Below are 59,037 nucleotides of genomic sequence, written 5' to 3'. Positions count from 1 at the left end.
GCTCAGCCAATCCAGTGAGCCGGAGCTCTGCCGAGCCCGGCGAACTCGCGGATCGCCAAATCTAGGCGAGCTGGAGTTCGCCAGCCCAAGCTCCGTCGAAGCCGGCGAGCTCGTGGCTTGCGAGATCCAGATGAACCCGAGCTCGATCGAGGCTGGCGAGCTCGCAGCTCAATCGATCCAAGCGAGCTCGAGCTCGAGCTCGAGCTCGCCGACCGGTCGTGGTGGAGGAAGGAGGAAAAAGAAAAGGAAAGAAAAGAAAAAAGAAAAAACAAATTTAAAAATAATTTAAAAATCTAATTTTTTTAGAAAATAAAATAAAAAATTAAAAAGAGAAATTAAAAATTCGAATTTTTTTTGCCTGAAATAAAGTCATGAGATTGAACTTATTTTCCATTGAAATCCAAACACTAAAAAACGATTTCAATCATGTATCACCAAACAAAGGAAAACTAATCGTATTCCTTGAAAAATACTTTCTAGGAAATTTTTCCTTTATCATTGAGTTTAATGTGAAATAAATGCACCCTAAGTAGATAATCATTTAGGCATGTCACCCGTTAAAAGATGGTGAATCCCTAGGGTGGGAATCCTGCAACTACTTAATTACCTCTCTGTGCTTAGAAAGCCAATTCTGTGCGTAGGAATACTGATATCTATCTTCTTTCTTGTTTTTTCCGGTTCTTGATTTTTCTTGCCATTACCGTTTTTCAAAGAGGAGGTAGACAAAGATGAACTTAATGTCGTAGCCTGGCGGTACGAGTTCACAAATTCGGGTTACGTCATGAGCAAATCTTTAACCAGCTTGTGCTTGGGCGTTTACTGCCTCATGTACCATGTGAAGAGACTTCATGCTTCTAGCACCTCGCTGGGGCTGCTCTGACGGGCTCATATAACTACGGGTGCGTTGAGTAATTATATGGCTCAAGAAAGCAAACAATGGCAGAGATAAGACCTTTATGGTAACTTCCAGAAAAGTAGTTGCGGTGCGGTGGTCGCTCCTCTCCACGTGCAGCGAAGGCGATGAGCTTAAGTTGAACAAAATCGAAACAAGAGATTATAGAATGATCAAATTAAGGCAAGACACTTCCAGAAAGTTATCTTTACTAAAGCAGTAAGTTTTCGAGTACCTCCTACAAATGCCAAACCGAACCACTTATGGCATAGACAAGCACGTGACTCCGCGCTTTTTTTTTTTTTTTCCAATCTAGATTAACTCGATTTTCTAGTAATGTGAAGATGGAGCCGTGGAGGTAACAGAGTCATCATGCAGAACCAAAGTGGGATTGGCAAAATAGTGAAGTCATCTAATGAATTATGGAATACGGGAACCTTTAGTTGACTCAAAGTCAATGACAATGTCTTCGTCCTCTTCGGGAGATAGAGAGAGGTGGCAGGAAGTCTTCATCTCTTATGCAAACGTGGGACAGATGCTTCTCTAACGTATCGCGAGGTGGGTAAAATTAAGTTCTGAGATAGACTACGAATAGTTTATTCCCTGAAGAACAGAGGTGTGTTTCAGTGTTCCTTCTGAAGTGAAAGTTGGCGTGTAAGAAGAGAAGACGGTGTTAGGAATGATCTGTCACCTTACAGCTGTACAATATAATTGGAAAATTGAAACGAAAAGGCATACATGCGAGCCTGTATATGTTTCCTAAAGCTGTGCAAGCAAGGCCATTTATCCTTTTGTTCTGTTTTGCTAGTTAAATAGTTCAATCTATTAACACGAATAGAATTTATGATCACCAAGATGCACCGGTAATAGTAGATTTCCTGTGGAAAACTTAAACGAATTTGATATGTATATGCAACTATTAATTGCTGACATAGTCTGTATTAGCCCTTTTTTTCTTCCACACCACAATCCCGCCTGTCCAAGATCAATTATCAGGATGTTATCTAAAAGATGCCATGCCATTTGCTTGCAAGGAAGAGTGGGAGCATCACTATTATTGCGCGTAATGCACGGGCCATCGACCAGTAATAAGCAAGCTTATCAATTTTTTCCCCTCAAGTACGCCATTCTTGCTTGTACCAGCCAATTCGAAATTATTTTACTCTCCGTCCCTCTACTTTCATGCTTTTTCTAAATCAAGTGTTAATATTTCAAAGCGGAAAGTTAGTTGAAAAATAATATGAACTTATCTATTTGGTTGTAACTTGGGATAATTACACAAATGGCCAATATGTAATGCCGCCTCTAAACTTTTTAATTTATTCAATGTAGTCTCTGAACTTTATCTCAATGTGCAATGCCGTCCCTAAACTTTCAAATTGTTCAATGTTATCCCTAAACTTTTGTTACATGTTTAATATAATCCCTGGACTATAGGAAAATATTTAATGTTATCATTAAACTTTTTCATATGATTCAAGGACTAGATTGAATATACACCAAAAGTTCAGGGGCCAGATTAAACAAATTAAAAATTTAGGAACGACATTGCACATTGAGCCAAAGTTCATGGACCATTTGTGTCATTTTCAAGAAAAATAAGATAAGAAATAAAGGGAAAACGTGCTTGTGCCATTTGAGAAGTCATTCTCGTTTTCTTTATGCAATTGAGAATTGTAAGAGAAGGTACTCACAAGGAGATGTGTACATTAATCGAACTTCTAGCGAACCATTGTACCTCGTTTTAATGCACAATTTACTCTAAGTTCGCGGCTGAAAACTACTCTTAATTTCTTTAATATAGCTAGAGAATTACGAATGCTATTTTTCTCATTGGAAGAATTTATGACCACCAAGATGCACCAACAGTAGTAGATTTGCTTCATGAACTTCCTGTAATTGTTTGGAAAAATCTAAACGAATTTGAGAGAATTCAATGCGTGATTTTCTAATACGTGCATGCAACTATTAATTGCCGATACGGTCTGTATTAGTCAAAAGATGGATGGCATGTCAGTTTCTTGCAAGGAAGAGTGGGAGCATCCCTAACAGGGAATTGACTGCGTCCGACAATGTACTCGTCGAATCGGCCTAAGTTGGATAATAACCATGTCAAAGCGAAGAAAAAGGTCAGGCTTTCACACTCAAACCTTCATCACTTGAGCGAAGAAAAAGATCAAGCTTTCAAATAGACCTTCACCACTTGCTTTGTAATTTTTCGATATGTGCTTCGCTTCTGTTTGTGCCTGTTTCGGACATCTGATATTGACCACTTGGTCCCGTCTCTAAAACCCTTAATGCTAATAAACGAAGCTAAGGCTACGTTCGTTTTGCGAACAATATTACATTTCTGGAAAATATTTTCCAGGAAGTCATGTTGTTGGAAAATGACACAATTTTCCGGTGTTCAACTGAAATTTGAAAAGTTTTGGAAAATAATTTCCATTGTTTGGTATGGAAAAATTTTTCTTCCTTGCACTACTTTTAATCATTTTTTATTTTTATTTTTTAAAAATATTATTATTTTTTTCTTTTTCTTTTTCTTTTTTTTTTCCTTCTTCTTCTTCCTCAGCCGGTCGCCGGCCAGGTCGAGCCTTGCCACAGGCCGACGAGCCTGTGGCGAGGCTCGACCGGCTGAGGAAGAAGAAGAAGAAGGAAAAAAAAAAAAGAAAAAAAATGAATGGTGAAAGAAGGAGAGGGGGAAATGTTTTCCTCTTCTCAAAAAGAGGAAGTCATTTTCCTCAAAAGTGAAGGTGTTTTGCTCATGGGGAGGAAAATATTTTCCGTGGGAAGTTATTTTCCTTGAAACGAACACTGGAAAACCTGGAAAACATTTTCTCGGAAATTATTTTCCGCAAAACGAGCGGAGCCTAAGTTCCAGAATTCTTTTAACGTTAGACAAATTAAATGTAACACGGCGCTCTCATTATTTCTAAGACGAGTGATCGTGTAGAGAACGGCAAGAGAACTGGTCAGTATTCCATTAATGTTCTTGCCTATATTCCTACGTATAGTTGGGGGTCAAAAGATAAATCATCATGCAAGGGGAAGACTAAGAATGTTTAATTTCCTAAAACACGATCTTTCGATCATCAAAACACCAGGTTGCCGATGCCCATATTTGTAACCGACTAATTAGAAATGTAATTCAAAGAATCTTCCTCCAATTGCGGATGAAGGAAAATATAGCCTTTCTTCCCTTAAAAGCATTTCTAGCCGGATGGTCTTGTTTTTCTCCATTTTTTTCTCCTTTTCTTAATGGTCCTTTACTTTAATGATGACCAAAAAGAAGTCTAGCAAAGGGAATAAAAAATCGACCAAACAGAAAAGAACACTCCATTTTCCTGATTGTATGTTAGAACCGCACTTCGAGGGTACGGAATCCACATAGAAAAAGATTGTTGCGGTGATTTTCATCGCTCTAATCATTCAAAAGAGAATGGGTTAATATCACGAAAAATTTTTAATTAATATATTTATGATAATTTTATTTTGAATTAATTTTTAGATCATAAAAAATTTTAAATTAGTACATATGTGATAAATTTATCCCAAATTAATTTTTTGATCACAAAAAATTCTAAATTAATATGTAATAATTTTGCCCCAAACTAATTTTTTGACCAACAAAAATCTCAAACCGGTACACCAATGATAAATTTACCCTGAACTAATTTTTTGACCACCAAAAATCCTAAACCGGTACACTTGTGACAAATGTATCCATTCGTTAAATTAGATTAATATCACGAAAAATTAAAAATTCGTAAACTTGTGACAAATAGAGGGTAAAACCTCAAACTAGTACACCCGTCAACTACCACGTGTCATCAAACTCAGCAATTTGACAGTAAAATTTAACGGAAATTAATATAGGGTAAATTTGTCGTAGGTATACTAGTTTGGGATTTTTTATGGTCAAAAAACTTATTTGGGATAAAATTGTCACAGGTGTACCAGTTTGGGATTTTTTATGGTCAAAAAATTAGTTTGGGGTAAAATTGTTACAAGTATACTAGTTTGAGTTTTTTGTGATTAAAAAATTAGTTTAGGGTAAATTTGTCACAAGTGTACCAGGTTGAAATTTTTCGTGATATTAACCCAAAGAGAATTGGTTCAGGTGATCGGTTGAGTGGTGGATAAAAGTGTGGTTATTTTCATATCTTATATCATTAAAATATAGTGAGAATGACATGCCATGCTATATGGTGTTGAAGATGTGTTTAAAAATAAAAGACCAAAAATATAATTATTATGTACTTTAGGCCAAAAATAAATGGCCCCAGGCAAGTGGAAAAAAAACAAGAAAAGAAAAAAGAAAAGAAGAAAAAAAATAAGAAAAGGTAAAGGAAAATAATAATAATAATAATAATAATAATAATAAATCCATAAAAAAATTAAAAATTATAAAAAAAATGTCAATGTCAGCGTCAGTCGTGCCTCATAGGATGATCGATGTTGACCAGACCGCCACGTCAGTGATTTTCGACCAAAATTAGTTGGAATGACTAAATTGGCAAATCGTCAAAATGTTACGATTAAATTGGCAAATTGTTTAAAAGTTTAGGAGTAAATTGGCACAATTGAAAAGTTTAGGACTAAATTGATAAATCATCAAAATGTTTAGTATTGAATTGGCCAAATTAAAATATTTAGGATTGAATTAGTACAAGTGCAATAGATTTAAGACTTTTTTTATAATTTTCCCGTATGTTAAAACTTCACTTCGAGGACAAAGAATCCACTTAGTTTAGGATATTGTGGTGATTTTCATCTCTCTAATCATTCAAACAAAATTGGTTCAAGTGATGGGTTCAATTGTGGACTTGAGTTTAGTAATTTTCATCTTTCATATCATTAAAATATAAAAAAATGTCATGCCGCGTTATACAGTGTTGAAAATATGTTTGGATAGTAAGTCAACCAAAAAGATAATTATTGTGTATTTTAGAATAGCTTTAGTGTTGGGAAAATCTCTTAATAGATTTTGAAGTTGACAAAACTATTCATAAGTGTTTTGTAAGTCTGATAAATGCTTTTGAATTATTTTAATTCAGGAAGTTATACTTTGAAGATAGCAAACCTTTTGCTTCAAAAAGTTCAGACTTCATATATGACAGAAGGAGAAGTACTTTGGTTATATAGGCAACCAGATTGATTCAGATTTTATCACTCAAGAGCTACTAAATCCTATTTATACAAATCTATCCAACTCGAAGATTGGAAGATGATCCTCTGAATACTGTCCAACGGCTAGATTGGAAGTGGAGAAGTACAAAAGGAGACTAAGTACTGAGGAGCAAAAGATGAGACGAAATCCACAATCTACAATTCCAAAGTCTGAGCATACTTCAACAGTTACTACTTGTCTTTCATGAGCTAAAATCAGTGATCTTGAGAGAATATTGTTAGAGCGATTAAGTGAGATAGAGTGACCTACCTTTCATAGAGGACTAGTACTTAAAATCCGTAATCTCTTCTTTAATCATCTAGTGAAATCCAACCAGTAGGCAATCGGCGTTGAGGGTGGACGTAGGGTTGATCTAAGCCAAACTACTATACGTCTTGTGTGCAATTTTTCTCATCTCTTAAAGCCCTTTTCATTTATTATATTGCACATTTACACAAATAGTATAAAAACTATTTAAAAATGAACGTCATTAAGACTTTGTTCTTGATCTTTTATTTCCGCTTTAAATTGGTCAAGATTTGTTTAGATCACCTATTCACCCCCCTCTAGGCGATCCTTGCTAACCACCTCATTTAGGACTCTTTTTAAAGTTGGATTATCTAGATGCACAATTTTTTGAAAGATGTCATGAATCTAAGGCCTGTAGTAGGAAATTTTTGCTAATCAGATTGCTAAAACTAAGCTCCTTAAAAACTGAATATGGTGGTAGAAAACTCTTGGGCCTTGTTTAATTTAAGGATAGTTATTGATTTTTCGTTTTCAATCTCCAAAACTGATGTGTTTGGTAAGAATTCTCACAAATTGTTTTCACTGAATCTAGCGGAAAGTATTTTGTCATTTTTAGCTTGACAATCTGAAAACTCTTTTTTTTTTATATAGCAACATTTTAGTTGTTTTCAAACCAAAACACGGGAAGTTAGTGGTGGACTTCAGTCAATCTGCCACTAGTCTGTCTACTTTATGCAAACCATGGCGTGTTCCTTCCGCAATAATTTTCATTTGCTTGGTGTGGAAATTCAATTTTAGCCACTAGTCTGTCTACTTTGTTACATCCTCCTCGTTTTCAATCAATCTGAGTGCCTAGCACTAGACTCGTCCACTCACTTATGCCAAGTGGATGTAGATAAATGACTTTTGAGGCCAAACAAGAGTCTCTCTCCAAAAATCCTCATACGCTATAAATCTCCTGTCAAGGAGGTGGCTCAACCACACCTGCATTACGCATCACATCTCGCATCCCTTCTTAATCTCCTTGCACATCCGTTCAGTCCACATCTGCTTTGAGTTATGCAACTCGTAGGCCTTATTTTTGGAAAGTTGCCATTTCGTCACTTTATTTTTGCCATTTCTATTGCATTGTGCTTTGTACGAGTCTCCTCGGCATCAAATGAAACCGACAAATCCGCATTGCTTGCATTCAAGGCTGGGATAACTAAGGACCCCCTCGGGGTGCTTAGTTCCTGGAACAATACAGTCAACTTCTGCCAATGGTACGGTGTCACATGCAGTCGCCGGCACTACAACAGAGTCACCATGTTGGACCTGAATTCCCAGAAGCTCTCAGGGTCCATCTCTCCTCACATCGGGAACCTTAGCTTCTTGAGGGAATTGTGGCTCTGTGATAACAACTTTTACCATGAAATCCCTTCCCAAATTGGGCGGTTGTCACGGTTACACTACTTATCGCTGGCCAATAATTCTCTCACTGGCGAAATCCCTAAGAATATATCAGGTTGCCTTAACCTCCTTTTCTTCAATTTGTTTCAAAACCAAATGAGTGGAGAAGTTCCTCCAGAGATAGGCTCATTGGTGAAGCTTCAGTATCTTCATTTAGGACGAAACAATCTAAGAGAAAGTGTTCCTTCTTCCATTGGGAACTTATCATCGTTGGAGAAGCTTTTTCTTGAATTAAATCACTTTGGCGGGAGTCTTCCTTGGGCTCTAGGCCAACTGACCAAACTAAAAAAACTTGGTTTGGCAGAAAACTGGTTGTCAGGTTATGTTCCCCCTTCCCTCTACAATTTGTCTTCATTAGTAGCATTAGACCTAGGAGTTAACCAAATACATGGAAGTCTTCCCAGTACAATAGGCTTTGGTCTCCCCAACTTAGAATTTTTCAGCATCCAAGCAAACCAGTTTGTTGGATCAATCCCTCCGTGGAAACCAAATAATGCCACACATCTACAGATACTTCAACTTGGAAACAACGAACTCTCAGGGAGTGTACCTTCGTTTGAAGGTTTGCGTAACCTTCGACACTTGAGATTGGAACTTAACCACCTTGGAAGTGGGGGATCTGGTGACTTGAGCTTCCTTTGCTCATTAACCAATATCACTTGCCTCACCTCTTTGCAAATTTATGATAATAGATTCGGTGGGCTGCTGCCGGAATGCATTGGTAATTTTTCCGTTACTATCAAAGGATTAACATTGGGCGAAAATCCTATTAGTGGTAAGATCCCTAGAGCAATCGGCAATCTTGTGAACTTGGAAGTCTTGGGGATGGACAACACCATTCTTTCAGGGGCTATCTTGTTTGCTGTGGGAAATCTTCAAAATCTAACATACCTGGATCTCTCCAATAACAATCTATCAGGGGTAATTCCATCCTCTTTGCAGAACAAGAAATTGCTTAAATTATATCTTAATGGGAATCACTTTCATGGGTACATTCCTTCCCATTTGGATAAGTGTCAAAGTCTTATGGACCTTGATCTCTCTAACAACAACCTCAGTGGTTCCATATTCCCAGTGATTAAAACTCTCCTCCATTTGAACTTGTCTCGCAACCATTTGAATGGGGCCCTTCCGGCGGAAGTGGGACAAATTGACCATTTAAATACTTTGGACATTTCGGGCAATATGTTCGGTGGTCAAATTCCAAGCACTCTAGGCGATTGCAATGCATTGGTTGTATTAGTAATGAAGGATAACCACTTCCAAGGATCCATTCCTCAATCAATTAGCTCATTAAGAAGCATTGAGAAATTGGATCTTTCCAATAACAATCTATCAGGTGAGATTCCGAAGTTCTTAGAGACATTTCACTTCCTAGAAATTCTGAATTTATCCTATAACAATTTTGAAGGCATGTTACCAACTGAAGGAGTCTTCAAGAATGCAAGTGCCACTTTTATTATTGGAAACAACAAGATCTGTGGAGGAATTTCGGAATTTCGGCTCCCTAAATGCATCTCTGGACGCTCCAAGAGCAAAGGAGTTGTTCGCAAACTGAAACTCAAGCTCTCTGTTATTTTTGGGCTTCTAGGGGTGGTTCTTGTTCTGGTTTTTGTGTATGTATGTTGGTTGAAGAAGAAGAAAGCACCAGAACCAACTTCAAGTTCCATAGCTGATACCTGGCAAAACTTATCTTATGGAACTCTCCTTAAAGCAACTGATGGATTTTCTTCAACTAATTTGATCGGTGTTGGCAATTTTGGATCCGTCTACAGGGGATTACTCCAGGAGAATGGGATTTACATTGCTGTGAAGGTGCTTAATTTGACGCATCAGGGTGCTCTGAATAGCTTCAAAGCTGAGTGCGAGGCTTTAAAGCGTATCAAACACCGAAATCTTTTGAAAGTACTAACAGTATGCTCGGGTACTGATTATGACGGAAATGACTTTAAGGCTTTGGTCTATGAGTTCATGGTCAATGGTAGCCTCGAAGAGTGGTTACACCCATCTCCAATACCAGCGGATGCAAACGGGCCTTCAAAAAATCTGAGTCTCATCCAAAGGATAAAGATTTCCATCGACATTGCTTTTGCACTGGATTATCTTCATAATCAATGCCACAACACCATAGTTCATTGTGATCTAAAGCCAAGCAATGTCCTTTTAGACGCTGAGATGGTTGGACATGTCGGTGACTTTGGATTGGCAAAGATCGTCCTTGAGTCCACTTCTCACACAAACACAAGTATGAGCTCAGCTGGTTTGAGAGGAACAATTGGTTATGTTGCTCCAGGTATCCCCCTTGTGTTCCCAGCCCCCTCATATAAAGAATTTGTTCATGGAAAAACTGTTGATACATCTTTTCACAACACTTTGAACTTCATTATGAGATTGTGCACCTACTATTTTCTCATAGTTCAACCATTTGTGGTTCTTGATTAGTGCAGAATATGGAATGGGAAGTGTGGTTTCTATTGAAGGCGATGTCTATAGTTATGGCATCCTCTTGCTAGAGATGTTCACAAGATTCAATCCCACGGCTGAGATATTTAAAGAAAACTTGAACCTTCATGATTTCGTTGAGGAAGCTTTGCCTGAAAGAGTCCTAGAGATTACCGATTCCATTCTAGTTCAAGAAGTAGAGAGCAATGCATGCCATAGCATAAAGAGCACAGCCGAGGATTGTCTGCTAATGGTCTACGGAATTGGGATCGCCTGCTCAGTTGGAGTCCCAGGAGAGCGAATGAGCATCACAGGTGTAGCAACTCAACTACGTTTGATTAGGGACAGACTTTACGCAGCTGGCTTACGAGATAGGTGATATACTAAAGCAGTAAGTTTTCTAGTACATCCTACAAATGCCTAACTGAACCATTTATGCATAGACAAGCACGTGACTGCTCGCATATTTTTTTCAATATAGATAAACCCAACTTTCTGGTAATGGGAAGACGAAGCCATGGAGGTAACAGAGTCATCATGCAGAACCAAAGTGGGACAGATGCTTTTCTAATGTATCGTGATGTTGGTCGCGAGGTTGGTGAATTGAGCTCTTATATAGACTATAAATAGTTTAGATCGTGAAGGACACAGGTGTGTTTCAATGTTTCTTTTGAAATGAAAGTTGACGTGGGAGAAGAGAACAAAGTACTTGGAATGTTGCTGTTTTCTATCAGCGATACTGTATATTTGGAATTTGAAAAGAAAGGCATGCATGCGAGCCTGTATATGTTTCATAAAAGCTACGCAAGCAAGTTCATTTATCCTTATCTTCTATCATGCTAGTTATAAAGTTCGATCTATTAATACTAGTAAACATCATGCTTGCACATCCCACACCATGTCCACGTCTATCAAAAAGGACGGCCGCATGAGTTTTCCTGGGTATTAGTGTGTACAATGCAATCTGGAGTCCTACATTACCTAAATGCTCCTTTTGGGAGAGCAGACTATGTTATTCCATCGTCTCACCAAGCGGTAAGTAATGACTTTCAGAGACAAACAGAATTTAATGTACGAACGATGAGGAGACCAAACCATCATAATCAATGTCGCAACCTAAAATTTCCTCAGGCTAATGGATTATTAAGACTAAGCCTAACTCGGGCCCTCCCAAGCCCTACCAATTCACAACTTAGGGTTTAAATTTTTAACATGCAAAAGTTTTCATGCTTGGAGCCGCCACTAATCAATTTATGGTAGGTTGATTAGAAACCTAAATAAAACATAGGGAGATATGTTTTATTCCTACGAACCAGAGATTCTAAGCCCGGGGACTTGATTACGCTAGATCTGGTCTAACGCCCTTTCGGTACCTTTTCTTTTCAAAAATTTTTTGGCAGGCAGTTTGGATCCATTTCAACTTAGTTACTAACATGTGAGGTGTTCATGCGAGTGCGCAAACCACCAATTTAACACCCAGAAAGCATTAAATAAATTGCAAGTTTGGAAGAATTACTTACCTGGAAGCAACGTAAGCATCTACATTGTTAGCTAGAAAATCACATTGACACCCTAATATGATTTCTAATTAACAAGCAATTCACTCAATTTCTTTTTTGGATTTTCACTTATTTAAATGAAATCTAGCCTATATGCAATGACATGCGAAAATGACATGCGATTAATGCAACCTAGCATGCAAACTATATGTCGTGCGACGACGTGACCTATTTCCAATGACAGGACGAATGATTATTTTTGGTATTTTCTCAATTTAAATTCGGAATAATAAAAATACCTAAATTAACATGCAAACTATGATGACTTAATCTACCCTAGCATGATTTCTCTTTAGGATTTTTGTTAAAATTCGAAATAATGAATTACTTAAATTAAGAATACAATCTATCATAATCTATCCTAAAACAATTCATTCTTCTTTTCTTGGGATTTTCATGGAAATTCGAAATAATAAAATAACCTGAATAATCTATTAAGATTAGAATATTACTTAATTTAAACTAGGAAATAAATCATCTCAAGTCCTAATTTAAATTAAATAACTACTCTATCTTCTAGATATATTTAGGATTCCTAGACATGCAAAAACTCTAATTCAAATCTAATTAATATTTTTTTTGAATTTTCTGTTTATTTGAAAAAGGAAAGCAATTAAATAAACAAGGATAGCAACCACATTCAAAACGTCCACGGGATCCGCCATATTTGTTTCAAACTCGGATTAGGCACAAAAATCAAACTATCGGTCATATCTATAGGGTTATAGATATCGACGGAAAGCCGATTATTCAAATTTGGAAAGCGGATAAAAATCATTATCGTACCCAAGTGGTTATGGATAGGATAATAATTTTCCGCATTGCCGCGTATCGAACCTTAGGGATAAGGTCGGATAGTCGTCCAGATACGTTGCTAAATTAGGAAGTTTTCCTAATTTTGAATATTTAAAAATATTGCGGATATATCGAACATTATCCTAAGATATCTAAATATCCACATGATATTCACGAAATATTCAAACACCCATATTAGGAAATTAAATATTCTGAAAATCTCGGATAATGTTGAATTACCTAATTTGCAGATAATTCCCAAATTCAAATCGACTCGGGATCGAGTTTACGGATCGGGATCGGACTCGGACGACGGGCGACGCGGCGTCGGCGCGGCGGCTCAAGGTGGCATCCGGCACGTTGGTACAGTTCACGAACTTGCTGGATCGTGTGGACTTTCAGTTCGGTGGGGGTGTTCGGTGGCTTGCGTGACTCGGCGGTGATGTCCGATGGTGGCTCACGATGTGGTGTCTCGGCCAAAGCTCGCGGTGGCACGGCGGTGCAGCAGTGCTTGGGAGTTCTCCGTAAAACTGTGAACGTCGGGCTCGTGGCGCATCTGGACAGCAGCTTCGTGGCTATGGCACGCCAAAGTGGCTGGAGTTGCTGGAATGTCGTGATGGGGGCTTTGACTTTCGGCAACGAAGTATGCAAGTTTGCTCGGTGAAGGAGCGGAAACCGAGAGAGGAAGTCTTCGCTTGTGGCCTTCGTTGACCTACAGGAAAAGACTCGATTCTTCCCCCCCGCTCTCTCTTCTCAATTGTGACTGTGTCTTCTCTATTGTCAAGAAGCCACCCACTGATCACGATTTTTTTTCTCTCCGTAAGGTGCTCTCTCGGAATTGTGTTCTGAAAATTATGAGTCCCCCCTAAAATCCTGACCTAATGATGTATATATAACACTAATCTAGGTCAATTAGATGGGCTCTCTAGTCTTAATGGGCTTAGGCTTGGGCTTATATTTTAATTTAATTTAAATGGGCTGAATTAATTAAGGATAATGGGCTGAATTAAGCTCAAATTAAAACAACCGAGCCCGTTTGACTTGTAATTCCCGGCCCTTGCATTCCAAGCGAGCCGAGTCCCATTCGATGAAATTTAAGCTCGTTCGTCACCGCCGGTCCGATGCAAAATGCAATTAATCTAAAATGAATTTAAACTATATGTTATGCAACCTAGATATTTTTGTTTAGGGGTTAAAAATTTAATCCCTAATTTTCTATACAAATTACGACTAAATGATACGCCAAAATTTAGGTGTCAACACCGCCCCTCTTTGAAGGTGAGCTCGTAGAGGTTGCATTCAAAGACTAAATGATACCTAAATTTCAACCATGCAAATGCAATGAATGTTGTTTTTGTCGGGATTATGAGTCTCATTTTAAAATGCATTAAGAAATGATGCATGCTAACATGAGTGGAAAACATACCTGGAATTACTTACCTGACAGGAGTGAGATAGCGCAATTCGAGGCACGACTCGGACTTTGTATGTTGTTTGGCAAATGTCTGGGCTCATTTCCATAGGTATTGCCTGATATACGTTGATGAACTTCGGCGATCTGCAGTTAAGTCAAAACACACGAAGAAAGCTCGACATATCCAATCATCATCTGGATTCGTGAGAACAGTTCCAATCTTTACCAACTACCTATACATCTCCATAGGTGTTTGCAAAGATTTGGCCGCTTCACTTATACCTGCTCATAAGTGAATTGCGGGGAGAACTTTTGAAGTCAAGAGGATATTCCGACCTTTACATATACCTGCTCATATGCAAAGATTTGGCCGCCTCACTTATACCTGCTCATAAGCGAGTAGCGGGGGAACACCTGGGGTTGAAAGAATATTCCGACCTTTACATATACCTGCTCATATGCAAGGATTTGGCCACTTCACCTATACCTGCTCATAGGCGAGTAGCGGGGGAATACCTGAGATTTGGGGAGAATTCCGACCTTTACATATACCTGTTCATATGCAAAGATTTGGCCGCCTCACCTATACCTGCTCATAGGTGAGTAACGGGGGAATCTTCTCGAGATTGTATGAAAATCTGTGATTTGGTGAACAAAGGGGCTAGCCCAAGTGTTCAAGGGTTCCTTGACAAAGTACCTGGATATCATCAGAGGTACCTGAAAAAGTTTGATCAATAGACACCTAAACATCATCAAAGGCATCTAGAGATCGCAAAAATGATCAAATGTGGGTCCTGACGATTGCTCGAACAGGTTAGGGACACCTAGATAGTCATAGACATCCTAGGGATAGAGATATACGTACCTGGCGATATCTCCAACTCTGAAGGTGTGTCTCCTGTTAGACACGGATTTAAGTAACATGTAATATGCATTCGCACACTGTCAAGAACACATATACACATGCACTATGATTTTTGACTGATTTTCATGCACGATGGTTTTGTCAAATCGGTATTACAAACTCCGCTGGGGAACAATCATGACAAGACAATCCAAACTTACAAGTGGGTGTCTTGAAAATGCCGAATGAGGGACTTCCGATCTAAAAGGGCTTTCTCTCATTCTCATTGAAAAAGGCTGATTTATGAGAATCACTCCATCTCACCTTCATCATGTGGACAAGGGTCCGAGTATTCTCGCAAGCGGTACGACCTTACCAATCTGAGAGGTCTTTGTCAGGACCGTAACATGGGCTTGGTCAATGGCTTAGCAAAAGGGGACTCTTTGAGTCAAGGCTATTGAAAGAACAATACTCCGCAATCGTCTCCGGGTTTACAAGTCAAGAACCCTGCAAAACGAGATAGAAATGGACTTGCTCGCACTTCTTCGAGCTAAGCTTATAAACATCTGAATCCTTCGTTAGTTCAAGTGCCCTAATCTGAAGAGACTTTACAAGGGACGTAACGTAGGCTTGGCTCATGGGTAAAGAAATGAATGGATCATTAGGCTCAAAATGTATATAACTGGGGTGAATAAGTTGGTGATCATCTTGGCATTGTCACCGGTCTTCTTCTTCACCAGGAACTGTCTCCTCGGTAGATGCTCCATTGGCCTCGAGAGCTTATCACTTGACTTCTTAAGACTGTGGATAACCTTGACACATCTTAACATTTTCTACTCCGAAGTTCTCTTCTTTTTCTTCATTTTTTTTTTCACGGGCATTGGCCTTGCTTTTACCAGGCACACTGCTTTTTCATGCCCGCTAGTTTTTCTCTTTTTTTTTCTTTTTTTCATTTTTGACTTTTGACACACACTGTCTACGATGCATATATTGGCCAGCCACCCTTTGGCTTGTTTTGACCGAATGATTAACATTTGGACTTTCAGGGTCTTCGTCTTCTATCGGCGCTCCGGATATGCTGCGTGGACAGTGATGACTTTTGCCTTGCCCCAGTGTGGGCGATGATCACCAACTGGGTTTTTATGAAATGAAATTGCAGGCTCAAGTGGGCTATACAATGGATATAAGTGTGTATAGGATAGAGAAAGAAATGCTCTTCGTCATCCTAAGGCACTTGAACTTCGTGTGAATTCATCTGAAAAAGCAACACTCGAATATTGATGCAAGTGAGAGCAAGACAATCTCTATTCATTTTTCACCTTATAATGCTGACTTACCTCCAGTTTGCCCCGATGTGGGGTGGTTCTTGACAGGGGTAATTTGAAAGAATTTCTCCAAGTGTTTAGGCTCAAAGTGGCGAAACAAAGGATAACCTGTGGTATTTGGGATAGAGAAATGAACCGCCTTTCGTCACTTCGGTTGCCGTACCTTTTGCGAGATAACCCTTTACCTTACCGACATGGAATTTTTCTTCTCAACTCACTGGGGATTAGTGCATGGGACTATGTATAGGATAGGGCTTGCCTTTTATCATCCCGATGTACCTCATTCAACACATTCAATTCATTCCACATGATTTATCAGATTGTCTAAATAGACTTCTCCTTTGAAGTCAATGATACTGATCGACAAAATAACCATGCAGAAATTAAAGCCAATGCAAACATTCCATCTTTAAATTGATTGAAATCATTCATTCATAAGTGAAATGTTTGTGACTCAGAGTATAAAACCAAACACTTCAAAACTTTTGCCGCAAAAATTTAAAGCCAAGGCATACATTACATCTTCACAGCATCAGAGTTAACAGGCGTGGAAAACTCACGATCATCCACTTCTACGAGAACCAGGGCACCTCTAGGAAGTACCTTTTTGACCACGTATGGGCCGATGTAGTTTGGGGCAAATTTACCCCCAGGAACAGGAAAGACTGGCAGTACCTTCCTTAGGACTAGATCATTTACCTCGAAGTGTCTTTGACGCACTTTTTGGTTGAAAGACTTACCTACTCATGCGGCAACTGGATCGGGCGTTTCGTCTCACTCTCAGGGAGATTTGCTCTTATCTTTACTTCCTTGGGTTCCTCCGTATCACTCAGGTTAACAGTGATGGTTCAGTCTGAAGTAAGAACTTTGGACCTTTCATGTCGTTCTAGGCCACGTAGCATTTCTGAGGGACCCTCAAGATCATCGAGATCATCAAGATGTCATCGACTGAATATAATGCACCAGATTGGACCGTTCCATACTCTCGCGTGTCACAAGATTGCCCCTGAAACATAAAGTAAGGGATTCAGAAGGACAAACAGGGCTAAACATTGCATTTTAAAAAAAAAAAAATTTTGTTACTTTTTCGAAATTCTTTTCAAAAAGGTTTTAACACGAGGAAGCATGAAGAAGCCCAGGCCTCAGAATTCTCCTCGGACTATATTTTTCTTTTATCGGTTGGATATCATCACCGGGCTGGTTTGATGTACCTCAATATGTCCTCAAAACGAAAATAACTTGTAATTTCATTAATTATTTCAAAATGAATTACATTTATTGAATGGAAATTGCAACAATCAAATCCTAGAAATGAAAATGGAAAGCAGCGCCCGAAACGGGGCAAGTCCTAAAAAGCAGTAAAAATTCCCACGCAGGGGAGTGTACGAAAAAGTAAAAGTTTTACTCTTGTGGGCCCGTGCCCATTCCCTCTAACGGTCCTTCCTCGATAGCTCCAACGAAGAAATCATCAAACAGGGCAGTGATTCCATCCATTGCATCATCAGAATCTTCTGTCATTAAAGGTGTTGGATCATCCATACCTCCCCATCCATCTGGGATAATGTCACAGGGGGTAACATAGAAGCTTAGGGGCGCCGAGTATTTCACATAAAAATCGAACTTGCCGCTCGGTTGCCCCAAAGTGTCGATCACCTCTTTCTCTTCATGCATCATTCTTGCAGGGCCCGGAAATGTGGTGCGGATATGTGGAAGCAACCTACCATGCCCAAGCTCTCCATTGTTGTGGGTAATTCCATTCGGCTCTTCTTCGGATCGCTGTCTATTATATCCATCTCCTCGACCTCGACCTCGGCCGCATCCACGTTCATGTCCACGTCCCCTATTATTTGGCCCGCTTGACCCCTGGTATCCCAACCCAGTAGTGTGGGGCCTTCGAGAGACTTCCACCGATTGGCGGATACCTTGACCATTCCTACCAAGACCTTCACCCGAAATAAAGCCATGGGACACCATTACTCCTCCAACCATGACTGCAGCATTCGACACCTCAGGAATGGGCGGTGATGATCCTCTCGATGCATGTATGGTTGATACGAGCTCGAGCGACTGATAGCTTGATTCTATTTTGCAATCCGGCTCAACATAGGGGATAGCCGTTGCGTGGTAGATTGGGTGCTCCTCTTCACCGTGGACTGTGACTAATTTTCTCTCCACAACGAACTTCACCCTCTGATGTAGACTGGATGGCACAGCTCCCGCAGTATGAATCCATGACGACACAACAGAAAATTAAATGCAGTGGGAATGTCCATAACTTGAAATAGGATGTTGAACATCGTTGGTCCTATATGTATGTCAAGGTGGATTTCTCCCATTACTTCTTTCTTCGTTCCATCAAAGGCTCGCACAGAGGTCTTTGCAGAATTTATCCTAGAAGGGTCTATCTTGAGGCGGTGTAAAGTCGCCAAAGGACAGATATTCAAGGCTGATCCGTTATCAATGAGTACCCGGGCTACATGCGAGGCCTTATATTTGACAGAAATGTAAAGTGCCTTGATATGCCCCATCCCTTACAGAGGAAACTCTTCATCTAAAAAGGCTATGAGGTCCTTGAGAAGTATAGAACCGACAAATTCCTTCAATTTATCATGATCGATCGTTTCTGGCACGTGGTCTTCACTTAACACCTTCATTAGGGCCTTCTGATGCTTGACAGATGTCTGGAGTAGTTCAAGGAGAGAGATTTGCGCGGGCATCTTGCGCAATTGTTCAACTATGTTGTATTCGCTAGCCTTAATCATAGCTAGGAACTCTTTGGCTTCTTCATCAGTAACAGGTTTTGCAGGTTGGGCATTAGCTTAGCTATAGGTACGCCCAGATCTGGTAACCAAGTCGACATCGAGGCTGTAAGACGAAGGGACTGCCTTATTATCACTGTACTCATGTGGTTGAGGTATCTCGATCACTATCCCTTCATCAGCTGTAGGCGTGCTTACTACGATCTCTTCATCATCGGACGCGTCTTCGAGCGGAGGCATGTCTTCAAGCAAAGGGTCGAACTTGTCCTTCCCGGTGTTCAATGTAGCAAACTCTTCTTCCCAATTAATAACCACTTCAGAAATAGTGGAAACAATGCCAGTGTGGTCAGCATAAACAATCATCCCAGCTTCTACCATCCTTGAGATTCTTTCTCTCATGACAGCCAGGGGTAGGGTCTCGTTACTCGGGTAATAACCGGCTTTCACCAACTCGCCAAAGACGTCCGTAGTATACACCTTGACGTTCTTAATTCGACCAGCATCGAAGCTAAAAATGGCATTCACATTGCCCGCGTGATCGGGGAGTGGGTTATTCTGAACATTCGGCTTAGCGGGTTGGAATGAGAAAGCCCTCGTGTCCAGGAGGTTCTGGATTCGGTGCTTGAGGACATAGCAATCATCGGTTGAGTGTCCCAGCTCACCCATGTGATAATCACATTTCTTTGACGGGTCGAAGTTATAGAACCGCTCAGGATTGGGCCGCTTTGGCTCAGTAGTAAGCAAGCCTTTCTTCTGAAGTACTGCCAATACTTGAGACAACGACCCGGGGAGGGAGGTGAATTGCCTCTTGTTGTTCCTCCTTTGAAAAGGTTGACGACCCGAGTTTTGTTGCTGAGCTTCCGCTACTTGGATTGCTGGGGCGGAGTTAGTATTCCGCCGGCTCGGTTGGTTATAAGCCACATTCACTTCAGCTGCCGGTTCTTTCTCTTTTCTCGCACCAAATCTTCTGGTCGAGGAGGACGGCTCGACAAACCATCCATCTTTCAGCCCTATCTCAATCTGTTCGCCTATGGGGATGAGTTGGTTGAAGTTGTCAGCCGGAATGGCAACCATCCGATTACGGTATTCGAACGGGAGAGTTTTTATTAACATCCTCTTCAACTCACTGTCTATGGGTTCTGGGACAACCTGAGCAGCTAAATTCCTCCATCTGATAGCATAGTCTTTGAAGGACTCAGTCTTTTTCATTTGAGCACGTTCGAGATCATCACGGGTAGGAATGATGTCCGTTATGAATCTGTACTGCTTTAAGAATGCTTCACTGGCTTCTTTCCAAGTTTTGAGGCCATTTATCTTCTTCATGAGATACCAGTTCAAAGCAGGACCCGTCAAACTTGCTTGAAAGGCATGGATCATCAGGAGTTCGTTGTCAACATACGAAGTCATCTGTACGTGATAGAGCTGCAGGTGGGCTTTTGGACATGTGGTGCCATTGTACTTGTCAAAATCTGGCATTTTGAACTTCTTTGGGATTTTGATCTGTGAGTACAGGGACAGATCGATCGAAGGTGAATCCTGCGAACCTTCCAGCTGCTTCACTCTTTCTTCAAGCTTGTTGACTCGTTCGTCAGGTTTGTCTTTGTTGACAATAATATGGACGGGGTCATCTTCTAAATCAGGAATATCGTCATCTCTGTGAACATCGACACTTTTTCTAACTTTCTGCTTTGGGACTGATGTTTCGAGGGATGCCGGAACAGGGATCGACCGAAGAGCTTTGATCTCAGCGGACATTTGTTGCATCGCGATGACAAGTTGCTTCATCTGGTCTTCCATACCAACAACACGCTCTTGCAAGTCGGTTTGATCGGCCATTCTGGCTCTCGACCGTGTACGAATGGGCGATCGTGATCGATCTGTAGTTACCTAATTCAAGAGAAATGAACCAAATAAGCACATGGTCAAGACAAGGTTGGTCCATGACATGCTTTCTAGTCTTTTTCATTCTTCGTTTATTCATAAAAGTACTCGTATATGAACGAGACTTTATGGAAAAGTGCTCTAAGCAAAGAAATATAAATAACACTCTAGACACAACCTAGGAAATAGACGCATCGAAATCCCCAATCATAAAATTAGGAAAACCAAAAATTAAGACTCCCTAGAAACTATGAACTGAAAACAAATTCTCTGAAGTTTTTTTTTTTGCCATTTTTGTTATAAAAACGATAACAACCTCTTGTGAAAATAATTACCTATGACACACCAAGGAAATAAATTCTCTAAAAAAAAGGCTTTCTTTCTTTCTTTCTTTTTTCTTCTCAAAGGACTCAATGATTATGGCTTTCAAATTAAAACCTACCTAGACCTGTCATGGACCACCCAAAAAAATACGAGAAAATAAGTAAACTGCAAGATAAAGGTTCAGAAGACTTACTTCACCTGGTAGGACCATGGCAACCACATAGACATGCGCATGAAATGTGAGGTTCGATTTCTATCTAGACTCTGGCTTGCAAAATGGAGACGCGAGGATTACCGGGCTAAACCAGTCATGGTTGTGGTTAGGCCGGGGTTCCCCTTACTCCGGCTTAGTCAAGGAGTCGACCCGGGTTGCAAAGGGTGCAACCGTGGTGGGAACTCAATGACACCGTGAAAGAACTTTCGGGACCAAGGAGGGCGACCCGTACCACGCGGGTGTGGTCGGGGTGTCCGCTGTCTCAGTACCATCCTAAACCTGTGCCGCCCAGGTCCGGTAGCGGGTAGTGTGTGCGGTGTAGTGTAAATGCAAGGCATGCACAACATGTTATATCAAACGGCGCTTCGTGCATAAAATAAACCATACATCCAAACACCTCCCTGCAAAACAAGGGTTAACAATCACACCTCCCCTTATACCTCCCATTCTGCAAAAACATTTAACACCTAAAATGTTAGGGACGTACCTGGGATCCTCGCTGCCAAACAAAAATATTTTTTGAAAAGAAAAACTGGCCTAAGTCCACTAAAAGTTTTAACTCAAATCCCCAGCGGAGTCGCCAAGCTATCGCGACCTAAATATTTTCTCAGGCTAATGGATTATTAAGACTAAGCCTAACTCGGGCCCTCCCAAGCCCTACCAATTCGCAACTTAGGGTTTAAATTTTTAACATGCAAAAGTTTTCATGCTTGGAGCCGCCACTAATCAATTTATGGTAGGTTGATTAGAAACCTAAATAAAACATAGGGAGATATGTTTTATTCCTACGAACCAGAGATTCTAAGCCCGGGGACTTGATTACGCTAGATCTGGTCTAACGCCCTTTCGGTACCTTTTCTTTTCAAAAATTTTTTGGCAGGCAGTTTGGATCCATTTCAACTTAGTTACTAACATGTGAGGTGTTCATGCGAGTGCACAAACCACCAATTTAACACCCAGAAAGCATTAAATAAATTGCAATTTTGGAAGAATTACTTACCTGGAAGCAACGTAAGCATCTACATTGTTAGCTAGAAAATCACATTGACACCCTAATATGATTTCTAATTAACAAGCAATTCACTCAATTTCTTTTTTGGATTTTCACTTATTTAAATGAAATCTAGCCTATATGCAATGACATGCGAAAATGACATGCGATTAATGCAACCTAGCATGCAAACTATATGTCGTGCGACGACGTGACCTATTTCCAATGACAGGACGAATGATTATTTTTGGTATTTTCTCAATTTAAATTCGGAATAATAAAAATGCCTAAATTAACATGCAAACTATGATGACTTAATCTACCCTAGCATGATTTCTCTTTAGGATTTTTGTTAAAATTCGAAATAATGAATTACTTAAATTAAGAATACAATCTATCATAATCTATCCTAAAACAATTCATTCTTCTTTTCTTGGGATTTTCATGGAAATTCGAAATAATAAAATAACCTGAATAATCTATTAAGATTAGAATATTACTTAATTTAAACTAGGAAATAAATCATCTCAAGTCCTAATTTAAATTAAATAACTACTCTATCTTCTAGATATATTTAGGATTCCTAGACATGCAAAAACTCTAATTCAAATCTAATTAATATTTTTTTTGAATTTTCTGTTTATTTGAAAAAGGAAAGCAATTAAATAAACAAGGATAGCAACCACATTCAAAACGTCCACGGGATCCGCCATATTTGTTTCAAACTCGGATTAGGCACAAAAAATCAAACTATCGGTCATATCTATAGGGTTATAGATATCGACGGAAAGCCGATTATTCAAATTTGGAAAGCGGATAAAAATCATTATCGTACCCAAGTGGTTATGGATAGGATAATAATTTTCCGCATTGCCGCGTATCGAACCTTAGGGATAAGGTCGGATAGTCGTCCAGATACGTTGCTAAATTAGGAAGTTTTCCTAATTTTGAATATTTAAAAATATTGCGGATATATCGAACATTATCCTAAGATATCTAAATATCCACATGATATTCACGAAATATTCAAACACCCATATTAGGAAATTAAATATTCTGAAAATCTCGGATAATGTTGAATTACCTAATTTGCAGATAATTCCCAAATTCAAATCGACTCGGGATCGAGTTTACGGATCGGGATCGGACTCGGACAACGGGCGACGCGGCGTCGGCGCGGCGGCTCAAGGTGGCATCCGGCACGTTGGTACAGTTCACGAACTTGCTGGATCGTGTGGACTTTCAGTTCGGTGGGGGTGTTCGGTGGCTTGCGTGACTCGGCGGTGATGTCCGATGGTGGCTCACGATGTGGTGTCTCGGCCAAAGCTCGCGGTGGCACGGCGGTGCAGCAGTGCTTGGGAGTTCTCCGTAAAACTGTGAACGTCGGGCTCGTGGCGCATCTGGACAGCAGCTTCGTGGCTATGGCACGCCAAAGTGGCTGGAGTTGCTGGAATGTCGTGATGGGGGCTTTGACTTTCGGCAACGAAGTATGCAAGTTTTGCTCGGTGAAGGAGCGGAAACCGAGAGAGGAAGTCTTCGCTTGTGGCCTTCGTTGACCTGCAGGAAAAGACTCGATTCTTCCCCCCCGCTCTCTCTTCTCAATTGTGACTGTGTCTTCTCTATTGTCAAGAAGCCACCCACTGATCACGATTTTTTTTCTCTCCGTAAGGTGCTCTCTCGGAATTGTGTTCTGAAAATTATGAGTCCCCCCTAAAATCCTGACCTAATGATGTATATATAACACTAATCTAGGTCAATTAGATGGGCTCTCTAGTCCTAATGGGCTTAGGCTTGGGCTTATATTTTAATTTAATTTAAATGGGCTGAATTAATTAAGGATAATGGGCTGAATTAAGCTCAAATTAAAACAACCGAGCCCGTTTGACTTGTAATTCCCGGCCCTTGCATTCCAAGCGAGCCGAGTCCCATTCGATGAAATTTAAGCTCGTTCGTCACCGCCGGTCCGATGCAAAATGCAATTAATCTAAAATGAATTTAAACTATATGTTATGCAACCTAGATATTTTTGTTTAGGGGTTAAAAATTTAATCCCTAATTTTCTATACAAATTACGACTAAATGATACGCCAAAATTTAGGTGTCAACAATCAAGTTCAACAAGTGGAGGAAATGAACAAATTTTCTGTCATTACTTGGAATTTTGAAGACATTTCGGTCCACTGCACAGACCAAAAATATCGAAAAGTCGACTAATCGGGATACTACTCCTCCTCTGCCATAGACAAGGAGACGTAGGAAAATGGCCACTGTATCCATATGTCCATTGGTCATGATTTTTGTTTTCATTTTAATTTCTGGGAATCTTCATTTTAGAAAGTGTAGAGGTCTCTTCCGGATCCCATTTTCAATTTTTAATGCCGCGAACCTAGACAGCAATCTTTCAGGGTACATACCTTCTCTTAGAAATCTACATAGCCGTCAATGATTCTCGATTCGCTCCTTTCAAATCAGAAGTGGGGTTTCTCATGACTTGAGCTTCCTTTTCTCTGTAACAAATGCCTCTAGCTTAAAAGAGTTGAATGTCATGGAAAATAGACTGGGTGAGTGAGCAAGAATGCTTTAATCGGTGAGATCCCGAGAGCACTGGGAATATTGTGAACTTAGAAAAGTTGCATGTGGATGTCAACAATCTTTCAAGTACAATCCCATTTGACTTAAAAAATTTGCAAAACGTTACGTATTTGAATCTCTCAAACCACAATCTGTCCGGGGTAATTCCATCTTTTATGCAAATTCTAAGCAAATTGATTTATCTGTATCTTGAGGGAAATCACTTGCGAGGGCGCATTCCTCTGCATCTAGATAAATGCCAAAGATTGATGCCGCTTGATCTCTCTAGTAACAATCTCAGTAATTTCATAATCCCGGTAGTCACATGTCTCTTCTATTTGAACTATCCCCTAACCATCTGATCGGGGTCCTTGCCGCGGACATAGGAGAGATGAAGAGCTTAAGTTATATGGATATGTAAGGAAACATGTTAGATGGTGAGATACCAAGCAGTCTGGGAAAAAGGCGATGTACTGGTAAAATTAATATTGAAGGAATTTCCAAGGGTCCATTCCTCGATCCATTAGTCGATTAAGAGGCATCAAAGTACTTGATCTTTCTCGCAATAATTGGTCTGGTGAGATTTCACGGTTCTTGGAAACATTTGATTTGGAACTTGCGACTTTTCTTTTAACAAATTTGAAGGTGCCCTACCAACTGAAGGAGTTTTAAAGAATGCCAAGTACCGCATTTGTCAGTGGAAACAAGAGGCTCTGTGGAGGAATTCCTTTATTTCATCTCCCTAAGTGCATCTCTAGAAAGTCCAAGGGCATGGGGCTAGTCCGTAAACTGATATTTTCCATCTCTATCGCTTTTGGGCTTCTGGGAATAGCTCTTCTTGATTTTTTGTACTCATGTAGGTTGAAGAAGAAAAGAAAAGAGCCTATTTCAAGCTCCATGGGCGGTGCATGGCAGAATCTATCTTACGGAATTCTCCTTAAAGCGACTAATGGATCTTCTTCAACTCATTGGATTGGTATCGGTAATTTTGGGTCTGTTTACAAGGGTATACTCGAGAATGGAATGGTGGTTGTTGTCAAAGTGCTGAATTTAACTCACCGTGATGCAATCAAGAGTTTCATGGCCGAATGCGACGCTCTAAAGCATATTAGACACCGAAAACTTTTGAAAATACTGACAGTATTGCTCCGGCATTGATTATAACGGTAATGAGTTTAAGGCTTTGGTCAACCCGTTCAAGGTCAATCGCAGCCTTGAAGAGTGGTTGCGCAGCTATCAAGAACCAATCGAAGCAGATGGGCCTTCAAAAACTTTGAGCCTCCTCAGTAGGATAAAGATTGCAATTGACATTGCTGTTGCATTGAATTGTCTTCACAACCACTATCGCAGCCAAATAATTCATTGGGATCTAAAGCCAAGCAATGTTCTCTTAGATGATGGACATCTCGGTGATTCTGGATTGCCCAAAATCGTTCTTGAAAACACACCTGACACCAGCTCAAAGATAAGCTCAGCTGGTCTATGAGGAACGGTTGGTTATGCTACTCCAGATAAAACCCCCCGTCCTTCACAAAAAATGGGGAAAATTTCATTTTGGTACCCAAAGTGGGGCCTTTTTCTCAATTTGGTACCCAAAGTGGACATAGTCCCAAATTGGTATCCAAAGTGCCCATTCAGTCTCAATTTGGTACCCAAAGTGCCAATTCAGTCTCAATTTAGTACCCAAAATGGAAATAGTCCCAAATTGATACCCAAAGTGCCCATTTAGTCTCAATTTGGTACCCAAAGTGCCCATTCAGTCTCAATTTGGTACCTGAGTTCGCCGGCCGGTCAAATGCTCGCCGGCCGGCAAGAAATTTATTGTTCCGGCTACCGGAACAGTATTTTTTTTACTTTTTTTTTATTTTTTTTCCCTTTTTCTGTTTTTTTTCTTTTCCTTTTCCTTTTCCTTTTCTTTTTTGTTTCCCTCCGCCGGCCACAGCCATGGCCGGCGGAGGTCGCCGGCGTCGGCCCTCACCGGCGTCGGGCGAGGGCGGCCCTCGCCTAGGCTGGCGAGGGTCGCCCTCACCAGCGTCGGGCGAGGCCACCCTCGCTTGGGTCGGCCCTCGCCGACGCGGGACGAGGGCGACCTCGCCGGCCCGGGCGAGGGCCGCCCGTCCCCGGCACGGCGCCGGCGAGGGTGACCCTCGCCAGATCCGGCGAGGGCAACCCTCGCCCTCGCCGGATCTGGGTAGGGTCGGCCCTCGCCCGCCCAGGCGAGGGTGGCCTCGCCCGACGCAGCGAGGGCCGCCCTCGCCCAACGCCGGAGAGGGTGACCCTCGCCGGAGCTCCGTCGAGGGCGAGGGTCACCCTCGCCGGCGTCGGCGAGGCCGGCCTCGCTCGTCTGGGCGAGGGCCGACCCAAGCGAGGGTGGCCCTCGCCCTCGCCCGACGCCGGCGAGGGCCGACGCCGGCGACCTCCACCGGCCATGGCTGTGGCCGGCGGAGGGAAGAAGGAAACAAAAAAGAAAAGGAAAAGGAAAAGAAAAAAAACAGAAAAAGGGAAAAAATAAAAATAAAAAGTAAAAATACTGTTCCGTGCGAGAAAAATTTCTTTGCCGGCCAAGAGCATTTGACCGGCCGCGAACTCAGTACCAAATTGAGACTGAATGGGCACTTTGGGTACCAAATTGAGACTAAATGGGCACTTTGGGTATCAATTTGGGACTATGTTCACTTTGGGTACCAAATTGAGACTGAATGGGCACTTTGGGTACCAAATTGAGACTGAATGGGCACTTTGGGTACCAATTTGGGACTATGTCCACTTTGGGTACCAAATTGAGAAAAAGGCCTCACTTTGGGTACCAAAATGAAATTTTCCCCAAAAAATGAAACGTATCCTCTCAAAAGAATCTTACACTCATAATGATAGAGTGGACACCATTTTCTTTTAGCTCAATCGTTTACGGTTCTGTCATCACTATTTTGAAATTTTGAGTGACGTGCAATATGGCACGAGAAGTGTGGTTTCTAGAGAAGACGATGTCTTTAGTTATGGCATGCTCTTGTTAGAAACGTTCACCAGAATCAGTCCCACTGATGAGATCTTCAAAGAGAATATGTACCTCTGCAATTTTGTTGAGGAAACTTTGCCCGCACGAGTTCCAGAAATTACTGATCCCATTCTACTTCAGGAAAGAGAGCAGTGCAGGCCATAGCAGAGACAACACAGTTCAAGACTGGCTGGTAATGGTCTCTGGAATTGGAATTGCCTGCTCAGTTGGAGTACCCAGAGAGATAATAAGCATCAGAGAAGCTGGAACTCAACTATATGTTTGATTTGGGACAGACTCCATGCAGCTGGTTTACAAGGATAGGTAATATGCAAAAGCAATGTCTTCTCTAAAAGTTAAAACATTGGCAGCTGATTTACAAGGATAGTTAATATGCAAAAGCAATGACTTCTCTAAAAGTTAAAACCTTGGCAGACCGAAACGAACGACTTAAAGCATAGTCGAGCAAAACAGGAGTGTGCCTGTACACTCAAGCACAGGGACTGAAATAAATTCCTTTTCAGTCTAGACAGGAAAAGGCAATACGTATTCCCAGATATACATGGGAGGAAGAAATTCAATTTTCTAGTAATGTGAAGATAGAGGTAAAGGCTTCAACATTCAGAACCAAATGCACTGAAGACCACATGAAGAAATTATCACCATCACAGGCCATTGAAACAGCTCACTAAGAACCTCATATGTTACATTTTACACGTACCTCCGCACTTGCACTAAAACAGTCATGCTTATATAGGGCTTTATAGTTTACTAAAAAAAATTTGGCTCCTAACCAAATTCCCCCAATTTGTACTTCAATTTACATTTTTTCCCAGGTTTCAAGAATTGAGGGATACCTGGTTTCTGCATTTTATACAGCCGTTATTCCCCTCTGCAGGATGCCGGAGGAGTGCATTGATAGGAGTAATGTCGCGGAGCTGCTACGTCCGCAGCAAAAGAAGCTATTGACCTTGGAGCTCCAACAGATCCGAAGCTTATTAGCAAAGTATAGTCGAACTCATATGGAAGGAACTCCTGGTCCTCTTTCAGCCATAATTAGACAACACTATGTTTTGCTTCTCGAATGAGAATGAATTCGCGCATGTTTATTGCCGATTGACCACGATTTGGTTTCCAGTCCAACTCAGCGAAACGTGCGTGTTATGAAGATGATGAATAAGGCTGCTCAAAATAGACTACCATATGTACTCGCGATACATATAACTATCGGATAGAGGTCTTTTTTAAGACGCAAGTCGTCAGCTTCCATTCTGCATCAGAATAGGAGACCAAACTGCTTGAACTACTACTCTTGTAGATCTGTTTAGCACAAACCCAGAAATGTCGTGTCATTACATAGATCAGACCCTGGACAGCACTTGATACTGATGAACAAATGAACATGAACCATCCACCAAATCGAAAGACATCAGGCCATACCTCACAAATCACTAAAAACAACCATTCCCAATGTACAAGTACCAGATTAACGCAAGTTATAGCGAAATTGATCTCGCTCGCACAAAGCTCCACTGCCCGTTGCGGTCGCAATCGACGATCGGGCGATAGAAGTAACAGTTTTTCAAGGCACAAGCATCTGACGGAAACGGGGGAAATTACCAAAATTAACCTCGATCGCCCGCCCTCATCGCTTGCTGTCGTAGTCGACGATCTCGGAATCGGTGACGGACCGCGAGTGCTGGACGATGGACCGCCCGATCGAGTTGATCCAGTCCTCCTTCTCCTTCTCGGAGTCGGCGATGAAGTACATGGTGTCGCTCCGGGTGGACAGCTCGAAGGCGTACTGCTTGTTGAGGATGTCCTCCGCCCCCTTCACGGTGAGGCAGGAGGCCACGGGGACGACGCCGCGGGGGCGGGAGGCGCGGGTGACGCCGGAGTCCTTGAACCAGAAGAGCCTGCCCTGCTTGAGGACGAACCAGCGCCGGCGCCACGTCTTGATGTACTCCCCTTGCTTCATGAGCCAACCCGCGCGCTCCGGCTCGGACCAGAACTCGACGCCGTCGTAGTCGGCCTCGGGCTTCGCCGCGAAGCCCGTCGCGGCCCGCCACAGGCTCGCCATCGGGAGAGCTCGGGGGACTGATCGGGTCGGATCTGGTCGGGGGAATGAGTCGTCTTCTTGGTTTAGGCCGCTGAATGAAATGCCGTGGGATTGACGCAAGACATATTAAATAATTAAATTCTTTGCCGTTCTTTTTTTTTTTTTTTTTTTTTCTGCGGGCATCTTCCTTTTAAGCGTTGACTGTTAATTTTTCTCGTGATGATCAGTATCGTCGATCTCGATCACCCTCGCACTCCATTTAAAATAGGAACAGAAGAAGAATGTTTCCTTATTGCGCAGATGTTGAATTGCCAAACTACTACATCAAAGTCCGATCTAAGCTCCGCCTATGTCCGGAGGCCAAACAAGCAAACACCGGCACTGCGATTTTTCTTCGGGAAGATCATGTCATTTGTTGACGAAGGCGGATTCGGCCAAGTCGATGGCCCGGGCGAGGCCGGCGGCTTTGTTCTGGCACTCCTGGTGCTCGTCGTCGGGGTGACTGTCGGCGACGATGCCGGCGCCGGCTTGGAGGTAAGCAATCCATTCCCTCCTCTTGTTGGCATCCTTGTACGAATACATGGTGTCGTAACGCATTCCTGTCGGGAACACGATCGTCCTGAGAGCAAGTGCGATGTCCATGTCTCCCAAAAAGGAGATGCCCCCGAATCCGCCGCTGTATGGCCCGCGCCGTGTTACCTCCAACTGATCGATCAGTTCCATTGCCTTCACCTACATCAGGGAAGCTATGTTTGATCAGAACAGGGAGAGAGAGAGAGAGAGAGAGAGAGAGTTCTCTTCACAACCTTGGGTGCTCCACTGACAGTTCCAACAGGTAACGCAGATTGTAAGGCATCCCAACAAGTGAGCTGATCATCTAATTCACCTGTCACCTGCAATATCAAAATGTTGTGCTGTTTAAAGGGGCACCTATAGTTTTGCTATCACTATGCAGATGATATGACTGGATAAACCAACAAGGTAGGCTAAGAATGGTACAGAATTGTTAACGCTCGAAAACTGTCATTATGACTTGCTCAAGTAAGTCATACTAATTCAACGTGGCAAATTTAGAAACAAATATTCTTGGTGATCGTACACCAGATTCAAGTGCTGCAGTGTTGAAAGATCGAGAACACTAAGGAAATCAGAAAAGTTTCATGATTGACAGCTCAACTTCCAACATTGACATGCTGAGCAATTTACAAAGCAGAACTAGTGGACCATAAGCCTGCATGTCTTGAATAAGCATTTATCCTTTTGCATAATAATTATGACCGTAAATGTTTTGGAGTCGGCAAGCTGAGATTTGTGTATTCATGCTTGTTTCCTTGGATTCAAGAAACAAAGAATACATAGATCGACAGACTTACTATGGGTAGCATGCACCGTCATTTTAGAAGGTTGTGACAATTGTATCAAGCTGAGGGCATATGCCATGAAGGATATGCTACTCTGGTCAAGACATATTAGGACACAAGCACGAGTTCCACTCAATTCCAAAGGTCTAGATTCTCCGTGATAATGAATGCATTGCCTCATAATGATGCACGGCTATTTCCATCATCATCTACTTGCATAGTCCCTTTTTGAGTGTTCTGGATAACACGCTCAAGCATAACTGTGGATACTCACCGTGGAGCTGATATGCATTACATGAGAGTACCGTTCCACATCCATTAGCCTTTCCACCTTCACTGAACCATATTTTGAAACCTGCGCCAGGAAAACAGAAAAAGAAAACCGGGCATCAGATGAACATTATCTATTTGGGCTAAAAGAATTGGAAACTGATGCTGCAAACGTTTTCTAGCCTGAAATTTGTAGGAACTACATTGTGCCTATATTAGCCAAAAAATGCCTTTAACCTAAGGGAAAGGAGTGATCTCCTAGCGAAATTAAAATGGAACAGAAGTCCTTATTCCCACAAATAAACTAACTACATACGCACATGAGTGTGAGTTCAATTTTTTTTATTTTTTTTTGGGGGGCGCGGGCGCCATTTATAAAAGAATTCCGAAGAGTGAGAACACATTAACGGTACTGGTATAAGGAGAAAATGTTGACAAAGACCATGCCAATTGACGTTGACATATTACCATCCACCAGTAGATTCATATATCCGGTTTTCTCTTGTCAACCTCACAGAGAATGGAAAAACTGGAAGAAAATTGGAACATGCAGAACAATAGGTTGAGCAAGTAAAATGGTTCTGCCAATTCAGTAACAGTGTCCAACCAAAAAACGAAATTCAGTAACAGTGAGAACACAAGTCTCCACATAATTATAGTACTAGTAGCGCCGCATCTCAGATATAAGTACGGACCTTGCCAACGTCATTTCGGCCCAAATCAACCAGCATGATGTGTTCTGCCCGTTGCTTTGCATCATTTAGCAGCTGGACTTTTAAGATCTCATCTTCTTCAGGCGTCTTTCCTCTTCTCACAGTTCCAGCTAAGGGGCGATTCACAACCTTCTTCTGCACATTTCCATAAAAAGTTTCCACATAAGAACAAAATATACCCTTAAAACTAAGATCAAAGGAAGAGTAGATTCAATAAGTCTATGCCAAAAAAGGCAGGAAAATATTGCAGGACCAGTCAAAAATCAAACCATCTTAATTGGCGATCCCAAATGAAACTAAAAGGACTTCACCTGTTTTACGCGAGTAAGAATTTCAGGACTTGAGGCAACCATAATACACCCTCTAGCCTGGTATAAAAAAAACAGTAAATCAACCACAGACAATTAGGAAAGCAGAATGGAGACTAACTGTAGATGAAATAATTTACCGGAAACACGCACTTGCAAATACGTCATATATGGACTTGGATTCACAACTCTCAGTGCCCTGTACACTTCGAATGGGTCCGCAAATGTGCGGCGTTCAAAACGTTGACTTAGTACAATTTGGAAAATATCTCCAGCTAGAATGTGTTCTTTTGCCTGGAGCACTGCCTCCTTATATGCTTCGCTAGTCATGTTTGACTTGTTTAAAGCAGGACCGAAATGGTTAGTGTTTAAATCCACAGAACCTGGAGATAGCCTAGGCCTGACATTTGACAATCATATTAAAAGATGCTGATTTTCATGAAAACCACCAGGTTGGTATAAACAGGGTAAAGTGACTTACGGGGTGATATCCTGAACTCTGCTCACCAACAACTCCAAACGTCTCATGCCATCATTGTAAGCATTCTCAACTGAAGAGTGTTGATCAAGCCGAACCCAGTGAATTGCATATGCTTTCTAAGATAAACAAAATTAGAGCCCTTGTCACACTGAAAGTACACTGAGAAACATTCAAGAGACTACGTTATTTCTAGCATAACGGAACCTAATTGGGAACTGGAAGTAACAATTCCTTTACTGCCCAGTTGGATACAATAAGGCAACAGGAAAAAGAAACTCGATGTTTGCGACTTAGTGACTACTTGTCTTTCTTCTTTATGGCCTTTCTAAGAAGCATGCATCCACTATTTCACTTCCTTCCCAATTAATCACGGATCACTAAGGAATAAGCTAGTACTTGAACTCTAAATTCTAAATTAGTCGAAGGAAAGAACCATTGAGTCATGAGTAGTGAAATGTTTGCGGCAATCAAAAGTCTGATGAACAGGATGGACTAGTACACCAAAGCAACAGTTGCATTATGTCAAAGCATCATTTCAGCACTATGAAATTTTGTGCTTCTTAAGAAGTATTTCACTTTTCGACCAAAAAAAAAAAAAAGAAGTATTTCACCGTAATGAACAGCCAACTGAAGTAAGAGACAAATTTAATGATACCTTCTCTACATGATCAAACACAATGACATCATCATAGAGGCCCAGGTGAATGTCAGCTAAGTTTCTATCATCTTGTGGCGCCGAGGAGAATGCCAGCTTTTTCTTCTCCACGTAGCGAACAGTATCATACGAAAAATAACCAACCCAGCCACCTAACATGGATCACCTCAATCAGCACAAATTCAAGCAAATTACGTAATTAGATACGGATATCATCATGAAATATGATGATCACAAATCACGCCAATATGCTTCACTACGGCTCAAACACGATACTATTCGCCCGTTTTAAGTAAAACCGAGCTTAAAGCGAGCAGAGCGGTTTTCACTGTGCCATATTCAATGCTGTAGTGATGTCATCTTACCACAAAATGCATCCGGAAGGTCATCAATGAGTTGAGGTTTCCATGTTTCAGAGATTCTCCTGGGAATCGTCATTGGATCATCTACCAACTCCTCGGTGAGATGCCCCCTTTCATGGTCGACAATGGTTACCTTATTTTCTTTAGCAACAATTTCGATCGCTGGCTGGGCTCCAACAACGCTATACCGTCCCTAATTAAATAACAGATGAACAGTGGTCAACAGGGACTGTGTTGTAACACGGACATGTTCAAGGAAAGATGTGCAATGAACTGCTCTTACCACAGTTGAACTCCGAAAGCCAGGCTCAACCGACTCGTAGAGAAAGCTCGGCGCCTCCCGATCATCTTCCTTAACCAAACACCTATACGCAATGACCGGAGTAAGCTGGTCCGAGAAGATGCACCGATGAAGAGGAATAAGATTTCCGTCTTTGGAAGCTTCCTTAAACTTCACCGCATCATCAGCTGGAGAATCCAACCACAAGAAAAATCTCAAGATAGATGCCAATTAACTTCTGCTCTACTAGGACTCAGAAGATTACACAAATTCAAAACGCAGGCATCAATTCTAGTCCGCTCAACCTATGTAGTTTCGAACATTCACTCGTAACTCAATCAAGACAGCTACAACATCAAAAAGGAGCTAGCTCTAACGACAAATGCCGATGTCGAAGTTCATAGCAAATGCATGTTCGCCGAATGTGGATAATCACATCCATCCAGCATATCCGGGATATCGTTCCTCCGCTACGGGATCAACTCGCCGGTCAGTCCTAATCAGAGCAGAACGAATCGTCCAAACCCGCGAAACTTCATCTCGATTCCTCCCCTCAAGCATCGAAACGAAAACCGAAAGCAAATGGCGAAGGACCGTAATAACGTCACCTAACGGAGGACTCGAAATAGACAGGCACTTGAACGTGCGGAAGCCCGGCGTCGAGCACGAGCCCCAGCCGCGGCCGCGCGCGCCGGGGGCCGGCGCCGGGGACAGCCGGCGGCTCGCCGGGACCAGGCTCCGGGAGTACGCTAGGGTTTGCATTGCGGTGCGGGGAGCGGGGGGCGCCGGTAGCCGGGGTCCGGTGGGCGGCGGTCGCCGGTTCCGAGCTTTTTTCCGGTCGCTGCTCGGGAGAGAGAGAGAGTCAGAGAGAGACAGAGAGAGGGTGGTCCGAGCTGCAGAGAGTGTACGAGTGATGGACAACAAATGGCGCGCTTATGAAGACAACTGAATGGCTGAGGCAGACCGCCTTTAAATGGAAAATGAACTGCCCTTTTTTACTTTTCGCCTTATGAGTTTTCCTCATTTTACCCTTTTTGGTAATAATTAAGTTGATGTCTTTGGGCAGATAGCTTAGAATTTAGGAAAGTATCCGATCTTTCCATTTAATATCATTGCCCCTGATCCCATCTTCTAAGTATGTACCGATCTCGTAATGTTCACCAACCTCCCTTAATTGGAGAAGGTTATCGGTGTTTCAGCCTCGTATGAAATCTACATCTTAAATTACATGCGCAGTTAAACTCAGTACCATTATGGAATTTTATGGAGAAAAGTGTCAAAAAAAGTCATAAACCTTTGCATTTGTGTCAATTTAGTCTTAAACCTTTTTTTGGTGCCAATTCAATCCTAAACCTTTTACATTTGTTCCAATTCAGTCCTAAACCTTTTGCATTGATGTCAATTCAGTCCTTCCGGTTAATAGCTATTCAAGTGTTGAAGGACTGAATCGGCACCAATGCAAAAGGTTTATGACTGAATTGGCACCAAAAAAAGGTTTAAGACTAAATTGGCACCAATGTAAAAGGTTTAGGACTGAATTGACACCAATGTAAAAGATTTAGGACTGAATTGGCACAAAAAAAGCTTTATGACTGAATTGGCACAAATGCAAAAGGTTTAGAACTGAATTGGCACAAAAAAAAGTTTAAAACTAAATTGGCAGCAATGCAAAAAGTTTATGACTTTTTTACACTTTTTCCAAATTTTATGTCTTAGAGGGCGATCCGTCACCGTACTGGATGGACTAACCATCGCGCGATCATCATTTAACATGTTGCCCAGTCATGTCGGCTCGAAGGGATTGTGTTGTAATTAAGGACGAGATTATAACTTCCATATAATAGACCGTCCGAGTAAATCGGAATGTCTTATCGCTCGGTTGTAGTCGTTTCTTATCGTTTCCTCTTCAATAGAGATGTTTGTGATATCGTAAAAGTGTAAGGCCGCGACATGTGCGAACGTGGGTGCCGAGCTTGAGCGATGTTACGTGATACAAATAATTGCATCGCCTGGGACGATTGAAAGTTTGATGTGAGGGCGTACTATGATGCAGAAAGGAAACGAAAGAGCCCTGCCACCAAAATCCGGTGCGGAATCGCGTTGGTGGTGTGCAGCACGTGATTGAAAGTTCAAGAATCCCACTCTAAGCACATTTTGAAAAGCCATGCTCGTACCCTACCAAGAAATTTTAACCAAAAAAATTGAAAAAGTGTGAAAATAGTTCCTTTTTGGGCCTAGACAGATTGATATGAACGGTCAATTCACGTCGGACTCGTATGATCATCCCCACGACACGATCTGCATTCAATCCCTGTTTTTTTAAGTGGATTCAAATAGGACGGTGGTCGCAAAAAAAAAACGTTTGAATTATGTCAAATGATAACGTGACGTTTTGTAATTACTCGATATCTTCGTTTCAACGTGGACCGCAAGTTCCGTAAGTACAAACCAGTGCTCCACTTTAGGTACACGGTCAGAGCTTACTGTGCTCAATTTCAACAGCCAAAGTAGCCTCTTCGCTTCCTACACGCCACAGAGCTGTTATGCTGAAGATGGGGAACCTGGAGAATACCTGTTCAATATTTACCATTACTGGATTACCAGGTTGCTTTCCAACATCTGATATGTGCAAACTTTGTAATGAAAATGATACGGGGTGGTTCAGTTATGGCTCCGGCACTTACCGATAAAGTTAGTAACTCGATTACAGAATTGCTATCGCGAAATTCTATGAGCAAGAGGGATTTGATCCTCTCATTTCTTTCTGCATACACATATAGTGAAGTATCAAGAGAATTTGACCTGTACCAATTCGTGACCATAGCTACTCTCCTCTCCATGTATGGATGTTCTGTCCAGAGAGAGACAGACAGATACAGACAGAGAGAGGGAGAGGACTACAAATCCTCCGGCCTCACATCCCACCTTCTCTTGCGCTGGCCCTGCGGCCTTTGCTTCTCCATCCTGCTGATGAATTCTGTTAAGTATTCGGGCAGCAAGGGCGGTGTTAGTTGCATTATCTCCGCCTCTTCTTCGCCGCCAATCCAACCGTGGTAGCATCTACGGCTCCTTAGGTGAACACCGTTAGAGTCATGATCGCGCCTGACGTCTTCGCAGCCTCTTCTGTATCCTTCAAATCCTGGAGGACAATCTGGCATCGTAGAAAAAGAAATAGAAATGTAAAAGAAGTGTGAAATTTAATGTCAGCAGCTAAAGGATTACGTCAAACATCATTCCTGATTTGCTTGAAGACACTCTATCAACAGTTACAGCAACGTTAGGAGCATTAAACTGAACATGTTGAGCCCTCCACACAAGACACAAGTAGCCACACTGATGTCGGCTTGTAAACCCAAGCCTGTAGCGTCTTTCATTTGCAATTCCTGATAGCCCAACCTACCTTATAATTCCACGTTTCAACAGCTCGATGAACATTGAAAGTATTAGGCCAGATAGCAGCAGCGACTGAACATTGAGTAAGATTCGGTCCAACCCATCTCTATCATCTCCACAGAGAGAACAATTAGTGCATAAATAAAGGAAGCTGTCTTACTAATCAATCCTTTAGTTGAAGGACGATTGGGAACTTATACCCAAGCATTAGAAAAATTCTCCCGAATACAAGCATATTCAACCAAATTAGCTTCTGCCAAAGTACTTTGCGATGACTGCCTACAAAGCACTACTAATTAAGAATTTAGCATTAGAAACTTTAATCCAAATGATTCTATCAAGAGATTTTAGAATAAAATCCCACAAACAGCAGCTTGGACATCTGACATTTGATCACATCGAGCGGGAGGCCATAGCCATTCAATACCACAAATTGCATTAGAAACTTTGGCTTGGCAGAGGTAATAAAGCAGTTAATAAATTCGAGAGGCACACAGTCAACAAGAGGGCAAAGTGGGTGCCGCATATCAAACCGCAAATGAGTATCCAGTTCCTTCCCCAGCTCATAGTCATGCCAAACACAAGGCCTGCATTTATCTCTATGTAAATAGATTTTTCGCCAAGAAAATTGATGTAGGCATTTTGACAACCCATAAACTCTGCCTTCTAAGTTTGTAGGCAAGAACCCATGCAACCAAAAGAAAACCAGCTCTAGTAATCAGCGCCTACAAGAAATTCATGATACATGCTAAATTCCAGTTCACTAAATTTTTAGCGCTTAAGCGTCCTCATTTTAGGCAAGCGAAAATCTGACCGTGTAGCTTTACCTCCAAGAACATTCCTAAATCTGATCCACTCCACCGAAACCCGCTGCATTTTTAACTCTTAGGAGAATGGAAAACATTGCTTCAGTAGCTAAATTTTTATCTCCAAGCACACTGAATACAGAGACTATATTCAACTTCCTACGTCACAGAGAACAACAAGATTTTTATGTAGATCCTCTTATGTGGCATATACAAGATCAAGTTTCATCCAGATCAAAGCAGAAGAAATCACTCAAAATCTAGCAAACTAAGGGTACCATGCAATGGAATTCCAGAAAAACCCAAGCCTCCGGAAAAGAAAGGAAAAGAGAGCTACCACTTTGAAGAGTCGGCACAGCAGAAGTTAGCGGGAGAGCCTCATCCACTTGTGAAAAAGCTTCAGTGGCCTCAGTATCACTCATAGCAGCTTCAGCTTCATGTTCAGACGACACTACTCCACTAGAGGGCCCAACTACTAGCATTGTGGAGGTGTCTCCATCTTTTCTACTGCTTGTTGAAGCTTCGACCTTCAAAAAAGAAAAGGAAGTGGAACAAGTGTTAGCAGTGTGCTCGATTGAAAAGAAAACATTGTACATCCTTTGCATGGACATCTATGTTTCTGTTGCTAATCAACTCTTTTAGCACAAACAATGTATGTTTAATTAGAGACTCCAAGTAGAAGAGAAACAGAAGAATTTGATGGAATGCCGAAACTGAAGGCAAATGGAACCAGCAAGAAAATTTTGTTCTTCTATAGCTGCAGAATAGTTTGATTGAAAATGACACTCCCAACAATTTCAGGGATGAAACAGTTTCCATTTGTAAAGTTATGTCCAATAAGGGTAACTGTATCTCAAAGGAATACTAGAAAAATCTTTTTGCACATGCACACACATTAGTGATGTAATTTGCAAAGAATTCAGATTCCTATCTTACCGCATCACATTTCCAATCAATAAAAATCTAGGACTACAAATTCTTTTTGTTCCCCTTGCGTGCCAAGTACCATATAAATATGCTACACTCAGTTAAAATCGCAAAGAAGCCTACCGAGTATCACTTCACTTCTGCAGAGTAATCAGTTTTTAACGAGTTTGCTCATCAGAGCTATTTATTTATTTCTTTTATCGGTACATACAAGAAAGATGTTATAAGGGTCTAGAAATTATGGTCCTCAGACTATCATATCATCCATTGCAGGCACAAGAATCACATACTCATCAATCACCCTCCAGAATCTTAGCTCCTACAGTCTCAAGAGAATTATCTCAACGATGGATTAAGACAACAAACAAGGCATCATCAAAGTCTTGAATCAATACTGATTGCTCCTTTTAGTTATAAAATTCATCTTCTGAGGCATTTTGAAACAGCAGTCGTGCACAATCCTATTATTCGCCAAAACAATTCCTAGACTATTATTTACTATCGAATTCTTGTTCAGCAAAAGTTAGGCCTCCGACATATTGAAGTTTGTGGGTAATATGGCCCAATGCCCTCTACAAACTTCCTAACTAATTTTCGCTATTGTAACAGTTCAACTTAAATCCACAATTATCTTTCCAAGGAAATCAATATGAGATGAAAGACACATTTCTTTGCACCAGACCCCGACAACAGCAAAACATTTATATAATAGTCTTGGCAAATTGGAAAACCTTTTAGCCCATCGGCACAGACCCGAGATGCAATTCGAAAACTATCTTCACATCATTTTCACCGTTCCATCTCCAGTCCATTCAGCAAAGGAGCGACTTCTAGGCAAACTAGTAGTTTTCCACGAGAGCTCGAACAAAAGTAGACAGAAAGGCAAAACGGGAACGCCAGATTATAGAGAAAAAAGAGAATATTAAGCTTTTCAAGGCCAAAAGGTAAACTGACCTCCTTAGTCTCCCATTGATTCTGCTTCTCCAGAAGAGCTTCGATGAGCGCCATATACGCATCAACCTCAATGAAGTGCCATTCCCCTGTATAAACCTGGTAGGACGAAAAGGAAAAAAGTAAGAACAAGTTGTCGTCAGAACAGGTACAAGAAGCCAGGACGTAGATCAGAACACAAGCCCACCAACATGGTTCGTCATTCACGTCATACATAAAACCGAGGAAGACGATGTAGGAGGACAAGCCAAAAAAGATAAAAGAAAAAGAGAGGAAACCAACTTTGAGTAGCTCCCGAACAGTCTCGCGAACCATCCTCTCCGGAAAGCCGTACTGACGCATGGCGTCGAGGGCTGCGTCCATCCGCGTGTTTCGTGCATTTCTCTGCTTCTGCGAATAAGCATCATCGTAAGCGACGAAAGCCAAACGAACCGAAAAAAAAGAATAAAAAAAAAAACCCATTAACAACATTAAATACGCGAACGACCCAATGGGAGACGAAAGCTTGTTTAGCAACAAGTTGGACGCGGAACGCCGGTTCCTTCGACGGCAAGACAGAGCCCGTGCGAAGCTCGACGAAGCTCGACGTCGTAAAAGGATCGTCTTGAGAGAGAAAGGAGGAAAAGAAAATGGTGGGTCCCGGGAGAAGAGACCGGGGAAGCGCGACGAAGGAGCACGGAAGATCGAATCGGCGATGACCCGGCGGAAAGCGAGAAGGCCCGGAAGAGATAGAGAGAGAGAGAGAGAGAAAGGGTGAGAAAATGCGGGAAAAAAGGGAGGAGGAGAGACCTGTCTTGAGCGTCCGCGAGGCATCTCTCCAATGGAGTCCCTCCCCGTGAAAATTTTCCCGGAAAACACACGGGAAAATACGCAAGGCGGTCGAAATGGAAAAAGTGGAAGAGAGATAGAGAGAGAGAGAATGCAAGTTTGCAGCCACCTTTTTCATTTTCTTCTTTCTCAATTATTTTATGAAAAAATGACTAAAATAATCCCTTAACTTTGCCCTCAACTTTGCCTCAAAGTGACGTGATACATGAACATTTAATTTATTCAACGTGATCCATGAATTTTAACTTAATAAATAATATGATCATTGAATTTATAATTTATTCAATGTGGTCCTTGAACTTTTTGATACATATTCAATTTAATCCCTGATTAAATAATTCAGGGACTGGATTGAATTCAGGGATATTATAATTCAGGTACTTGATTGAGCATTTATTAAAAGTTCAAACATCGTATTGAACAAATTAAAAGTTTAGGGATCACATTGAATATTGGTTAAAGTTTAGGGACCACATTTAACACATACGTTAAGGCAAATTTCATAGACCATTTGAATAATTGTCCCTTATTTTAACATTTGAAGCCCGCTCGAATAAACAATCAGTTTAAATTTTTATTTCTTATCTTATTTAAATTATACGAAAAATACATTTTCATTTTTTTATTAGTGAAAAATCCTGAAATTTTCATCATTTACAAATATTAATACATCAATTCGCATATAATTTTTGTCGTTATTTTTTTATATTTGAATATGTTCTATGCTGTTAAGGGAAAAGAAAATTTTCACTTTTGACTAAACAGACCTGAATTGAAAGGGAAAAATAAGTGTTTCGACAAGTGAAGCCGAGAAATTAAGATATGCACGTACATATTGGATATTACAACAATGCTATATTTTGCGCCAATGATTTTATTTCAACGGCTGAAATTCTTGTCTCGTGCGAAAATTTGTATTTGTTAATTTCTCCTTATTTTAGCTTTTGGACTTGTTCATTTTCACTTACTCGCAATAAAACTCCGGCATACAAAAGGTCGACATGTACAAGATAAAATTAAAAGGAAAAAAAGAGTACGATGTAGAGATGCAACTTGAAATTCAATATTCATAATAAGGACGGTAATTATATATTTTGAAATGCTAAGGTGTCAACATGGAAAGTAAAATTGAGAACTACGCTTGTAAACTTTTCAACGAAGAGACATAATATTTTTTAGTTGCTTAAGAAGTCCCGAAGAATATGATCCATCCATCTCATAAGCAATTGCTACCCAAATCATTTAATTATTGGAAAAAAGTCACAAAAAATCCAAAATTATGCCAATTATGACATATTTACCTTAAACTTTTTTTGTGATATAAAAAACCCCAAACTTATACCTGTGTGACACATTTACCCCAAATTATTTTTTATCATACCAAAAACCCTAAACATATATCAGTGCGACATGTCACAAAAGAAAGTTTGGAATAGATGTGTCACGCTCTCAATGCATCATATTGGCACGAGTTTGAGGTTTTTTGTGTCACAAAAAAAGTTTGGAGTAAATGTGTCATAACGAGTATAGCTAAGGATTTTTTGTAATTTTTTTCTATTATTATTATCTGAGAATAAATGTATATTTCCTGATAAAATTTGATAAAACGTAACAAAGATTAAAAAAAAAACAAAATGGAATGGAAAATTACAAACCAACCAACCAGAGTCACCTTCTTCACTACAAATCTACAACTTGACATGTCAACCACTATCAAAACACACACACACACACACAATCCAACTTGACTGACACTGGAGAGGCGTGTGATCATGTGAAGAAGAAGAAGAAGAACCAGTTCAGTCAAACCGCAATTTCAAGTGAAAGAATTCCAGACATTGCAAGATCATTTTGTATTCATGTGCCTCCCCACACATGGCAAAATTTCCATCTTCCCCTCTGTGTAAAACCATGTGAAAGCGGATTCCATTAAAGGAGATTTCCCCAAACATATCAAATTCAATGCTGCAATTCAGAAAAGGGGAAATTTCTGATAAACCAGCTCAGATGCCAGCAAGTTTGCATTACTGGGTCAAGTCAACTTGCTTTTTGCGGACTCTTAAGAATTTATTCCCATTTCATTTTCGCAGCAGCCAGTTTTAGTATCAGCAAAGCCAATTACATGTTGCATTGTGAGGTCAATGGTGTGATGGGGAAGGGGGCTTGCACTGGTAACATTTAGCAAAGAGCCCAAACGTGTCCACTTGCTTGACGAAGTTGGTCATGCTCGCCCATCCTCCGAACCCGAACCCGACCACCAGGACCCAACCCACCACGAATGCGTTCACCACGTACATGCCAGTCCAGCTCGGCAGGAAAAATGGGGGCTTCTCGGCGGCGTTCTGCATGTGCGAATTCGATACATGTCAAATAAAAGAAAAAAACTGGACTTTCGATTAGCAATATATGTAGTTGTACTGCCTTAAGCAAGGACAATTCGTAGCATATCATCACTGACCTGCCGGGCAGAGGCCGACCGGTAAGTGACCATGTGGGCAGCGGCGGGGATGATGTAGACAGTGAAGCTGACCAAGAGGGCGCCCACGGCGGAGTTGATCGGCCCAAAGAAGGGGAAAATGATGGCCAGGAACCAGATGGGGATCACCACCGGCAGCCGGGCGAGCGCCCTCAAGAATATGCTCTTCGTGTGGTGCATCCCTATCACCTTCTCCCACACAAAGTAGAGCGGAGTGCACGCGAACCCAAATGTTATGAACTGGGATGCCAACAAAATCACGCATCAAGATCTTTGTCAAAGGATTCAATGGAAACTCATCTATAATACCGAATATATACATGTACGTATGTGAAAATATATAATAGACAGGAACCTGGTGGATGAGCATCAAAATGACAGCAGCATCGCGCCACCCAGAGTGAGGGAGGAGAGAGAAGGCGTTGGCATGGGTCAAGAGCTGGTCGCCAAAGGCCCAGTACACCGCTGCCGCCGATGGAATCGTGAGAGTGAACACGTACAGTGTGGCCAGCAGATATATGTACTTGAACTTTCTCGGCTTCCACATTGCGTCCATTATTTCGCTGTTACGATTTTATACTTAGTCGTTTAGTTTCATGAAGAAAAGGAAAGCTTGTCGACGATTATCATCGCCATTCGGTCTTATAAGACAATTCAACCCGAGTGATTGAAGTATTCTGCTACATTCACTATCAATGATCAATCAAGTACTGCTCCTTTTGAGTTTAATCACATGAACTTACATTCAAATTGTGATTGTGTAGTTACTTAGAAGAAATCAAGCACAAACACATACATTGAATGAGCATGAGACGGAGGAGGAACTCACACGGTGACGGCGTGTCCGCCAAAAGTGTAGAGGATATTGGTGGCGCCGGTGAAATACAGGACCAGCTTGGTCGGTCCAGAGTGGATCACACCCTCAACCTGCATCATTTTTTCAATTGGTATTTATATCAAAAATCAAAGAAATGAAATTCATTTAACAGGCCCGAAAGAGGATCGAATTCAGAAGCTCGGAGAAGAGCAAGAGAGAGATGAGACGCTATAATTACCTGGCCGTGAGCGATGGCCGCGGCGGTCAAGTACCAAGCGGTGTAGGTGGTCATGCCAAGGCCGAGGAAGGACCAAATCCGATAGTTGCGGAAGGAGGGGATGAACACGGTGGTCGCGCAGCATGCTCCGAATATGTACGTCCATGTCCTCTTGTCCAACCGGTCGTTGATATAGTATATGTTGCTGTAATGTAATGAACCCCCAAGACCATACATATGAACGAAAAAGACAGTAAAACATACAGATTGACTTAGTTGTCGTCTCAATTGAGCGAAAAGAAATCGCCAACTGATAATGAAATGACCAACCTTGCGCAGGCTATGAGCTGGATGACTGATCCAAAGAGGAGGAAAGTGCAGTTAGAAGCCAGCCCGATGGCTTTCCAGTAGGTACCAAGCAAACCATCCAGTACCTCGAACCACTGAACCAAAAAACAAAGGCAAATCAATTTCGAGATTCACCCAGTTCAGCGATTTTAATTAGATGAATGAGGAAACATGCTCTTTGTTTGGTGCGTGGCAATTCTTGAATAGAGATGGACCTGAATGACATGGTTCTTGAAGCTGTGATTCTCTTTCTCTTTCCTGGTTCGGTACTCGACGTAGAGCACACTGATGAGATAAGCCGTCCAGCTCCCCAGGATTCCATAGAAAATCTGCAGAACTATCCCGGAAAGCATCCCAAGCTGAGAGAACGAATAGGGCAGTGTCAACAGCACCTGCGCCACCTGCGTAATGTCCCAAGCGAGAAAAACAGAATGGATGAGAGTCGTATCAAAATTGATCAAACTTTTTGACTTGTGAACAAAAGGCAGGTCTTCAATTTGAGGCGAGATCACTGCAGAAGTCATCACATGTCCAAGAAAATGGTTGTTGGGCACAAGAATTAAGTCTACCTGATTGGAGGCACAGCTGAACCAAGCATCATACGCAGACCCGCCATGCCAGAGGAGGTTTTTGAGGCCAAACTTGGAGTCATCTGTTTGCTCCTTTTCTTCTTCTTCAACTCTGTCTCTCTGTCCAGCGTCGGTGAAGCTAGAGACCATCGCTTCTTCGGCTTGCTTCTGAGACAACATTTTCTCCTCTTTGTCCCACGGCCAAATCAAGCCTCTGAAGACGCAAAAACAAACCAGTGAATGACACAGACCAACGAGAAGATAAAATGCAGGCCTGTAATCAAAAGAGCCTGTGTCAAAAAGAAAATTCAAAAGAGCCGGCGCATGTGAGAGAGAAACAGAGAGCAGACCCAAAACTCAAACGCGTCCGTTGGTCTGTTCTTCGCACATATGTTTAAATGGGTAGCATAATGATCTCTCTGTCTGACAGATGTGTACAGCTCCTAACGTAGTCAATGCCCTTAAAAGGCTTGCCACTCTTTCTCAAGAAAACAGAGGAAGTATATCGTCCAAAATTTCCAATTCAGGGAGGATAAGATTTAAAATAGGAGGCAAATAAATTTGTTTCTAGTCCAGAAAAGGTAGGTTTGGTGTTTGACAAGAAATCCCGAACTCCCAAAAACCGAGAGAAGTGTTCTGAAGACGGAGGCCCGAGATCTGACAAGAAGAGCACCCTAAACAGGGGGAAAACAGGGGATTCCTTTACGTGCAAAAGAGCATGAGCATTGCTGTATATATAGGAACGTGTCGGTCGTTGTTGGACCAGAGAAAAAGAGGACTGAAGCAGGAAAGAAATCTCCCTCTTTCCTCTTTCCTCTGTCTCTCTCTCTCTCTCTCTCTCTCTCTCTCTCTCTCTCTCTCTCTCAGTATTCTTTCATTTTTTTGGGTGGTAACAGTTGCATGGACTTTCGTAACTTCTGTAGTATGCTCTGTTCTTGGAAAATGTCTCGAAGATTATTTTTTTTTTTGGCCCCTTTCTCAGCATGTTACTCTGCAGTCTCTTGGCTTATTCAATCAATGGATGAATCTCCGAAGCCCAGATCTAGATCGGAGTAAAATATTCCACGAATTGATCTTCTTTCTTCTTTTCACCTATTGCTAGACTGTCACGTCCGGCTATGGTTGCATCCTACAATTTAAAGAAGTTTTAAGAGCACAAAAATAGAGAGGATCGTCAAAGATCTTTATTTCTATGTTAGTAACGAATTTCAGTTCAAATGGTGTGCGATATTTACGAAACTTTCAGCTGTATCATGATTTTGAGTATTATGTCTACAGTGACGTGTTATTATGAGAAGCACGGTTCAAGCAAGTAAGAAAGAAAGTTGACATTGAAAACTTTTCGGTCCTTGGCTTATACAAAGAGCAAGGTATGGAAGTAACAGCAGGAGAAGTCTACCTTCTATAATTGATTATTACCATGATTATAGAGGTATGTTCATGGAGTTCTGAGATTTTAAGGATTGGAATTTTGGCGAGCTACCATAATGATTATAAAGGTGAGATTTTGATTGTATACTTTCGTATGCAATTTGAGAAATCGATGCAATTAGTGGATGGAGGGGCCTCCTTCTCAATAAGGTCCCTCTCTCTCTCTCCCTGATCTTTTTCTTCTTATTTTTTAATTACCCTCTTGATTATTTTACAATAAGTTCGGAGGTAAATGAAAGGGACAATGGCACAAATAATCCCTGAAGTTTAGTCCATTTTGCATTGTGATTTATGAACTTTTAATTTATTCAGTGTGGTCCATGTAGTCATGGCCACGGTTAGGAACCGACAGGTTCCGGTTCGGAACCGGCGATTCCGGTTCGTGGCCAAGTATGAACCGGACGGTTCCAGGCCGGTTCCGGTTCCGGTTCAGGTTCGGAACCGGTCGGTTCGGAACTGGTTCCGGGCCGGTTCATAATTTTTCTTTTCTGTTTTTTTTCTTTTTCTTTTCCTTTTCTTTTTTTTTTCTTTTCTTCCTCCGCCGGCCATAGCCGGCGCCGGCGGAGGTCGCCGGCCTCAGGCGAGGCCGCCCTTGCCGGCGTCGGGCGAGGGCCGGCCTCGCTGGGGGGCGAGGCCGGCCTTGCCGGATCGAGCGAGGGCTCGACCTCGTCGGCGTCGGGCGAGGCCGACCTCGCCTGCAACGGCGAGGCGGGCCTTGCCCGACGCCGGCCTCGCCCGACGCCGGCAAGGTCGAACCCTCGCCAGATCTGGCGAGGCTCGACCTCGCCTGCAACTGGCGAGGCCGGCCTCGCCCGACGCCGGCGAGGTCGAACCCTCGCCAGATCTGCAGCTTCTTCTTTTTTTTTTTTTTTGAACCGGAACCGGGCCCATGCCCTACGGGCCCGGTTCCGGTTCCAAACCGCGAGCCCGGTCAATGGGCGGGGCCCGGGTTTGACCGGGCCGGTTCCGGTCCGATTCCGGGCCGAAACTGGCCCGTGGCCATGACTAGGTCCATGAACTTCAGCCAAATGTGCTATGTCGTCCCTGAACTTTCAATTAATCCAATATAGTCTCTGGACTTTTGATACGTGTTCAATTTAGTTCCTCAATTATATGAAAACTTTAGATATTGTCCTTGAACTTAAATTACTTGAAGGATAACATTCAACATTTTCATATAGTTCGGAGACTAAATTGAACATGTACCAAAAATTTAGGGACCACAACATTGAACAAATTAAAAGTTCATGGACCACATTACACGTTGAGTCAAAGTTCATGGATTATGTAGGTCAATATCCCTAAATGGAATTATAGTCTGAATGAGCGAGGCTAATCCGGTATGATTGCATCTATGATTCCCCATCTGATCGACAAGATGCGCATCTCAAGACAAATAGAAAAGGTTATAAGAACTTATTATTTTTCTTTGTAGAGTAGTGTGGATTTGCATTCCCTGTCCTAGCACAGAAAAGAGCCATCTTCGGGGTAGGAGGAAGAAGGGTGCATTCGCTTGAATTCCAGCTCTCGAGAGGTGAAGTTCGACATGGAGTATCACCCAAGAGTCTCTTGCCTATGAGCATTTTCATAATGTCTATGTTCCATTTTGATTTTGACACTGCCATTCTGACTGGATCGAACTTCCACCCGGGGGCAACGTGAAGATGGGTCACTCATTGAAGTGCATACGATTTAGGTTTATCTGAGGGTTTGAGCAGAGACAGCGAGAACCTCTTGATGTCATGTTAATGATTCCTCCTCATCCTATCGCAAAGTGCAAAAGCAATCCAAAAATGGAAAAGGTTAATATCACGAAAAATCCTAAACTGATACACATGTGATAATTTTACCACAAATTAAATTTTTTATCACGAAAAACCCCGACTGTTACACTTGTGATAATTTTACCCCAAATTAAATTTTTTATCACGAAAAACCCCAAATTGATACACATATGACAATCCGTTAAATTGGATTATCACAAATTGATAAACATATGACAAACAGAGTGATAAAACTCCAAATTGGTACACCAGTCAACTGCTACAACTTGAATTATGATTAGGCATTTAAACAAGCGAGCCGTATTCAAACAATAATAGAAGTCCGTCATACAAACAAATACACGAACTTCGCAAATCAATTTAATTTTTCCCAATGCTCTAAACTTATTTTTTGAACAAAGACTGCAGATTAACATAAGTATTGACTTTTCATCAACAGTAAGAATACTGCTCACACCGAATTTTGTGTTTGTCTCATGTAATTTTCCATACGTTGCTCTCATCTTTATTTAGCCTGGCTTAATGAAGCATTTTGGTCTTGTTTTAAACAGAAGATGACGTTTCTAAGTTTCCGCTCGAGAACGACGGAACAATGCAATGTTCTGTTATATAGACGATAGGGTAACACTGTTAGTAAAATCTAAATCCTACTGGTAAATTCATACAACTGGTAATTTGTTGTTCAAGTACTCACATGTAATTTACGATCGATGGGCGGCTTACTCCTATCATGTAATAATAAATTATTAAAATTGTTTTATACATTTACCACTCAAAAATAAATCTAGTGGTGTAAATAACAAGTTAACATTGAAATTAATGACATATATACAATACATGGATATGCTTTTTAAGGTAGTAAGTTATCAGCAGACTAATTAATTTGCCACTGAAATTATTCCACTGGGAATTTAAAAGCATCAATAGTCCATTCATAATTTTTTATGGTGGTAAAATTATTGTGTTGGTAACTTATTAACAAATGAAGGGGACAGCTTACAAAATTTAAGAACAACGAGTAATCTACTATTGGAATTGAGGATTATAAAATGATCATTTCATTCATCACTTACCAACGGTTGATCGGACTAAAAAGTCCCCAGTAGTTCACTTACTAAAGGCATTTCAAATTTGCTATCGGTCATTCAAATTTGACGCCGAGGGAGACTCGACTCGTGGAAAGCACGATGGATGCAATGGCAATCGCAAAAATGAAGCGAACGAAATTGTGAGTTCGCAGAACTAAAAGCCCACGAGTTGCATAACTCAAAGCAGTAGTGGACTGAACTGTTGTGTAGGGAGATTAAGAAGGGATGAGTGATAGGATGCATCACAATTCAGGTGTGGTTTAGCCACCTAATCGGCAATAGATTTATAGAGGGTCAGGATTTTGAGAGAGACAGAGAGAGAGGCACTTGTTTTGATTTCAAAAGTCATTTATCTGCATCGACTTGGCAAAAGCGAGTGGACAAGTCGGGTGCTAAGCACTCAGATTTATTGATTACATTCATGATTAATCTGCAAAATAGGTAGCCATTTATTCCTCTTAGCGTTCTGCTGCAACCCTCACCGGCTGCTTGTGGTTGTAAAACACGATCTGGAAAATTGAGCGTCCTTTTCTGTTTGGTTGATTTTTTCTTCCCTTCGCTAGACTTCTTTCTGGTCATCATCATTAAAGTAAAAGGGCCATGAAGAAAAAGGAGACAAAATGACATGGCATCTTTTAACTAATGTCCTGATAATCAACCTCTGGCAGATTAGTGGTTTGCATAAAGTAGACAGATTAGTGGCAAATTGACTTTGAGTCCTCCGCTATTCCCCCGCGCTTTGGTTTGAGACCAACTGATAAGTTGTTTCCAAAATTTTCATAAAGTCAGACTAAAAATGAGAAAAACGCCTTCTCTTGGATTCAAATGAAAACAATTCTTATGAACTTTTACCGAACACACTGATCTTGGAAATCGAAAACAAAAAACCGACGACTTTTCTATTACCAAACATGGCCCGAGATTTTGATTCCACGTAAGTCTAGTAGACCACGTTTAGTTTTCAAGGATCCCATTCTTCTTTGCAAGAAAATGACATGGCATCTTTTAACTAATATCCTGATAATCAACCTCGGGCAGATTAGAGGTTTGCATAAAGTAGACTAATCAGTAGCAGATTGACTTGAGTCCACCACCACTCCCCCCGTGTTTTGGTTTGAGACCAACTAATAAGTTTTCCAAAGTTATCAAAGAGTCGAGCTAAAAATGAGAAAACACCTTCCCCTGGATCAGATGAAAACACTAACTGAGAATTTTTACTAAACACACTTATCTTGATAATTGAAAATGAAAAACCGGCGACTTTTCTTTAACCAAACAGGACCCGAGATTTTGATTCCATGTAAGCCTAGTAGACCACGTTCAGTTTCCAAGGATCCCACCCTTCCTTGCAAGAAAACGACATGGCATCTTTTAACTATTATCCTGATAATCAACCTCGGGCAGATTAGTGGTTTGCAAAAAGCAGACAGATTAGTGGCCGATTGACTTGAGTCCACCACCACTCCCCCGTGTTTTGGTTTGAGACCAACTAATAAGTTGTTTCTAAAGTCTTTAAAAAGTCAGGCTAGGGGCCCGTTTGGCAAGTTGCCAAATAGTGAAAATTTCTATTCTTTTGTTTCCAGAATCAGTTTGGGAACAGAAATCCGTTTGTTAAATTTTTTGTGCCTAGGCACAAATTTGCAAAAAATTGTTCCCACAATCAGTTTTGGAACAGAATCAAGAAGCAAAAAAAAGTAGCTTCTTGATTCTAGGAGCAATTTTTCCATTTCTGATTCTTATTGGTTTGTTGTTCTTCTCCTGCCGCTGGCAACCGGCCACAGGCCAGGGCCGGCGAGAGTGGCTCGCAGCCGCGACAACGAGGCCTCGCCTAGCCATGGCGAGGCCGATCTCGTTATCGCGACCTAGGCGAGGGAGATAGGTCGCGATGGCGAGGTCGGCCTCACCAGATCTGGGCGAAGTCGAACCTCACCCAGCCAAGGTGAGGCCGACCTCGCCGTCGTGACCCAGGCGAGGGAGATGGGTTGTGATGGCAAGGTTGGCCTCGCCTTGGCTGGGCGAGGCTCGACCTCGCCCAGATCTGGCGATGCCGACCTCGCCGTCGCGACCGGTGAGGGCCGCGACTCCCTCGCCGGCCCTAGCCTGTGGTCGGTCGCAGGCGCCGGCAACCGGCAATGGCCAAGGAAGGGAAGGGAACGAAAGAAAAAAGAAAGAAAAAAAAAAGAAAGAAATATTAAAAAATTCAAAATATTATTAATAAAAAAAATTGTATAGTTACCAAATGTATTTCTGTTCTTTTTCTTTTCTAAGAATAAAAATTTTGGGCAGTTACCAAACGCCTTCAAATGCTTCAAAATTGTTTTCGGGCACGGAATCAAAAAGAATCACTTCTAAGCAGAATCAGTTTTCGAGTACATAATCATTACCATGCGCACCCTAAAAATCCCTTGGATTCAAATGAAAACAATTTATGAGAATATTTTCCAAACACACTGATCTTGGAAATTGAAAACGAAAAACCGACGACTTTCCTTTAACCAAATAGGGCCCGAGATTTTGATTCCACGTAAAAGCCTAATAGACCAAGTTCAATTTTCAAGGAGCTTAGTTTTGGCAGTCTCTTCAACAGAAATTTCCTCCAACCGACCTTCGATTTATGAGATCTTAAAAAAAAATTATGCATTTAGATAATCCAACTTAAAAAACAAGTCCGACCACTACTCTAAAGTACACAACGACTATCTTTCTTGGTCGACTTAATGTTCGAACATATCTTCGACACTATATAACACGGCATGACACGAGAGGTGGAAATCACCATACTTAGGTCCACCATTGAACCGATCACTTGAACCAATTTTCTTTTCAATGATGCGAGAGATGAAAATCACCCCAACCATTCTTTTCTGTTTTATACTCTCTGTGTGTGAATTCCATATGCTGAGGTCTCCATGGCTCGTAGATGCACTGGGCAGATTTTCTTATTTTTTTAACACTGATTATGAGTCTGATGTAGTTTTAGTGCCCGTTGTCCAGTTTGTGTGAGTGCTGGACAGACGGCGTTCGTGATGTTGTTGGTTCAAAAGGCCTCGAACGGTCCCGAGTCGTCGTGGCCTTTACGTGTTTGCACCGTTTGCATGGCATTTTAGTGTTCGCACCGTTTGCATGTCATTTCAGTGTTCGTATCACATTTTAAAGTAAATTCTAGCTTCGTGTTTGATTTCTTTTCTCATGGCATGCATTTAGTATAGTTTAGATTTCAAATCGTATTTGTCATGAAGGGAAATGAAAAAGACAAAAAAAAGTGATAAATGAAAAAAGAAAAAAAATCGAAAGTGCATATAGATAAAAATTGCATCTTAAGACTTAGTTTAATTCGAGCTTAGTTTTGTATTATTTGGTTTAGTTTAATTTGAGCTTAGTTTTGTATTATTTGGTTTTATATCTCATTGTCATCATCAAGCTTAGAAAATATGCATTCCTTAGTCTTGGTTTATCGCACGTTTAATACTATGCATAATTCATGGAATCTTGTCCCAAGGCTTAATAGAAAAGAAATGTTAAATTTTTGCCCGATACGGCTCGGGATTTGCTTACCACAATTTATTTGTGATGACATCGTTGTCCTTTATTTGATTAATGTATTGTTTTGATTTGTTATATGAGTATCCTTTCATGATAATTTAGATTAACATGTTCTGAGAAAAATATAAGAAAAACGATGAGAGAGATTGCATGAAAACTTGTCCATAAAAGAGTTAATATCTAGGGTAATCAAGTTCCTAAACCATCAAATTATGGCTCGTGGAAGAAAGATAAGCTCCCACCACATTTTCCTTGACCTCTAATCAACTCATAATAGATTAGTGGCCGGTGAGGCTCGAGCTCACCGGAATCAAGCGAGCTCGCCTCAGCCTTGCTGGCCTGTGGCGAGGCTCGACCTCACTGACCTTTAGCGAGGTCGAGCTCGCCCGCCCGGCGAGGTGGAGCCTCTCCCAAGGCCTGCGAGCTCGAGCTCGAGCTCGAGCTCACCTGTGGCCAATCGCCAAAGAAGAAGGAAAAAGAAAAATAAATAAATTAACAATAATTAAAATTTTGAATTTTTTTTAAAAGAAAAAAAACAAACAAAAAAATTATTAAAAATAGTGCACGGGGGAAAATCAAATTAAATTTTCCATATCAAACAGCGAAAAATATTTTTTAGTTTATTTTCAGACTTCAGCCAAATACCGGAAAATATTGTAAATGACTTTCTAGAAAATATTTTCTAAAAATGTCACACTTTCGAGAAATATTTTCCAGAAACGGCAGTAGTGCTCATAATAAGAAGAGTCCCATTAAACTTTTCACGAGGATAAACGTTGAAATCATCGAAAGCTTCTTTTGGCTTTCTTACGAAAATAAAATATGTTAGGTACAAGCCTTTTACCAACTATTTCTCTAAAACCGTTTGCTTTTCGCCAACGTCTCTGCCTTCACATCCCCTACAGGACTGTATGAAGGATCCCACGACTCCTGTTAAAACGTAAGTTTCTCAAAATGAACAAGACCGACACCATCGAGATGATGAGAAAACTGCACACGGTGACACAAAAGCTAGCCGCATCGGTCGTCGATGATTTTCAATAACAGGTGCTGTTTACTTTGATATAGAATTTCGGTCTTAATATGCAATGGAAATAAAATGGAACCAGCTTTCTAGAGCAACCGGTTGACACGATATTCCAATTGATGCTCACAGTAATGTATCTATGGAAAAAGAATCAATGTAGATGGCTGAAAGTGAGAGCATGTATATATACATCATTGACTTACATTTCTATACCAACATTCAAGCAATTAAGAAGATGAAAATCATCAGGAAAAATATCAAGATGGCAAATATCTTTATCATGAGCCACCTATTGGATGATATTTGATTGAGATGCCTCAACAAAGCGCTGCGAGCTCCTTCTACATTCACCAAGGACTCCTCCATATTGTCGTCAATCCTGCTTGCACCGTTGAAGGGGACCATCATGAAAGAGTTCACATTGTAAGTTCAACAAAATGACTTGCAAGAAGACAAGCTCCAAAATGCACTATTAATCATCCCTCATGGCTTCTACTCGTTTCCTATTTTGTATTGATTTAGGGCAGCATACAGAGTATGATTGTTATAGAGAAGGGGCAAACCTAATAGCCACTTCGCCTTGCTGTGCAACCATCGAAGCCAAATGCGTAAATATGCCGCCTAGTTCAGATATTGTGGATTCCACGTTGTGAAGAGCAGTTGCACGACTTTGAGAATAGTTTTCTTGCTGAGGAACCACCTGCTGCAACATGGACATCTCCATGGAGTCGGATGGACTATTATCCACTGCTAATCTCCGTCTGAGCAGCAAAAAGTTGTTAATCAACATGAAAAGTTCAGATAATATATATATATATATATATAGAGAGAGAGAGAGAGAGAGAGAGAGAGAGAGAGAGAGAGAGAGAGAGAGAGAGTGAGAGAGAGAGTTAGAGAACAGTTTCGCTCGGCACAACTAATAATTGCGTGATTATCTAGTAATCATCACTTTACTGCTGGTGTGCACGGTGCATATGCAGAAAATTAAGGAACTTTTGTCGCACCAAGTAGCGATGCAAAGTCTAGTTCACTATGCAAAACCACCTTCTGCAGTCTTTTTGACAGTGAGTATATGGCATAAGATATATATTACTAAGTAGATTGAAGTTGGGAGGGCTGCAATCCAACCATCCAATGTCAATCCATTCAAAGATGAAGTTCTTCAGGTAGCATCTGATACAGCTAAAAATCAAGTCCAGCTCTCTTTAAATCGATACTGGCTACATTATATCAAGAGAGCAATGCACTCTCAATATTTCACCATAAGGCAGAGTGGGCTGGGGTAGCAATTTGTGTTTAAATGTTGGCCTAAAGTTTTCTCATGTAGTCTTCTACATTCCATCTAACAGTAGATCTGTTCCTCTCATTGCATATGCTCCGAAATTTGTTTGCATCTAACTACACAACCTGCCGGAGATTGGATAAGACTTTGAAAAGGTACTAATGTCAACGGAAACGTTTTCAGAGTTTCATTGTTTTACATTGTAGCCACGGCATCATATAATGCCAACTACTATATAATGAATCAATATATAAAATATTGCAGAGTGTTTTCACCGAACCATGCTAAAAGTATTGCTTTCTCTTCTTTGAAGAAAGTATTGACGAAGCCACAGGTTAGCTTGTAAGATGATGTGAGACATACCTCAATTGGTTGCCAACTTGAGATCCATTTGAAGGCAATCTGAGCAGTCGTGAAGAGGCAGAGGTGAGGCCAAATAGATGGAGAGAGAAAATTTAATACCAATAATTAGATGGTGAAGCAATTTTTACAGATGTAAAGAATGTGGGAAAGATGCACAGTATTGACAACTTATATATAGTAACCGTACCAAGGAAAAACAAATTATTGATGCTGAAGAGATTCTAAATATAGGAAAAACTAAAATGCTGTTGCATAATAGGATCTAGTGTTCCATTCTTCGCAAATCTAATAAACATAACCAGTCCAACCTCTATGCCACCAGTTTTTCAACAAGTGTTGTATGTTGCATAATTTACAAGACATTAAAACATCATGCAATCTAGGAATATCGAAAAGAAAATTCTCAAGGGACGTAACTTATGGGCAAGACATAAAAAATGGATAAATCCCTTTGCAAGAGTTAAGTTTAATCTCCTTGATGTTCCACCGTCTACGCATATTGCGCGCTCTTACTTAATCTCCTTGCTAGAGTTAATTGTTACTGCACAATCTCATTTACATGTGGTCAAGCCAACCAAGGTTCCAAAGAATCCGAACAAATACTCACGCTGCTTGGGGTGGACTTCCAGATTCATTGGATGCACTTGACCAAGGAGGAGGCTCAGTCACAGGCTTAGTATGCTGCTTAAAATGGTTTTCTCTTGATGCATTGGCAGAGAACATCTGTCTCCGGTTTTCATGAGCCTTGATATTCTGATACAGAAAACTGTGTATGAGAACATGGAAGGAGAGCTGAACCACATCAAGTTAAACATGAAGACCTGCTCAAATTAATAGCGAACCTGAGTTCTTGTTTTCAAAACATCCTGGAGGTGTTTTGTAGTTCCCATAAGTTTGCTTTTCAGGTCATCACAAACAGTGGTTGAATGGACAGCTCTATCTTCTGAATAGTTGCCGCCACTCATTTCAATATTTTGAAGGGTCTGCAAATCTTGAAGGGCGATGTTTAGTGCTGTGATGTCATCCTTAATCAATGAAGTCAGTTGTTGTATTTCGACTGTGGGGTCATCAAACATAGATGACCTTTTTGCCACTGCATTTGACAAAATCGTCGAACAAAACCACCGCTTAGCATAAACACCACAACTCTAAATTTATCCAGATTCACTATAATGACGACTTCTGAGTTTGCAATAAGTAATTTCAGCAACCAAAAGGGGGAAAAACCAACACAGTTGCAGAAGACTTCCACTCAGAACTGACCGCTAACAAGAAGAAAAATCAGGAACTCATAACAATGATATTAATTTATCACAAGAATATTACAGCATAAGTCTGATCTTAAATGACTTTATCTTCTTGCGAACTCCGGATAGAGTGTATATATATGTTTACAGTTGCAAGATCATCTAAATTAGCATCATCAAATGCAGATGTGATGCTAACACATTACCAGAAGAAGAAAATAGAAAAGGTCCAACACTCTCACTTCAAAGCATAGTAAGAACATCCTAGTTGCTTGTTCAACATCGGGAATCCTGAATATCGAGCAATCTATAAACTGGATCTTGTAACCAGCTCATGAATCATTAGAGGGTAATACCAGACTGCTTGCGATTGGGATGTCGACAGATTTATTTCAGTGACGCGCCATCATCCATAGAGACAAAAAAGAAGCAACAACTATGACAGATGTAGTGTGGTATTTGCCATTTGACTATAAATCTATCTCAAGTCACATGAATTACAATGTGTATCGATCATCATCCAGGAAATATATTCGATATCGTAACATCCCAAGTAATCATGTAGCTTTTGAACTGAGAAATCTTGTGCAGTGGAGCGGATCAGGACCTACCGATTCACTCTCCCAACTAAACTCTATCGATCTCAATCAAGCTATAAACACCACTTTCACAGCAAAATCGATCAGAACCACAACACCTAAACAACACCAACACACAAACAATGCTAACTAACACCGAAACGTACGATTTGGCATGGACAGAACCTCTCGCGATCCAAAACCGTCCATTAATCGCACGGATAGCATCTAAGTTTCCACAAGACCGATCGAAACAACATCCCAAACGCGGTCGAAGCAGCAACGAAAGGGAGAAAAGGCGCGAACGATGCCGAAGCAAGCGAGGCGGCCACGTACATTTGGCGAGCCTGGCGATCTTCTGCGAGGTCTCGCTGATGCCCAGCCCGATCCGAGCGGCTCTCTTGTTGAACTCGGATCTGGCGGAGGCCGGGGACGCATCGCTCGGCGCGCCGGCGCGGGCCTCCGGCGGATTGACGGCGGCGGGGGCTCCGCCGATCTTCTGGAGGGTTTCGGTGAGGGAGCGGAACTCCGACGTCCGGTCCCTGTAGGAGGAGGACGCCATGGGAAGTGGATCGGATTTTCGCCGGAATCTGGACGGATCTCTACATGGCTTGGTGTGTTCGCCAGGGGGAAAAATTGCGGGCAGCTGACATGAGCTGGGTGCCTCGGGGAGCGCACGTATGGGCGAGGGAAAACGGTTTGCGGTTTGGATCGGTTCGGTTCGATTGATCCGTGTGGTCCGCATTCTGTGGGCCGGACCGGTTCGGTTAGACTCTTTTAGGCTAAATCGAACCGCGGTTCTTATATTTATATATTTTCTGATGGTACAGTGACATAAATGGTTCATGAACTTTTGTCTAATATGCACTATGCAATGTGATACCTGAACTTTATGCAATGCGGTAACTGAAATTTTAATTTGTAATGTGGTCCTTGAACATTTAATTTGTTCTTTGTGGTCCCTAAACTTTTGGTACGTGTTTAATATAGTCTCTGAAC

The 59,037-nt window shown here is 41.3% G+C and overlaps 6 protein-coding genes across 9 annotated transcripts; 1 reads left to right on the top strand and 5 right to left on the bottom strand.

Moving 5' to 3' along the window:
* Positions 1-7,616: 7,616 nt before the first annotated feature.
* Positions 7,617-13,220, top strand: LOC115673041 (probable LRR receptor-like serine/threonine-protein kinase At3g47570). Its single transcript, XM_056308139.1, has 3 exons — positions 7,617-10,053; positions 10,208-10,577; positions 12,959-13,220. Exons 1-3 carry the CDS (start codon positions 7,617-7,619, stop codon positions 13,218-13,220), a joined length of 3,069 nt encoding a protein of 1,022 aa, XP_056164114.1.
* A 15,949-nt stretch (positions 13,221-29,169) lies between these two features.
* On the bottom strand, positions 29,170-30,042 carry LOC115667714 (pleckstrin homology domain-containing protein 1). Its single transcript, XM_030589268.2, has one exon. The coding sequence runs from the start codon at positions 29,952-29,954 to the stop codon at positions 29,520-29,522; it is 435 nt and encodes a 144-aa protein (XP_030445128.1). The 5' UTR covers positions 29,955-30,042; the 3' UTR covers positions 29,170-29,519.
* Positions 30,043-30,191: 149 nt separating this feature from the next.
* On the bottom strand, positions 30,192-35,254 carry LOC115668526 (anthranilate synthase alpha subunit 1, chloroplastic-like). Its single transcript, XM_056308311.1, has 11 exons — positions 34,972-35,254; positions 34,367-34,551; positions 34,087-34,276; positions 33,722-33,873; positions 33,067-33,182; positions 32,739-32,985; positions 32,589-32,645; positions 32,260-32,412; positions 31,569-31,649; positions 30,740-30,826; positions 30,192-30,665 (listed from the first exon to the last, which is right to left on the bottom strand). The coding sequence occupies exons 1-11, from the start codon at positions 35,123-35,125 to the stop codon at positions 30,342-30,344; spliced, it is 1,746 nt and encodes a 581-aa protein (XP_056164286.1). The 5' UTR covers positions 35,126-35,254; the 3' UTR covers positions 30,192-30,341.
* A 1,714-nt stretch (positions 35,255-36,968) lies between these two features.
* LOC115664518 (uncharacterized) lies at positions 36,969-41,345 on the bottom strand. 4 transcript variants are annotated; one of them, XM_056305615.1, is made up of 5 exons: positions 41,230-41,345; positions 40,723-40,830; positions 40,444-40,539; positions 38,900-39,089; positions 36,969-37,514 (listed from the first exon to the last, which is right to left on the bottom strand). In XM_056305615.1, exons 1-5 carry the CDS (start codon positions 41,251-41,253, stop codon positions 37,261-37,263), a joined length of 672 nt encoding a protein of 223 aa, XP_056161590.1. In that variant the 5' UTR covers positions 41,254-41,345; the 3' UTR covers positions 36,969-37,260. The 4 variants fall into 4 exon arrangements, with proteins under 4 accessions (XP_056161590.1, XP_056161596.1, XP_056161599.1 ...); XM_056305621.1 differs by having other exon boundaries at positions 40,723-40,824; positions 41,230-41,314; XM_056305624.1 differs by lacking the exon at positions 41,230-41,345 and adding an exon at positions 40,928-41,157.
* A 1,721-nt stretch (positions 41,346-43,066) lies between these two features.
* On the bottom strand, positions 43,067-46,277 carry LOC115664520 (auxin transporter-like protein 2). The gene is made up of 9 exons (XM_030586443.2): positions 46,046-46,277; positions 45,696-45,909; positions 45,342-45,527; positions 45,109-45,221; positions 44,800-44,983; positions 44,574-44,671; positions 44,100-44,307; positions 43,727-43,984; positions 43,067-43,610 (listed from the first exon to the last, which is right to left on the bottom strand). Exons 2-9 carry the CDS (start codon positions 45,873-45,875, stop codon positions 43,407-43,409), a joined length of 1,431 nt encoding a protein of 476 aa, XP_030442303.1. The 5' UTR covers positions 45,876-45,909; positions 46,046-46,277; the 3' UTR covers positions 43,067-43,406.
* An 8,452-nt stretch (positions 46,278-54,729) lies between these two features.
* On the bottom strand, positions 54,730-58,684 carry LOC115673065 (syntaxin-31). The gene is made up of 6 exons (XM_030595107.2): positions 58,375-58,684; positions 57,056-57,306; positions 56,821-56,966; positions 56,214-56,252; positions 55,132-55,329; positions 54,730-54,947 (listed from the first exon to the last, which is right to left on the bottom strand). Exons 1-6 carry the CDS (start codon positions 58,598-58,600, stop codon positions 54,788-54,790), a joined length of 1,020 nt encoding a protein of 339 aa, XP_030450967.1. The 5' UTR covers positions 58,601-58,684; the 3' UTR covers positions 54,730-54,787.
* Positions 58,685-59,037: the final 353 nt, after the last annotated feature.

This window comes from Syzygium oleosum, unplaced genomic scaffold (genome assembly GCF_021117445.2).
Source record: "Syzygium oleosum isolate NSW1041296 unplaced genomic scaffold, Sole_v2.1 Sole_v2.02, whole genome shotgun sequence".
In the NCBI taxonomy this organism is placed as follows: Eukaryota; Viridiplantae; Streptophyta; class Magnoliopsida; order Myrtales; family Myrtaceae; genus Syzygium; species Syzygium oleosum.
Note: the sequence above shows the minus strand (reverse complement) of the source record. Positions and strands in the feature narration are given on the sequence as shown.

Bases quoted from the DNA above. Each gene is read 5' to 3' on its own strand.
- LOC115673041 (XM_056308139.1), top strand. From the start codon at position 7,617: ATGTTGGACCTGAATTCCCAGAAGCTCTCAGGGTCCATCTCTCCTCAC. The intron at 10,054-10,207 runs GTATCCCCCTTG...TGATTAGTGCAG, and splicing joins AATTGGTTATGTTGCTCCAG to AATATGGAATGGGAAGTGTG. The intron at 10,578-12,958 runs GTGATATACTAA...GTGGACTTTCAG, and splicing joins GCAGCTGGCTTACGAGATAG to TTCGGTGGGGGTGTTCGGTG.
- LOC115667714 (XM_030589268.2), bottom strand. From the start codon at position 29,954: ATGGCGAGCCTGTGGCGGGCCGCGACGGGCTTCGCGGCGAAGCCCGAG.
- LOC115668526 (XM_056308311.1), bottom strand. From the start codon at position 35,125: ATGCAAACCCTAGCGTACTCCCGGAGCCTGGTCCCGGCGAGCCGCCGG. The intron at 32,646-32,738 runs GTGCGTGTTTCC...TTTTTATACCAG, and splicing joins CATATATGACGTATTTGCAA to GCTAGAGGGTGTATTATGGT. The intron at 30,827-31,568 runs GTGAGTATCCAC...TTGATATTGCAG, and splicing joins TAATGCATATCAGCTCCACG to GTGACAGGTGAATTAGATGA.
- LOC115664518 (XM_056305615.1), bottom strand. From the start codon at position 41,253: ATGCCTCGCGGACGCTCAAGACAG. The intron at 40,831-41,229 runs GTCTCTCCTCCT...GCTTATTCGCAG, and splicing joins CTCGCGGACGCTCAAGACAG to AAGCAGAGAAATGCACGAAA. The intron at 39,090-40,443 runs GTCAGTTTACCT...TCTTTTTTGAAG, and splicing joins ATCAATGGGAGACTAAGGAG to GTCGAAGCTTCAACAAGCAG.
- LOC115664520 (XM_030586443.2), bottom strand. From the start codon at position 45,875: ATGTTGTCTCAGAAGCAAGCCGAAGAAGCGATGGTCTCTAGCTTCACC. The intron at 45,222-45,341 runs GTCCATCTCTAT...TTTTTGGTTCAG, and splicing joins TCAAGAACCATGTCATTCAG to TGGTTCGAGGTACTGGATGG. The intron at 44,308-44,573 runs GTGAGTTCCTCC...AAATCGTAACAG, and splicing joins GGCGGACACGCCGTCACCGT to CGAAATAATGGACGCAATGT.
- LOC115673065 (XM_030595107.2), bottom strand. From the start codon at position 58,600: ATGGCGTCCTCCTCCTACAGGGACCGGACGTCGGAGTTCCGCTCCCTC. The intron at 57,307-58,374 runs GTACGTGGCCGC...TGTCAAATGCAG, and splicing joins GATCGCCAGGCTCGCCAAAT to TGGCAAAAAGGTCATCTATG. The intron at 54,948-55,131 runs GTTTGCCCCTTC...CGGTGCAAGCAG, and splicing joins CAAGGCGAAGTGGCTATTAG to GATTGACGACAATATGGAGG.